The sequence below is a fragment of the Dermacentor andersoni genome, chromosome 1 (assembly GCF_023375885.2).
Source record: "Dermacentor andersoni chromosome 1, qqDerAnde1_hic_scaffold, whole genome shotgun sequence".
Classification (NCBI taxonomy): Eukaryota; Metazoa; Arthropoda; class Arachnida; order Ixodida; family Ixodidae; genus Dermacentor; species Dermacentor andersoni.
In genome coordinates this window covers 356,796,824-356,868,912 of record NC_092814.1, presented here as the reverse complement: position 1 = coordinate 356,868,912, position 72,089 = coordinate 356,796,824, and the positions used below count along the sequence as shown (strand labels likewise).

The 72,089-nt window shown below is 47.8% G+C and overlaps 1 protein-coding gene across 1 annotated transcript; it reads right to left on the bottom strand.

Moving 5' to 3' along the window:
* Positions 1-23,155: 23,155 nt before the first annotated feature.
* LOC129381177 (uncharacterized) lies at positions 23,156-57,848 on the bottom strand. The gene is made up of 5 exons (XM_055063819.1): positions 57,714-57,848; positions 55,090-55,253; positions 54,013-54,128; positions 46,550-46,755; positions 23,156-24,219 (listed from the first exon to the last, which is right to left on the bottom strand). Exons 1-5 carry the CDS (start codon positions 57,846-57,848, stop codon positions 23,752-23,754), a joined length of 1,089 nt encoding a protein of 362 aa, XP_054919794.1. The 3' UTR covers positions 23,156-23,751.
* Between the last annotated feature and the right edge of the window lie 14,241 nt (positions 57,849-72,089).

Sequence of the window (72,089 nt, the reverse complement as noted above, 5' to 3'; positions counted from 1 at the left end):
ACATATGTTCTTCGTATCAGCCGTGGCTGTATTCTTAGGTACTTACATTATAAATTCAAACGCTAACAAATCTAAAGGTACAAGGCTACCTTATGGCGTTACCGGCTTAAAATGCATGTGCAACAGCTGCCTAATTTATGCACAGAAATGTGAATTTGTGTCGATAGCATGCTTCAAGGCCGGCTGCAGAAACACATCAGATAATATTTAGTTGAATATAGTTACATAGAAACGATCTTCCGACGATTTTTTCTTGTTCGCGCTTGCATTTATTCCGAAATGTCTGCCACGTCTAGGATGGCAGCAATGCGGCTGGCATTCTAGTACGAGTATAGTTGCGGAGAATCGAATCCGCGACCTCGTGCTGAGAACGAGTGCGCGATATAGCCACTAAGCCACCACGGCGAGTGAGACAGCTTTTCGTTACCGCATTGAGCGACGAAGCAGAGGGTGAAGCAAGCGTCTTACGCTTTCGTTGGAGCCTCGCGTTCGCGTCAAGTCCTTTGGCGTCATCCACGGCGAAGCTGGGCTGCCGCTAGGTGTGGACGCAGTGCTGGGCGAAATCCCTGGAGCCGAGCTCGATCTTGGGTCGCGCGGTTCGCACGAGCAGCTGCGCGATTCTGTGGGCACACCTTGCCCGTGGCACGCTGTCTCGCGATTCATTCGCGAGACGCGAGGTTGACAGCGCGACGGAACAGAAAACGATAAAGAACCGAATCGCCGCGAAATCAAGGCTCACTATGGAAACCGCGTGGTTTTAAAAATGTCATTTGCGAGAACGGTAAGTGGGCAATTTCTTATTGGTGTATAATCAGCAACAGCGCAATGAACAGGGACGCAGAATGTCACAAGATACGAAACACAAGACCAGCCTGTTTTTTTCAACCGTTTCTTTTTTTTTTTTTTGTCCTGTTCTTAATTATGCGCGATGCGAATCTTGATTTTTGGGTGGGGGGAGGACACAACGGGGGACGCCAAGGGAAGTAAGTCTCTGTGGTTAACAAGTCTGGCCAATCGTTTACGATGGTAATCATGTCACGGTCAAACTTTCAAACAGGCACGAAGTGATATTCCTAACATTAAGATAACCCCTTCTATCTGTGTAAACGCACAATTCGGCCCTTTGAGGACAGCCTCCATACATGTGCGGAGGCGTAAACGAGCACCAAATGTTGACACAGGCACCTTGTGGCCCACTTTTAGAAAGCATAATTCTTGATGTTACTCCTTACATTTATTGACGCAGTTAAAAAAACAGGCTAATACTAATTACGTATACTTCCGAAAGCAGCCGACACCTTTATGCTAACGCTTGGCCGCGGCCGCCGGCGTAGGAATTAAACGTTGGCCACACAGCTTATCAGTGTCGTAACCGTCGGGTCTTGCTTAATTCGCTACTCAACCAACCTGCAAAAACCCCAAACTTGAGGTCGCATCACACGCACGCTTCCCAGGGTACGCTCGCTCCTGGCCGCTCCTGGTTAGGCGCCTTGGCAGACATCGCTTCGTAATGAAGAAGCAATTGAAAGCGCTTCAAAATGCGCAAGTTGGATGTGGCTACTACCCGTCGGTCAAGTTGGTGCGGGACAATAAAATCATGAACACGTAGTACAGCCAGACGGGAGCATTTGAGCGCGAGCGCGCACTCCATCCCAGTCGTGCACAAATCAAATGCTGGTGTTGCATGTATAGTTGCGGTCTCCTACTTAAAGTAGATACCGCAGCCGCTGTGGAGTGCCAGGACTAGTCGCCATACCTTTGTCAGACGCCAGACGTTTATGCGCAGGCGCGACTAAAAGCAGGTGCGATATAGAAAATCTGAGGGCTTCTCCTCCTGTAATATCTGACTTTGCCTAGGTACTACGGAGGAGAAGTGTCTTTGCTCGTTTTGTATGCGTTGGTCCCTAGGCGTGCTGGCATTGGGGAGTGAGAACGCGCTCTCCCATGGGAGCGTTTGTTTACGCTCCCACGCTAGCTCCTGGCGCGGTGAACCAGGTGAAGCAGTGGGCACTGATGCCCCATTTGGTGATCGGAAAGAAGTGGAAGCACAGCGAAGGGGGTGTTACGTTGCCAACAACTGAGGTACTGCAATGAGGTACTTTTAGCGGCAAAGTATTTCTGAAAGAAGTTAATTTACATTCAAATGCATTTCTCCACTTCGATAAAAAGTCGCAGGGGGCTCCTGTAAAGGGATACTAAAGGCAAATATCAAATATCAAGTCAACGAGGACTTTTAAAATATCATAGAAACGCATTCTGTCATTCGCAGCGCTTGTTCTTTTCGCAACAATCAAAGGCTTACTTTAAGGGAACAACGATTCTGAAGACGCCTGCATACCTCTAGGTAGATGGGTAGGTGGATGCTATGAGCGTACCTTTTTTTAAACGCGGCGGCAGGTTGCGCAGCAAGTTCCAGTTCTTATTTTGCCAATGTGCTACCTATCTTTTTTAAAAATAAAGGCAAATAATTCCCGACATCAACCTTGCTGAACCACAATTGGGAATATTGTTTTTGTGTGCCTGCGTTGTTTGTGGCCGCCCTACTTTATTGCCACCAAACTTCCAATCCCCTTTTACTAATCGCTATTGAGCAATTTTTTCCAGTGACCCCAAGCTGAGAGTCTTCACACTGCATCACACTGCATCACTGCCCTTTACTGCAGTAGTGAGTAAAAACGCTAAAGCGGGATGCAGAAACCGAGCCAAAGCAGAGTCAGAGCCGACATTGAGAAACAGGAAGGGAAGGTCCGCACCGACACGTAAACACAATATCCGACAGTCGTCGTGATCGGCATCATCCTCTGCTACACGGTGTTCATACGAGTTTAGTGAGCCGCTAAACCAGCGCAGCAGAACGCGATGACGAAACTACTGAATGGCGAAAGCGTGAGCGGCGCAGTGTCGATCGCAATGGTTTGACTGCACCGTCGTCGTCAAGGGTAACTGTAGGAAGACTCATTTCTACAACAATACTGTGGAAACTCAAGGCGAATTTTCGTCCTCGGCGTCGCTGTGATCTTCCACAGAAAGTCTAAGCGCGATGACATCGCGGCCGCCCGTCGTGTGCTGTAGATGCGAGCAAATGCTTGCGAAGGTGAGTCCAGGGTGGTGGCTTGACGCGACTCTTTCTTTTCACGCTCGCAAGAGAGGAAGGTGGAAGAGGGGTGCGCGCCGTCTTCCCACGCCCACATATCTTATCTCGATGCACAAAAATAACTGCCATAGAAGTAAAAAGCCAACATCTGAAGAGTACGGCTCCGACCCAACTGCGTTAACACTGATGCAACTACCTATTGCCACAAGCCCTATTGCCCACGAAATCTCATTCGCCTGAGTTGCAGCATAATATTCTTCACTGATCATAACCCAGAGTGGGAGGCAACATCTCACATCCCGGTTTTGTCTGGACATACAACTAGTACTGCACCTTGATTCACAGTATTCCTGTTCACCAGAAGATGCAATCGCGACGGGCACACAAAGCGATCTGGCACAGGACACGAAGAAGCCAACACATCGCAGTCCGGTGGTCTACAGGATGTCCTCGATACTCAAATGCCGCATTAACATCACCCAATTGCATAAATAAATTTCATCCAACTGACGAGGGGCGTCACCTTCGGCTGGGTCATGGCAGCATTCGCCATGCTTTCTGACGACCACAGCGAGGACCAGAAAGTATCAACATCAAAAAGTAGTGGCTTCTGGGGCTTCGGCCTCGTCAGACCCACCAGTGAAGACGATGTTGAAGACCTACGTCTCGCGCACCTTCTCGAACAACGCAGCCGCCGTCTTGGAGTTAGAGCTAGGAAGCATGACAAACCACCTGGCGTGGTGTAGCAGGGAAAGGTTATTTAGCAGTGCGTCGGATATCTAGAATAGATATTATTCGTAGTCCCGGTGCTTGTAGTCTTCCCCGTTCGACAGACAGCGTTCACTTGGTTTATAGTCCCCATAGCAGCCCCATAGGCTGCATGACTGCGGATTCATGAACACCACGTCGAACGTGACATGCTCCAGGGTGCTAATAGAGTGCAGCATATCACTAAAAGTGGCGGCTGCGTGGAAATCGAACGTCCAGCCGGCGCCTATGAGGGAGCAGTGGCTGCTTCTTTTGAATATCTCTCTGAGCAGCGTCACGCCTAGCGACGTCTGTGTGGTGAAGGTTAGCTCCACGTCCCACAGGTAACGACAGCTGGCGTAAACGGTGGGCATCCGGACCGCCAAATCGCAATCGATCACTCTGTTCATCTGAACCGCCAGACTCCAAAAGTAGACGTTGCCGCAGAGTACGTGGTTGGACCCCTGCAGCAGAGACCAGGACGATAGAGTGGGCGCTTCTAAGGACACGTGAGAGATCTTGGGGTTTTACTGCAGACAAGTCATCGTTGGTAATGTGGAAGCTGGTGCAGTCAACGTGGTCTCTGTCACCGATTGCCTTCGATAAACTCGCCTCCCTCGGCTCCTTCACCCAGCTAAGGCTCAGGAACTTTACCCCCGTATTCAGCAATGCATCTTAACGTTAAGCCCATTTCACTTGATATAAATGATGCCTGGTGTGAACGTGCCCAAGACACTCATTGCGTTTCCTTTACTGCGTTCAATATAGGCGACATTGAGATCAAATCTAGCATGGCCTTTAAGTTAAGATGCATTCCTGAATACGAGGGTAAGAGTCCATGGGAACGCCAGGGCATCTACAAGCCGCAAACCGCAACCGCCGCTAAGACATGCTTTATTGAATAATAGCTTAACTAGCGTGGCATTGCCCTCTATTGCCTTCACTCCCATGTTGTGAAGGGGTACAACGCAATAGTTTATGTAAATTTCGGCAAGTTTGTCGTTGTGCGAAATAACATTGGCGACAAACAGGTAGATGCCCGAGGAGGCGGCAGTGCACATGACCATCACCACATTGATGTTCGAGCCGTCGCACAAGGCGCTGGAGAGGTTCCAGACCTCCGCCTCATTCAGATCGATGTTGGACCTCTCGAGCAACTTGAGCATCAAGCACTGATAGTCGATGGACCCGATTCACAGTGGTTCTTAACTAGCTTCTCGATGACGGTGCTGCGAAACTCCAGGTCGGCCAGTACGTTGTAGGAGCCCTCGGTCGCGTACAACCAGTCGATGAGGATCTTGCGCCTTCCAAGCAGCACGTGCATGCCGACGCCCGAGGATCGCACGCTAACGATCGTCATCGTGTTGTGCGTGTTCACCCGTGGAGCGTACCGTGTCCGTGAGCTTCCTGGGCAGTAGTCGTCTAGCAGGTAGTAAGAGAGCTTCGCGTGCCTCAAGTTGCGGCTCAGGCAGGGTCTGATCCGTAAGTAGAACTGCTATTGCGACGTGGGGGGCTCGCACAGTTCCACGTACTCGATGCAGCATTCTCCCGTGAGCAGCCAATGAACCAGGAAAAAGGAGTGCCCCCGCTGCACGTTACATGAGCCCGGAACCACTCCTCCGCGGAAACATGCCAGGCCAGCCGTGGTGGACTCAGTTTGGGTAGCTTGTTGTTGGTGACCCAACGGAATACGTTCCTTCGGGACAGCTTCGCAAGAAGATGCAGCCCTCGGCAACGCTGGCAGTGTGGAACTTGTAGTCCACGCGGCGATAGCTCAGTATGCTTTGCAGGCAGCGAAGGTTGGAGAACAGCTGGTTGACGGACTGGCATACGCTGGGGCAGCTGCCGACCTGGTACACGCCGTAGTTTTGTAGGTGGCCGCTTCAAGGTGCCGTTTCGCTGGCTTGGGTACGAAGACCTGTCGTGCTGGAGCGTAACTTTAATCTTCACATTGCACAACGCTCACTCCTGATTTCTGCGGCAGGTGGCGGAAGCACACGTAGCAAGCAGCATGGGCAACCGTTCCCATCTGTCCAGCGCATATGTCAGTGCCTAAGGAGCTCACGTTGAAAAGCGTACAGAGAAGTTGCACGCGTGGAAACAAAGAAAACTCTGGCTATGCATAGCTTCGAAATGGGCATTTATGTGCTTAAATGCCTATCTCGAATAAATATAGGAAGCGAGTAAGCTGCATAATCGCGTTTCAAACTTTGCCTGCATTTTTAGCAGTGGCATAATCGAAGCTCCACGGTGTGCGCATTGGTTCACACCATGGCTAAACACCGGCTACGGAACGACTGAACATAGCACTTCCTTGTGGTTACAAGGAACAAGTACTCCGATTAGTTTTTTTTCTCTTTTCTGTTATTGCTGTTCGCGTCTCACTCTATGCTAATGTTACCATAAACTAGAACCTCTAATAAGAATATTGCGCCGATATGTTCGGCGCCTACGGCGGTAGTAAGTCGGTTATCGCATGATTGCGGTTGCCGAAGAATCGAGTCCGCGAGACTTGCGCTCAGATGTAGAGCGAAGCAGTGGGCCACAGCAGCGTGTGACGAGCTTTTGTTTACGGCTGAGCGAGTGACGACGCTGAGAGTGAAGGAGGGACGTTAAGGACCACTGGCACGCTTCGGCACGTGTCAATGCATCAAATGCGTCAGTCATGAACAGGGTTACCCGTGGCGACGCGCAGATGTTTTGCCGACTGCCGATGCCAGAAGAACGGCAACGCGCGGTGACACGTGGCCTGCGTGCACGAATCATAAGCCGCGACGCGTTACCGGCGTCCACCAATCGAAGGCTGCGAGGCCTCCTCCTGCTATGCCTATGATGGCTGCCGATGTGATTACGCAGGCAGCAACAACCAAGTAATTAATTAAATTATGGGGTTTTACGTGCCAAAACCGCGATATGATCATGAGGAACGCCATAGTGGGGAAACTCCGAAAATTTGGACCACCTGAGGTTCTTTAACGTGCGCCTAAATCTAAGTAAAGGGGTGTTTTCGCATTTTGCCCCTATCGAAATGCGGACGCCGTCGCCGCGATTCGATCCCACGACCTCGTCCTTTACAGCTCATAGCCACTAAGCAACCACGGCGAATGACACCAACAATCGTCCGAGTTATTTGGACGTACGACGCACGCGAGAGCGTCCTTGAAAGACAGTGTTGGGATACTAGGTCGATGGCGACACGACCGACGACGGTGGGTTGTGGCAGTGCGATGTGGATCCGAGCAGAGTTCGAACAACGTCCACAAATCCAACCTGCACACGGGGTTCCTCCAGTCTCAATGCGATCATCTGCTTAAACATCCAAGCGAATCACGATTGCCATAACGTATGTGCTTGGTGTACGTGTATTTTCTCGTGCTCGAAGCATATGGAAACAGTCTGGATAATCAGCACTCGCCTATCGCCGATGTTCTTGACGTTACGCGCACGTAGGTCCAGCGCGCCCATTGAATTTGTAACTGGCGAGTGAACGAGCCCAGCTAAGAAACGCCTTCGAAGGAAATGAATTTTCACTTCCGTTTGGCGCTGTAGCGATCATCTAAAATATGGCACTCCTGACCTCCTGTCTTGTGTGATCTGGTGAATGAGCCGTGTGGAACTTCGGGTGGGGAACTGCGGCGTGCTTCGTGTGTTTTCAGGTGAGTCAAGTTTAAGGGGCGAACTCTGCTCTGTTTCCAGCGGCAAATATAACTTTCGAAAGCAAAAGACACTAGTACCCGAACAATTTGAAGTACGTACACCATCAGCCATGCCGTTCGTTTCAGCTGACAGTGCCCTCCTCTATTCGGCTTGTGAATCCAGTTCACTATAAGTTCACAGTACTCCTTCACAGACTTTTTTCAAGTGCATACGTCTTACGGGCTAGTTGGGGATAAATCGCTCGTGGATAAATCGCTCAATGACGCTGACGCACTGAAGGAAACATGACACAGCGCTCTGATGTTTGAGTCAGTGTATCATTATACTTGAGCACTGCAAAAATAAATTATTTGTTTGCAATGTAAGCACTGTGTACAATGCATAGAAGGACCTGCATCATGCAGGACCTGTGCACGCAGCCGCGTATACCGGCATTCCTTCGATGCCTGCTTCAGAAGCAGCCCGCACTGAGTCAATGAAACTGTAATACGCTTTTGAACTTTTTTGTTGTTGTTGTTTACGGAAAGAGCAGACTTTTTAGTGCATTGCGGGAAGGGGAAAAGGCGCCATCAGTGCGTTGTGCAGTCGGTATGCTTGAATTGCCCAAATCTCTTCAGCTTCCACTAAGATGTTTGTCGCTGCGATACTATAAACTGTATTCAGCAAAAAGATAAAAACAAAGGCGCCGAATGTGTCTTCGCAGAATGTGTTTGATTAACAAGTAAATACTTCTATGGCAACATTTTGCCGATGTACATCATATGCGCTTGAAATAAGTACGTTCTGTAAGGTGAACTACGGGGCCTCCAATAACAAACTTTGTAGTAGCACTGCAAAAAGTGCTACCATGCGTATCAGCCACAACAAAACTGCTGCGTGTCCAACCTACTTCTCCGAAGGCACCCATATGAAGACTGTCCGGGCCCTTCCCATTCTGGGTGTAACATTCAGCCCATCTCCCGACTTTTCCGCATACGTCACCAACACTGTACCTAGGGATCGTAGCATTCCTGGGTTTGTGTCCCGTGTCTCACTTCCCTGTGGACCTGAGCTTTCCCTAGCACTGTACGCTTCTATCATTCTACCACGCCTTCAGTACTGCTCATCAGTACTGTTCCTCTACCAAACTCACCTCGCTGACAAACTTGAGTTTGTTCAGCGCCGGGCAACACGCACGCTCTACTTCCATCTTTTAGGTCGTCGCAACCTCATGCCAGCCTACAAGGATCTCCTCAATGCCCTCAAGTGGCACACCCTGGTATACCAGCGCAACATTGCTCTAGCCTGTCTATTCTTCAGGGTGCTTGACGGCTTTCTGCACAGCACTGATCTTTCTTCTTCAGTCCGTCTCAACAAGCGGTGAGCATAGCCTGAGCTACATCACGCCTGGATGGCACGACACCGTAACTCCATGCTCATATACGATATACAGAGCTTTCTCCCCCTTGCCATTCGAACTCCCCTTCTTTGCGACCGGACCGAAGTGGCGCTCCTGCACGTTGTGCACCCGTCGACTGCCCAGTTCTAGCCCTGTGTGTGTGCCGTGCTCTGCGGTTGAGCAAGTGTGTGTGGGTGGGTGGGTGTCGTCTGCTCTCTGAAAATTCCTGCTCTAGATGACTGGCTATCAGACGCTCCAGGGTACGGGCCTGAGCCTTCTTTTTAGTCTTGCGAGCTTTATAGGGCGCCGTGTTAGCGCAAATATTATTATTATTATTATAATTAAAATCATCACAACGACCACACTGAATGTGTTGAAGTCAGCATTACAGGTAATTGAAGATACTGCTGAAGCTTCGTATGCTCTCACTCTTCTAAAAAGAGTGCCAAATATGTCTTTATGCAAATGGTGATGTTGTCTCCAACACTGCTCATGCCTTTGTAGAACATTTCTGCTTTGTATATGTTGTAAAAGATGCTTCAACTAACTTTCCTTCTCAAACTTGCACGGTGTGGACGCTAAGTGTCAATGAAGGCTTTTTTCTTTTCATGTTTATGAAGCGCCTCAAATGTTCCCTTTCTTTGGCGCTGATGGTGTTCCTTCCGCAGGGCGTAACCCTTTCAGACGCTGTCTACACAATTGTGTGCAGCAACATAGTGTATCAACAGCAAAAGCACTGATGAAAGTAGTGATATTTAAACTTTGTCGCATACATCTTAAAAAACTTATTATTCGGCCTGTGCTGCAATCTTGAATACCGTGCAGAATGTTTTAGCCAAATGAGTCAGGAGGTAGACGGTTTGGTGTTCTTACTCGGTGTCATTGTATTGCATGTAGTGGGTTAATTTCTGTCATTGTTTTTCACAATGTCATGCACCAGGCATAATTTTCAAGTGGCTGAATAAGTGCTTTTCAAAACACGAAATAGTTTATGTTCTCATAATTGATGCTCCTCTAGTGAGTTTTCCATGGAGTCCACATTCTGTAAACTTGACAAAACTCAATAAACACTTGAATATTGTCATTATTTTCTGCAGCTGTACACTTTCAGTGATTCTGAAGATGCAAGAAATGTGGTGAAAAGAAAAAGGGATAGTGAGGTGCCTGAAAGGGTTAAGACGTATGAAAGCATACTTGTTCCTTGTTCTCACAAACATCTTATATTGTTCCTTAAAGTCTAGTATGTTTTCTAGCACTCGGTGTGATGGAAGCTATCATGGACACTGTCTGTACACAAATTGGGTGCTAGAGGTGCAGTTACACTCTGCCGGCCTATATTTATCCCCGGCGTTGCGTAAAAAGTGCTTGAATCATTATTGCATTCCCTGATTTCTGTGAGTGCTAAGAACATTTTAATAAATTACCAGCATGGCTTTGTGTGCCGATGACTTCAAGCTATTTCAAATGTCCACAGTGTTCGTCACTGCACTGACTTCCAAAAAGACTTTTTTTTTTCAATCTTAAACTGGTGTAGAAAGAATAAGGTACTCCTAAGTGCTTCCAAAACCATGGTCAAACAGGCGCAAGAACAATAGGGTATTCCTCAATGCTTCGTAAACTGTGGTATTAAGCTATATGCGGAAAACACACAATGGGCAATTTTCGCACGCCCTTCGGGATGCTCCACTGACCGCGCTAATGATGCTCTACGCTAAGCTTCTCTTCACGCGTTAAATTTACACGACGTGCCCTTGGCGCTCTTGGAGTTGTATGTCGTATATTGCTTGATTTCCACTCACCTGTTTTGTATCTCAAATTGTATTCTGCTTTGTGCGTTCCACTACTAGAGTATGCCTCTGTATATGGGGTGCAATGTGGAAAGGTAATTCTGACCTCATTGAACGCGTCCAGAATAGATTGGTGTCTACTTCAAACACCACTTTTGCCATTCTCGCGACCTTAGTTCAGCATTACCAATTATACTTCAACTGAAACTTCTACACTCAAGACTTAATTGATCAGACATTTTATTCTTAGTCCATGAGATTATACATTCCCCAGAGCTCCTTTGTCATATGCAATTTTTCGTGCTGCAACAGTATAACACGCAGCATTACTCATTTTCTGCTTGGCCTTGTTGCATTAAAGACTGTTCTATATATGGCTCGACTCCAAAAAAAACATATAAGAATTGTGCCTGTATTGACCTATTTTAGAGTTCATTTCGTGTGTTTTGTATATATGTAGATAATTAATTTGTATGTATAACTCCCTTTTACGCAGCCTCGTTTTCTATTTCCCTGTTCATTTGTTTCTCTATCTCGCATTGTTTTCTTTACCGCATTTGTCTTCTCTGTACATTTTCGCTCGCACATTGCCTTTAAAGTGCACCAGTACAAACGCTCTCTAGCTGTTCCTGGGCACTATAATAAACATTTGGATTCATTGATTGAATATTATTATTGTAGAAAATCATGTACTTTATGTATGCACTGGTTTATTATTTCGGTGGAGTTGCTTTTATGCTGCAGTATTGTTACAGTGCGACAATTAAATATAAGCAGGAATTAGGAAAGCGTGATAAAATATTATGTGCCTGAACATATGCATGCTACTATTAATTTCTTCTGAGGTTTAATAGCGGTTGGCTACCATATCCAGTGTTGTGCAATAATATAATACGCCACAGCAATTATTGCGTGGCTCACGGTACAAATTAAATGCCTTTACCTGTTGAAACACACACACACACACACACACACATATATATATATATATATATATATCGTGACCATTAGTTGACCCCATACATTTGAATAAGTGCTTCAACAGTACGACTTCGCAAATGGCAACGAAATATAAGTATTAAAACTCTCCTGTTCTCAATTTATGTTATCTGATGGTTAGGGTCGTAGAAGGGGGGGGGGGGCTGCAGGCGGTGGCTTAAGGGGATCCAGACCCCCCCGACATTTTTCGTGCTGCGATGTACCGCCGACCAAACAACCCCCGGCGCCGGAAATCATTCTCGATTTTGTCTAGAATGTATTTTTCACGCTCGCTCTAAAAGACATTTCCACGCGAAGATTGTGAACTCCGGCAGGATTTCATGGCAATGCCCATGCGCCTGAAGTCACATAACGCAAACATCCACATCCGAGCACAAAGTTTTAAGGGCGCTCTGATGGCGAGCAGGCTCGTCGCGGCATCTCGCAGAGGCTGCGGTGTCTACGGAGCGCATGGATTTCAATTCCGAAACTTTATAGGTATAAAGATCACATAAACTTTCGATGTGAAAGGCGCATTGACATTTCCAAAGTCGTGCTTTACGTTTTCAATTCCCGATCTTTGTTAGTTAAATGTTGTTATAAACATTTAACGTCAAAGCTGCATTGACTTTTCTATAGTCGTACATCGGACCATAGAACGAGACAAGCCAAATCAACAGACTATCCCACAACTTGACAAAGCACACAGCGAGGTCTGATGAGAAGAAGTGTTGTGATGATTCAGTTGTGCCATCATATCACAGAAAAGAATATCAACACTTTTTTCATCTGCACCAAAGCATCCATGTCAAAACGCTAAAGCCAGCAAAGGTAACTACGTTCTTATTTATTTTTTCTGCTCTGACTTTTATTCGCGAGGACACATTGAGCCTCTTCAATTTTCTTTTTCTCGCTACCCGCGGGCTGCCCGAGCCAGCCAGAGGTCATGCGTTTTTCACGTGTTGCCCTGACAACCACGCGGCGCACTTTGGTGCGCGTTCGTTTTTCTCTGGCCGAGTGGATTTTGGCCTCACAAAGTTTTGGACGCTTTCTGGCTAGCAGACGACAAAAAGAAACAATGGTCGCTCGCCGCCATCATTGTGGGGACTCGACAGATTGCAACGCGTTTACTTGAGGGCATCACCATCATTTCCATGTTATCGCAACGTCTACGGAATGTCTTTATCTCGCCAGTGTGGGATAACGAGCAGCATGCATATGGTTCTCTGTGGGCCAAGCGTCTCAGGTTTTCTTCGATATTCCTTGGGTAGCTACATTAGGTGCCCCAAGTAGGCATTCGAATGTGGCCAACATGGAGCGCTATAATGTAAAACTATTCCAAACTTTTCTGTTCCAATTCTGCGATTAGCCCCCCGCGATTGGTCAAACACTTTTTTGGACCACCCCCACTTCCCCTGTCTGTCACCCGACGTCAGGAAAACCGCGATAGCTCCCCATCTGATATGACGTGTACAAACTGATTATGCATGATTCGACCAAACAAAACAAAAACAGTTATTTCTGATTCGACACCTTTTTCTCGTTAGCCCTCGGCTATTGGTTAAATGTTTTCGGGCTCCGCCCACTTCACGTGCCCCTCACGTGACGTCAGAAAACCGCAAAAACTTACCGCGTCGAAGTGACGTGTAGGCGTTAAAGATGCATTAATACGCCGAACGAAAGTGAATTTTCTTCTCAATAGCCGGGGGTTGCCCAGTTCTGAAAGGAATAAAAGATGGCTGCCGCCGATCGCTCCGGCACTGGCTACTCGCCCCTGCCGGAGAGCATGGGTTCATTTGCGTCTAATAAAGCTTTTTGCGTGGACGTGACACGTTTTCGAGCACTTTCAGCACGTTTACGACCTCGTTCTGCCAACTCTTATTTGTTGAGTATCCGTTTTAGCGTCATTCTTAATCCTCCGTTGCATGCCGCCGCGATTGTCGACGAGCCACCGCAAGCTAAGTAAGAGAAAGCGGACCAATAGCAGACGCCGGCACCATAGGGAATTCTCGCATAGCGAAAGTTTGATTTTGTGACTTCTTTTGCGAAAAGTAATGCGTCATGGGACTCTTCAGTTTCGGGATATTCTTATGATAATGCTGCGATAGCAATTATATGGACACTCAAGGCGCATACCTGTAGTCGCCGTCATGTTCTGTATGAAGTCCAAGGCCAATAACATCGCCAGCGCGCCCCGCATTCTGTATGTGCGAGTGAAAGTTCCGGGGGTGGGGGGGGGGGGGTAGGGTGAGCCGACGATGGTGGGTCAATCTTGTGCGCGCAATGGAGAAAAGTGGGGAGGAAGCGGGCCGCCTGCCGTCGCGCGCGATGCATAGGGGGAGTGGAAGGAGCGTGGGTGGACCTTAGGATTCTGTGATCTAAAATCATGGGGTTTTACGTGCCAAAACCACTTTCTGATTATGAGGTACGCGTAGTGGAGGACTCCGGAAATTTCGATCACCTGGGGTTCTTTAACGTGCACGTAGGTGTTTTCGCCTTTCGCCGCTATCGAAATGCGGCCGCGGTGGCCGGAATTCGATCCCGCGACCTCGCGCTCAGCAGCCCATAGCCACTGAGCAACCACGCCGGGTGTTCTGTGATCTGTGAATCCATGATTGCGCAACATGTTTATTTGCCTTGCTTGACGCACTATACAGGGTGTTCTAGCTAACTTTACCTGAGTTTAAAAATATGCCGATGCACTCTAAGACGACGCGACAAATGCATGTTGCTCACTTTGGTATGCAGTGTGTCACGCTATTTCTGTACTTTGTTTAATTAGATAATTAGTCAAGATTAGGAAAAAAATGTCAATTAAAAAGTTGCAGAGCGATTTGCAAAACGCCCGAATAAACACTTTCTGTCTTTCTTTCTATTAACTATTAGTGTTTTTCAGCTCACTGCGGATGTCCGCGAAATACAAAAAATACAACGTGACATGCCCGCTTGCGCGTCGTGATTGCACTGCTCCCAAGTGTTCCACGCACAAATAGCCATCGGTGCGCTGCCGCTTAAAAAGTGAAGGGCAGCGACGCAAGCGATGGCTGTTCGATTTAAGCTAGCAACCGTAATCTTCTGCGCTGCGTAAAGCTACTGGCGGACGTGGTGGTGGTGATAGGTGGTAGTTCCAGACAGTGACAAAACAGACTATCATGCATCGGCTGTTAACGCACGATCAATTTCGTGGTGCCTTTTTCCAACGAGGAAAAAGCAAACATTATCCTAGCCCTAGGAGCTGCAGGCGGAGAGAGACGGCAGGCTGCAAGAATATATCGAAGCTGGCACCCGGGTACGCGATCGAGCTCGATGACAATATTCAACACCTACGAGTCGCTGAAGCAAGCCGGCAGCTTCAAAAGAAAGAGGCAGAGAGCTTCACTCATAAATAATGACGTTCGCTCTAACGCTTTGTCTTTCATGGCAGCTAATCCACACGCTAATACGCGCAGCGTGAGCGCACAGCTCGGTGTGTCCACCTCAACTGCCTGGATGATTTTTAAAACAGCTGGATCAGCTCTTATCACCTGCAGTTGCATCAATGCCTGGAGTCAAGGGATCTTCAAAAGGGACTCGACTTTGCGAATTGGATTTTGATTCAGGAGAAGCAGGATTCTGACTTTCTCACCAAGGTTTCTGGACTGACGATGCGAACGTTTCCCGAAAGTACCAAGGAACTATCCACAACGCACACTATTGAAGTGAGCAAAATCCCCACTGGCTAGGAATATCCCGCCACCAATATCAGTGGCCTTAACATTTGGTGCGGAATATATGATAGCACAGTCATTGGCCCAGTGTTTTTAACAAAACTCTGACCGGCAAGAGTGAGTCCCTCAAAGGGCCGGTTGAAGACTTATGCTGCAACATGCCGTTAGCCCAGCCTGACGCAATGTGATATCAGCACGACGGGGCCCCAGCCCACAGCTACAGTGATGCGCGAGCATAGCTTGATGTTACCATTCCAAGGCAATGGATATGGAGAAGCGGGCCTGTCTTGTGGCCGGCAAGGTCACCCGTCCTCAACCCTCTGGACTTTTGGTGTTGGACTGCTGAGCACCAGGTCGCTGGATCGAATCCTGGCCACGGCGGCCGCATTTCGATGGGGGCGAAATGCGAAAACACCCTTGTGCTTAGACTTATGTGCTCTTTAAAAATCGCCAGGTGGTCTAAATTTGCGGAGTACTCCACTACGGCGTGCCTCATAATCAGAAAGTTGTTTTGGCACGTAAACGCCGAAATTTAACCCTCTTGACTTTTTCGTGTGGGGCTATACTAAGGATCACGTATACACAACGAAAACGATGACTCCAGAAGCTTTACAGGCGAATATAACTGAAGACTGCCACAGCATTTCACGGATGGTGCTCAAGGCAGCGACAGCAAGCTTACTCAGGAGATCCCAGTGTTGCACCGCTGCAGAAGGTGACCTCTTCAAGCGCTTGCTGTGAAAGCGCATGAAAAATAAACGTAAATTCAGTGAAAGGCTGCTTCTGGTCAGTTAGGATACTCTTATTCTACCATTTTCAGCCTTCTAGAAAATTAGCTTTTTTTTATTTAGGGATGTTCAATTTGCTTACAGCTGTCGCAAAATCACGGACCTGTTACTTCCGGCAGCACAAGCAATAACCGCTGTATCTGCTTAACGCTATAACAAACTTTCGCGAGGGGAGCACATCACTGGCGTAAATGGCACAGCCAACGCCTACGTCACTGCCCTATTGCCTCTTAAGCGGCAGCGCGCCTATGGCTGTTTGTGCGTGGAACGTTGGGGAGCAGTGCAATCACGACGCGCGAGCGGGCATGTCACTTGGTGTTTTGTATTTCGCAGGCATCATCAGTAAGCTGAAATACACTAATACCTAATAGATATATGTATATATGTATATGTATCGAACCAGATATTGTTGCTTTAACTGAGGCTTGGCTAACGATCGATATCAGGAATGCTGAAATCACACCACCAAACTACTTAATCGTACGGAAGGACCAATTAACACGTGGTGGTGGCGTCGCCTTATTGATTAAAAAGGAAATCCCTTATATCGTATTACCTGATGTCACAGGAGTGGAAGGAATTTTTTGTAAACTAACATTTTCTACATGCAATATTGTCGGCGGCTGTATTTTTCGTAGTCCCTCATGTGAGGTTGAAGTGATGGAAAGACTGTGTTTGTATGCGCAAAATAACGTTTTGGGGGCCCGACTAATACTTCTAGGGAATTTTAACTTGCCTGATGTGAACTGGCAAACATTTGAACACCACTCACCAAGTGCTGATATGCTTTTCGAACTCATGCTTTCATTCAATCTCTGCCAAATCGTAACAGAGTCCACAGGTGTTCAAAGAACTACTTCCAACACACTTGATTTAGTTTTTTTTTTAGCCATCATTTCCCATTAGAGCAAACGCACCTTGAATTCATTAATGGCATGTCTGATCATAAAATTACTTTGTGTGTTGTACCTGCTCAGAATACATTTTCTTCCCAACCACGCATCTCTTACCCGGACTTCAGTAGAGCGGACGATACGAGTATTATGGACTACTTATCTAACGAATTTACCACCTTTGAAGCACTTTCATTGCGTTCCACTACAAACATCGCAACATTGTGGCATGGTTTTAAAAAATTATGTTTCATTGTATTTCTAAGTATATACCTTCTAAAGTTAAAAAAACGAGGAAGCACAATCCCTGGATCTCACGTGACATCATTCATGCCAAACGTAAAGTCAAGCTTCTGAAAAAATCCATGAATATAGCACCTAAACCTTCATCTCGAAGTAACCTTACTCCAGCTATCCAAGACATGAAATGTAACATAAAGACAGCGAAGTCAAACTTTTACACAAACATACTTCAAGGATTCCTAAGAAATTCACCGAGCAAATTCTGGAACTACCTTAAACCTAAGGCATCAACTGATCCCCAAGTGTCGCCCGAAACTAGCAAACAAAGCGCTAATTCACTAAATAGCTATTTTTCTTCTATCTTCACAACTGACGATGGGAAACTACCCCAAATTGACATCACCGTTAACAGCACACTAAGCCCCCTCACCGTCACAGAGGCCGGAGTACTGAACCGTCTCCTAAACCTGGACACAAAAAAGGGCCAGGCCCGCATAAAATACCCAACGCTTTCTTGAAACGATACGCAGAATAGATGACGAAGTACCTTTGTATAATATTTAACAAATCATTATTATCATCTGTTCTTCCACAGGATTGGAAATCTGCAAAAGTTTTCCCAATACATAAGTCAGGCTGCAAAGACGACCCGTCCAGCTTTCGGCCGATTTCGCTTACGAGTACCGTGTGCAAACTTCTAGAACACATCATACTAAAACATATAACCATTTTCTTAGAGAAGGAGAGTATCATATCACCCTATCAACATGGCTTTCACAGAGGCCTTTCTACAATCACTCAACTACTGGAACTAACCCACGACATATCATTTAATATCGACCAACACAGACAAACAGACCGCATCCTACTCGATTTTTCGAAGGCATTTGATCGGGTATCACACAAAAAGCTCATAAGAAAACTTGAGATTATATTAGGTACAGGCCCCATAATTGACTGGATTTGCGACTACCTTACTAACCGTACCCAGTTTGTGGAAGTGAACGGACAGATTTCCCAGACAGCCCGGGTAACATCGGGAGTCCCCCAACGAAGCGTTCTGGCTGCCCTATTATTTCTCATTTTTATTCATGACCTACCCGCAAAGATCACAGAGAACATTAGGCTATTTGCCGACGACTGCAGTCTTTATCGAAATATTAACTCACATGATGACCACATAACATTAAACAACGACTTGAAAGCTGTGTCTAACTGGTGTGCCCACTGGCAGATGACCATCAATACTAAGAAATCTGCTGTTCTTTCAATCACCAGAAAAAAAAGTTACTCGAGCTTTATGTATACCGTTAACGACGTGCCACTAATACGAGTTCATGAACACAAGTACCTCGGATTAACGTTAACACATGACTTCAGATGGAACTCCCATATAAATAACGTTACAGCAACTGCAATGAAACCCCTTTTCTTTCTTGGAAGACACCTCCGACTAGCACCACCCGGTACAAAACTTCTGGCTTACAAAACTTTCATCAGGTCAGTCCTTGAGTACGAAAGTGTTATCTGGTTCCCATACACTGACCAACTAATTTAAAATCTAGAAGGTGTACAAAGGAAAGCTCTACGGTACATATACAATAAACATAAATTAACCGACTCGCCCACCGAAATACTTAAAGACGGAATCCTAACAGTCCAAAACCGAGCTGTACTAGCCAGTTCTAACCTTATGTACCAGCTCTTACACAACAAGCTTAATATTGATACCTCTAGATACATCTCCAGAAATGAAACACGGACAACGCGGCATAAAAACACACCAACACTCAACGAGCATTCTTTTCATACCGATTGCTTTAAGAATTCATTCTTTCCTTTAGCGATAAGAGAGTGGAATAAACTGAGTGAATCCATTAGTAACAGCCCCTCATTAGATACATTTGCTAATTCAGTGGAAGAACATCTCCTTGCCTTACAGCTTTGACTTACATACAACGGCTTGTTACCGATCTTCATAGCCTAACACTTTATTCTATGAGTGTTCTTTTTGTATGATGCATCATACGCATGACTGCATCCTGTTTGTCATGTTCATTAGGTATCTTATATCACATGTGTTTTCATGTGTTTTTTTTTTCTTTTTCTTGTTTGGTTTCTTCGTTTCTCAGATTCTTCTTTGTTACAGTATATTGTACCCAAATATTGCATTTGTAATGAACTACTTATTTCTTTTGTTTAGCGAAACCAAAACCTTTGCAATAACACACTTATGATTATATAACGTATTTATATTCTTTGTTCGCAAATACTACCATATGTACTTGCCCTTCCTGTTATAATCCCATGAGGTATTGACAGTATGTGAAATTAATTAATAAATAAATATATGGAACGAAAGAAACCGTTTATTCGGATGTCTTGCAAACCGGTCTGCAATTTTCTAATTAGAATTTTTTTCCCAGCTTCGTTACTTCAGAAATTGGTTTATTAATCTTGACTAAAAATCTAATTAAGCAAGATACTAAAGATAGCGTGACACACTACGTACAAAAGTGAGCAACATGCACTTGATCGCGTCGTCTTAGAGTTCATCAGCATATTTTTTAACTCTGGTTAAAGTTAGCTGAAACACCCTGTAAACAGTGAATTTTGCTTAGATACGTAGATTTATTGGATACTTATATGTATATTTAAATATTGTTGCGAGGTTTTGTGGATGCATGCAGTGAACTTTGTTTCGAGAGACACTTTTTGCTTTTTATCAAGCTTTATCTTTGCATTTGTGTATTCCTTTGCACTTCACGTTTCTAATGTATATTTTGCAGAACTGCTGCTTTTTACATGTGATCTCTGTTGCGACTACAATTGCGGTTCAATTACAATACACGACTGGTGACAGCTGCTCCTGCGCAGTACATTGGAAGAAGGACTGCGCCGCTGATATTTTTTCCCTGGCCGTTGCATATGTGCAAATATGTAGACAAGGTTCTTGAATGACAGTTTCATTGAAATATTTGTCCTCAACTTGTTCCTTTCACGGCCTTTATAGTTATCATATCAGCGGTATGCACTGCTTTGCTGGTTTCGCACTGATATAGTTCTAAAGTTCGTGTGGTATTTTCTTTCTTATTAAACAGACAAAACGATCAAACATGTTTTTTATATCTAAGAGAACATACAGATCACTGACTTATTGTTTCAAGCTCAGTTTACAGCTGGCTGTTTTAGGCAGGATTTGGACGGCTGACGACAAAAATGTCCAGCAACAGTACGCTGCAACCGAGGAGCGAGCGTCGGCGCGCGTCAGAGCTTGTGTCCAGTGCTTGCGTGCACTTTTCCTCCGACCAACGCGAAGCGACGCGTTCGCTTGTCGGCGCGTGCCGAAGCGGGCCAGTGGTTGGGCATTGATGCATTCCTTGGAGCGTCGCCGTGGCGTTAGATCAATCGGCATCACCCATCGCGTAGCTGTACCGCATCAAGGTTTGGACGCAAGTGCTGGGTAAAAGATCCCGGGAATGGACTCGGGCTTCCCGGGAATTGAATGTATCAAACCTTGACCGGATCAAGCGAACACCTGCGGGATTTGGTGGGCAGGCCTTGCTCCTGTCACGCTTTCTCGGGGTTCCTTCACGGGACAAGAGGTTGACCCGTTCTCGCGACGCGGCGTCATTCTGCGCCACAGGTACTAACCAACAAAAAATGAAGCACCAAAATGACGCGAGATAAATGCGGGCGCTGAGAAGACGCGCGATATCAAAATTATGTGCTTGAGAATAGTAACTGGGCAAGTTGTAATTGGTTCTTCATTAACAAGAGCGCATTAGATTGGTAGAGGCGCAATAAAGATGCGTTTTATGCGCGCCTGTTTGTATTTACACTGTTGTTAATTATCAGCGATAATAATGCTGATTTGGTTGAAGTGCGTAAAGTGGTACGACCATGGAAGGCAGGTTGTGTGGGAAACGAGATTGGTCAAGGTGTTTACGAATGGCTAGCAGCATACCGCAGCGCCGTCTCTTCTGTCATCGGCTCCTCTACACGACACATGATAAAAATATAAAATGAAATGGAACGGTACAACATGCGGGCCTTGGTTGTATGAAAGGTAAAGTTATAAGAAAAAAACTCAAATTGTTTGAATGTCGCTATAGCTGTAAAATATAATTTTGCTGGATTATCTATTCATCAAACTGTGAATGATGTATTACACTGCGGATATTGTTAATGCACCTCAAATTACTTCTTTACCTGCAATATTATATATATATATATATATATATATATGCAGTTTCTTTCGTCGACAGGACTAGAAATGCCGGACACCTAAAACGAAATATTTACAATCGCAATTCATTGCTGCTCTATGTGCCGTCAGCAAAGGTGCCTGAGTTGCACACTATCGAACAATTTGGAGAAGGAGCTAAACATCACGCATTAAAGCGGCGGAACGAAAACTGATAGGCTTGACGTTAAGCCACAGGAAGATATCGTTGGGGATTAGAGGATAAAACGTGAGTGCGTGATACATCCGCTGACGAGTATAAAAAGATGTGGCGAGTCACGTAAATGTGGTTGTCCGGAGCTGCTTATCCGGAGCAAAGAACGCATTTCGTAGTAAAGAAAATACAGTAAGTGGTTGTAAATGATTAGAAGAGGTGTTGAGACGAGAACATTTGCTGTCATAAGGTGGGTGCGGCTAATGCAGACCCAGAGTAATTCGAAATCACTGGGCGAAAGCTTCGCCCAGCATTGGACATAAGATAGGCTTCTATAGAGAAGTAGCTTTCCTCCCAATGAGTCATTGAGGCAATGAAGTGACCTGAGCTCAACAGTGACTAGGTCACTTCGGTGTTGAGTAGGCATTTGGAGTGCATACATAGCGCTTGATTGCCCTTTGCGCATCCATTACAGGTGATTGGCCGAGAATGGGCTCATTCCTATATTGCACACGTACTGCCGAAGGTGTCTGTTCAGGAACACACCAAGTGGTACATATCCAGTGACTTAATCTCTCTACTCGGTGAGACAGTAGAAAGCAGCAAATTGTCTATGCGGGACCGGCATGGACACGTTACAGAAATTACAGGAAGCCGTATGGGTTTCCTTTGTAGGAATTGCTACAAACGGGTAGATTTTGATTTTCCCTTTAGAGATTAAAAAATAATAACCGGTAGCAATCAGGAATTTCTCCTCCGAAGATGTAATTTTTTACAGTGACCAATTACTGCGCCATGAAATTATTAGAACATTTTATGAAATATAATCTTACGCATGAAATGAATATCTTACGCACATGATTATTATTACAGAGTGTCCCAAAACTGGCGGCCGAGTCCTCTGGGAAGCAGAGCATTACGTTGTTCTGTAGATAGAAAAGGGGGGTGATCCCCATAGGGCTAAAGAGTTGAAAAAACTTCTCTAGGTAGCTTCCCGTCGTCATCGTTCTAAGTGGTCATCGCTATCGTGTATATAGAAAGGCCGGTGCAAATCGTTGGCGAACATCTGGGGCAGGTTCATGATAGGAAAAAAATACTGATCGCATGGGTCGACCAGTCTGAACACGAATGCCCGAGAGGCTATAGCGTGCCATCGACCACGCGGCTTCTAATTCCATGAAAATTATATGCGCTTAAACCTGTTTTGCATACGGAAGCTTGCCTCATAATAACTGGTTACATGTAATTCGTTACTGTAAAAAGTAACTGAAGTGGAGTGAGCATCGCCGAGTGAAAATTTGAACTGAATGTAGGTAATTAATAACGTGTAATGTGTTACGTGAAAGCCTCATTCGGGCATATACATAATTACAAAGGTAGTCTGCTTGCAAAGACAGCAAGCAGCACATAACCAATGGCCCAAGCTACTAAACAACTTTACTCACTGCGTTTCTCCCATTGTCTGCGTGACATCATTCCACCATCCAAAGTGGCCAAAATAGCTAACGAAAGCTCTTTAATATACACTGACATGCACAACAACCTCGCGCTGAGCTGAAACAACAGACAAATGCGTCTGGCCACTCATCGATTCGCTCAACGCTATGGAGCCGTTTTCAAGGTCCAACTCGGCCACTTCAAAGTTGATCTTCTCGGATGTCTCCAGTGTCGTGCGCCGACTGGCGACGACGACGAAAAACGCTGCGAGACCGTGCAGCGTCCTGCACGTGCCTGTCGCACAGCCGCTGAAGATTAGCTCCGCGATGACTGTCGAACAGGACACCAGGTCGGCCAGCACGAAGCGAGAGTGATTCGTCGGGAACAGCTCGGCGACATGGATCTGGCGCAGCCGCGTAGCACGGCGCATTATCGCATCTAGGCCTGAGCCACGGGCACGTCGATGCACTTCACAAGTAATACGAGCGTGTGCATGGCGTCGCACGTGTCCAACAGCTCGTACAGCACGCTGACGCCTACACTCGAGAAGCCCACGCTCACAATCTCCATCGTGTCGAGCGTGGTCACTGTGGAGCGGAGTGAGTCCATCAGGTCCCTGGTCGGGTAGCCCAACAGGTGGTATCAGAGCCTGGCGTGCCTCAGGTGTTCGCTAAGCTCCGCCCCGTCCAGTAACTGGAACTGCTTTGGTGACATCCGTGACTCCAGCAGCTCCAGGAACTCGATGGAGCGGTGCTCCTTCAGCCGCCAACGAACCAGAAGGAACGTGTGCCTGCGCCGCATGTTGAAGGCCAAAGGAACCACGGGTTCGCGCAGGCAAGCCGGGCCCAGCCGTCCTTCGCGTAGCTTGATGATGGTGATGACCCACAGGAAGTTGTTGCATACGGACAGCTCCGCAAGCTGGCAGCAGCCATCGGCTGCGCTGGCCGTGCATGACCTGTCGAGGTCCACCGGGTGATGGCCCAAGATGCTCCGCACGCAGCGAACGTTGGAGAAGAGCTGGTTGACCGACAGGCACAAGCTGGGACAGCTGCGGACCAGGCACGCAGCCGACTCTTGTAGGCGGCCACTCCGTGGTCCCATCTTGCAGATCTGTGGATAAACACCTGTTGTACTTGTACTGCACTTTGCTGTTGACATAGCAAATCGCTAAGGCGTCGTTTCTAACTCATTGAAGAGTAAGCATCACCAAGCAACGTTACAAAACAAGCCTAATATTTATCTTATATTTACAGAAAGTTAACGTGTGTGAAGTTTGTTGAAAAATGCCTTGCCTTTTTGAAACTAACGGCAGCCGTCGGGGTGTTCGTGAGGTCAGGATTTACTGTATTTGGTTCACTGTACTGTAGAGACTGTATATTACGGTAGTGAGGCATCGTGATAGGAACTAGCCCTGGCGTTCACCAAATGAGGAGCGAGAACCACGCGGATACGAGTGAAATCGTGCAATGAGGCCCAGAATGTGAAAGTGTTCTCTGCTCCTTCTAGAGCGCAGTTTCAAGTCACGTAGAACACCTCGTAACCTCCAGTATACTCCCATAGAATTGTCAAGCCCAACGTAGAAATATCAGTAACCTTCATTTGTTTACGCAGAACGAAGACGTCGTTTCGCAAAACAAAACTTTAGCTGAATTTTTCTGCATTATTGAAGACTGTCAACAGCGAATGAATACCGGCAAGTAAAACTGCCGGCTTATCTTCTTGATGTGAACATGCCTGATGTATTGGCGAAGCACCACAATGTATGTTAAGCCTTTCAATGAACGAATAGATAGCGCTGCTATGTATATGGATGTACACCATGTCCATGTCAAGTGGAAAGCACACCAAAAAAATTACTAGGCGTGTTATGGTTCCCTGTTTACCCACGTCCTGCTGCGACATATCTTCTTTGCTTCAGCCGTCCCTGTTTTCTTAGGTACTAACACCATAAATTCAAACGCGAACAAATCGAAAGGTACAAAGCTACGTTATGGCCTTGCCTCCTTAAACGGACACTAAAGAGAAAAATTTATATCTTCAGCATCATTAAATTACCCTTCTACAACACCAAAAACGCCGATATTTCCGCGATAAGACGCTTAGTAAGCAAGAGAAACCGCTAAAGCGAAATACAGGTGGCGACGCCTCCTTGAAGTTCCCGCACGAGGTCGCTGTGACGTCATAGATATTTGTAGCGTCTTCTAGGGCCTATTTATTTATTTAAGAGTACAGATTGACTGCGTTGTGTTCTAAAGGAACCAAACATTAAACATGTGAAGTTTTGGGAACCTTTACTTAGCCAACGTGGCCCAAATACTAAAATATACTTTGGAATTCCTGACGTCACACTGACGTGCCGGCGTCGAGATTTCGGTGAGAAATTCAAATACTGATACATTGACATTTATTTTCTCTTCGAATATTCATTTCTCATCGAACTATTATTTTGAAATGACCACCTGCAGAGTTCTCAAACAATCCTTTATCAGTCTAAACTGATTGTTTTGCTTTAGTGTCTCTTTAAATTGCATGTTCAACAACGACCTAATTCATGCACAGCAATGTGAATTTGGGTCGACAGCATGCTTAAAGGCCGGTTAAGCGGAACAACATCACATAATATTCAGGTGTATATAGTTACATAGAAACAGCCTTCCGATGGCTTTCTCTTGTTCGCGCTTGCAGTTATTCCGAGATGTCTGCCGCGTGTAGGACGGCAGCAATGCGGCTAGCATTCTAGTACGGGTATAGTTGCGGAGAATCGAATCCGCGACCTCGTGCAGAAAACGAGAGCGCGATATACCCACTAAGCTACCAGGGCCTGTGAGACAGCTTTTCTTTACCGCATTGAGCGGTGAAGCAGATGGGGAAGCAAGCGTCTTACGCTTTCGCTGGAGCCTCGCGATCGCGTCAAGTTCTTCGGCGTCATCCACGGCGTAGCTGGGCTGCCTCTAGGTGTGGACGCAGTGCTGGACGAAATCCCTGGAGCCAAGCTGGATCTTGGGTCGTGCGGTTCGCACGAGCAGCTGCGCGATTCTGTGGGCACGCCTTGCCCGTGGCACGCTGTCTCGTGATTCATTCGCGAGACGCGAGGTTGACAGCTCGACGGAACAGAAAACGATGAAGAACTGAATCGCCGCGAAATCGAGGTGGACAATGGAAAACGTGCGATATTAAAAATGTCATTTGCGAGAACGATAAGTGGGCAATTTCTTATCGGTGCATAATTAGCAACAGCGCAATTAACAGGGATGCAGAATGGAGCAAGATACGAAACGCAAGAGCAGCCTGTCCTTTTCAACCCCATTTTTTTGTCCTGTTCTTAGTTATGCGCGATGCGAATTTAGCTTTTTTTTTTTTACAGGAAACAGCGGGGGACGCCACACGAAAGAAGGCTGTGTCGTTACCAAGATTGGCCAATCGTTTATGATGGTGATCATATAAAGGCCAAACTTTCCAACAAGCGCGAAGTGATATTCCTAACGTTAAGATAACACCTTCTATCTGTGTAAACGCACAATTTGGCCCTTTCAGGGCAGCCTCCGTATATGTGAGGTCGCGTAAACTAGCACCAAATGTTGACGCAGGCACCTTGTGGCCCACTTTTTAAAAACACAATATAACGCGTGGTTTTCACTTTTCGGGCACTCAGCAGGTGCTGTCACTACGTGTTCACTTAAATCCCCTACTGTACCATTCCTAAATATTTGTATTTTTTTCATCAAAATGTCAATGCAAAATATGTGTCGAATGTTGTTTTAATTGTTGCGGTACTTCAGAATGGAAAAAAAAAAACAGCGCAAGAATTTCGACACGTGCCCGAAAAGACACTCATGAAATTGAAAGGCGGTTTTTTATACAATTGAGGCCTATATTCGCTAAATGCATGACGAATTTCCCACGATTACGAATTTACCATCAGAAAGGACGCATCAATAGATGGTGTCCGGATACACACCGCACATTCCGTTGCCGATTCTATCTAGTGGTCACCATCGTAAGCTGGCAATAGCGGGTGTTGTGGTCTCTGCCTTTGGCGAGCAGCGCCTTTCAATATGTAGTAAATAGAACGCAGGTTTCCTGTGCATGTTAACTTGTGGGTAGATCGCACAGCTTGACTGGAAGCAAGAGGAAACTTCGCAGTACGCCAATTGCTTGGCCTCCGGGATCATGGGGCGCGGTGCTGTAGCGACAGCGGAAAGCTGCGATGTAGAGGGACATGTTCAATTGCAGCGTCCTCAGATATCTGTTGCAGTGTTATAAAGTTGGACAGCGCTTAATAAAACATGAATGCGTGCGCGGCATTTTCTCACCTGCATCAGGATGCCGCTTCGGTGATCACGATATTGCTAGATTTCTATAAGCAAAAAGGGCGCAGAGAAAGGTAGCAGACACATGAGTCAATTGCTTTCTCTCAGACGCTCTCTTTACAACATAAACTTGCTCCTCTGTTTTCTGGGCGCTTTCTTTCTCAATATAGCGGATTCCGATGCCCGGCTCCTATTGGCGAATAGTTGACATCAATAAAGAAGGGTATTTGGACCAGTTCGCTTATTTTTACTTTTATGGTTGCACTTATTAACGGAGGTTATAAACAGGCTAATACTAATTACGTACTTCCGGAAGAAGCCTACTATATTATGCTCACGCCAGTGGCGTAGATAGAAATTTCGTTCGAGGGGGTCTCACGTTGGCGCTCGGCCTCCTCGCAGAATTTGCTGTGGGATCAAATACATGAGTAATAACTGCATTGCCATTGCCAAAAATGCTGCAAACGAATTCTTGGACGCTACGCATTGTCAAGACAAGTAAAATATGCATTTATTTTCATTAAAGAATATATTCCTATGTCCCAAAAAGTGTGACATAAACTGATATCAATGCTTCCACGTTTTTATCGATTTAATCCCTAAAGAAAATATCACATGAACTTTAGAACTATATCAGTTCGAAATCAGCAAAGCAGTGCATGCCGCTGATATGATAAATGTAAAGGCCGTGAAATGAACGAGTTGAGGACAAATATTTGAATAAAGCTTTGTCATTCACGAACCTTGTTTACACTTTTTTTACATATGCAACGGACAGGAAAAAATCTCAACGACGCTGTCCTTCATTTCAATGTATTGCGCAAGAGCAGCTGTCATCAGTCGTGTATCGTAATTGCACCGAAATTATGGTCGCAACAAAGATCACATATAAAAAGCAGCAGTTCTGCAAAATATACATTAGCAATGCGAAAATACAATGGTATACACAGATGCGAAGACAAAGCTTGATAAAGGGCAAAAAAAGTGTCACTGAAAACAAAGTTCACTGCACGCATCCACAAAACCTCGCAACAAGATTTTTAAATATACGTATAAGTCCCCAATAAATCTACGTATCTAAGCAAAAGTCACTGAATACAGGGTGTCTCAGCTAACCAGAGTTTAAAAATATGCCCATTCACTCTATGATGACGTGACCAAACGCATGTTGCTTGTTTTTGTATGTAGTGTGTCACGCTATATTTTCTAATTGTGCTTAATTAGATTTTTAGTTAAGATTGATTAACCAATTTCTGAAGTAACGGAGCCAGGAAAAAAATTCAAATTAGAAAGTTGCAGAACGGTTTGCAAAACGTCCGAATAAACAGTTCCTGTCTTTCTATCAATTAAGTATTAGTGTATTTTAGCTTACTGAGGATTCCCGCGAAATACAAATCTCCACGTGGCATACCCGCTTCCACGTCGTGATTGCACTGCTCCCAAACGTTCGGCGCACAAACCGCCATAGGCGCGCTGCCGCGTCAAAGGCGACAGGGCGGCGCCGTAGGCGTTGGCTGTGCCATTTACGCCAGCGATGTGCTCCCCTCACGACAGTTCGTTATAGCCATGAGCAAACGCAGCGGTTATCGCTCGTGCTTCCGGTAGCAACAAGTACATCATTTCGCGATAGCTGTAAGGAAATTGAACATCCAGAAATAAAAAAAGAGCTCAGTTTTCAGAAGGCTGAACATGGTAGAATAAGAGTATCCTAACTGACCAGACGCAGTCTTTCACTGAATTGACGTTTATTTTTCATGCGCTTTCACAGCAAGCGCTCGAATAGGTCACCTTCTGCAGCGATGCAACACTGGGATCTTCTGAGATGACTTGCTGTCGCTGCCTTGAGCACCGTCGGTGAAATGCTGTGGCAGTCTTCAGTAATATTCTCCTGCAAGGATTCCGGAGTCGTCGTTTCCGTCGTGTATACGTGGTCCTTAATATAGCCCCACAAGAAAAAGTCAAGATGGCTGAGGCTGGGTGACCTTGCCGGCCACAGGACAGGCCCGTTTCTCCCTATTCATTGCCCTGGGAAGGCAACATCAAGCCATGCTCGTGCTTGACTGCAGGTGTGGGCTGGGGCCCCGTCGCTCTCATACCTTTTTTTATTTCAATCTTGTGATGGCTTGTCGGCTCGGATGTTAGGCCAGCCCTGGTAAGAGGGATCCACTGACTGGCAACGGGGCACAATCCAGCCCACAGCTACAACCACAAGAACTGAGTACTGGTTAGGGGCAGTACTACCCGGTGCAGTTACCAGCTTCAAGGAGGAGAGGTAACGGTGCATGAGCTCTAGCTTCACCCATCATAAGACAGTGGTCATCCGGTGGTGCGCCCGAAAGTATCGAAGTCCCCCCTGTAGACAACAGATAGTCATTATCTTTATGTCATTTCTGTTAAGACCTAGGTCGATTAAAGATTTGAAGCTCTCTTTAGCCCAGACCCCCCTGAAATTTAGTGTTATGGAAAAACTATGGGAGGCTGCCCGGCCACTGCTGATATCTGTTGAAGCAAAGAGGGATCATTGTACTTTGTGCATTTTGCAGCATGTGCGTCCGAAAGGGGGATCCTGGTTCCAACGACCTGGGCATCTAGTACGACAGATCGGTTCTCCCTTTTGAGTACCAGATCCGGGATCCTTATGCCCTTGCCTGTTTTGTATCTAAGCTCGACCTTAACGTTCTAGCCGGCCTCCCCCAAGCTTTTGCCTGCATATACTACTATGTTGTGGTGTCTGGCTATTGGTGCATGGTGTGTCCTATGGCATCCCTGCAGCATGTGGCCCAGGCTCTCGGATGAGTTACATCCGGCCCGGCATTGTTTATCGACATCGCGACCTCTATTTGTGCGGGTTAAGTTGGCTAGTGAGTTCGACCGAACCTTCAACAGGTCAATCAACTCTTTCCCCCTTAAAAAAGTGGTTCCCTCTCGGATCCAATGCAAGATCCTTGCGCGTCGGCCACACCCTTCAGAGCGTGCCCATCTGCATTGTTATAATAACTTGTATACCAGAACTTCTTGTTGTGTTTAGATGTTGTTATGGATGTATTCTTGTATTGGCAGAGTTGTGTAACTTGTGTAATGGGTGTCCTTATAAGCCTCATTGCGGAGGCGGCCCAACATGTGATCGAGGAAGAGTCTGCTAGTGCAGAGTAGCGACGAAGTCTTAGACCAGGAATTAAAGTTCTGAGACATGGGATACCCAGTCCACCATGCAAGATTGCTGTGTAAAAGAGACCCAACGGAGCATCATGTGGCAGGGCTAACCATCGTCGTGTGGCTGCCCGAACGGACGCATCTATATTTAACAAAAGTTTAGCGGTGACAGGACCTAACACCAGCCGGTGATAGAGTCATGGGAGTAAGTACTGCCCTAAAATTACTAATCTTTCCTGTGGCTTCAGAGCTGCTTTTGAAGTGCGTTGCAGCATCTCAAGTACTTCTTTATGAACGGGTAGGGCACTCCGACCAGTGGCCTCAAAGGACACTCCCAGATACTTCCATGTTGAGGTTGTAGATGCAGCTGTGTGTTCAGTGCCAATGTGGAAGGTTTGATTTGTTAGGATTTTGGTATTCTTGTCCCGGGCAGATGGCTGCAGGCTCAGGGAAAAGCTTTTCTTGGTGTTGATCATCAGTCCTTTGCTGGAAAGGAAGTTTTGCAGCATGTCCAGACATAGTTGGAGGCCTTGGGGTGTGGAAATCATAATTATAATGTCGTCGGCGAAGGCCATGCATTCCAGTGAGAGCTCTTCACTTTGGAATGCGGTTCAACAAGTGGGCGTCTGCAGCCAATCGTCGATGATCATGTTGAAAAACAGAGGTTAGAGTGGTTCGCCTTGGTGAACCCCACTGGAGGGATGAACCAGTCGGCTATGGTTCTCGTAACTGAGAACAGTCGTTGCCGTTTCGTAGAAATCTTTGATGTAGTTAATGAATTCTGCACAAAAGCCCTTTAGTTCAAGGCTTTGTATAATGGCGTCGAATGAGACAGAATCGAAAGCCTTGGCGACATCTGTAGAGACCATATACAGAGACCGCTGTCTACGCAAGGCCTCGTCTATTGCAGTCGATAATAGAAGTATGTTTTCTGCACAGCCATCTAACGGGATAAAGGCTCGCTGGCAGTAATCGAATTTCACTGTACGAACTATACGGCTGGCATATATTTTATGTAGAAGTCTAAGTAAGATTGGGGAAATGGTTATAGGCCGGAAGTCGTCCAGCAGGGAAGCTTCAGCTTTCTTTGGCAGGAAAATGGTCCTTGCCCCTCTTAAGCAGACAGGTAGCCGCTTGAGGCACATCAGCAGATTAAGGAGTAGGCGTAGTACCGAGGATGGCACCTGTCGGAGACTTTTAGCAGAAAGGCCATCGGGGCCAGAAGCCGTATTGATAGGCGGCATGGCAGCCTTTATGTCTTGTGCGGTTATGACACCTAATGAATTAATTTCTAAAGCATCATCTTGAGGGACACGTGGCTGGACATCAGTGGGAGTTGTTCGCTCCATCGTGCCCTGCCAGCTGTCTAGGAACCGATCTATATTTTCTACTTTTGTTTCAGGTATACCGTCCAATGTTTCCCGGGCACAGCGTCTTTGCTACTTCTTGAACCTATATTGTGTTTGGGCATGTATTTGACGTCTTTGTTTCCTATGACTACGAGTACCTGGATCCAAGGTTTTCCTATTGATTGGTTGTCTGCTTGGTCTATTGTCAAAGAAAGTGTCACGTAGGTAATTGTATGTGTGTATGTTTAGACCTTCGACAAAGTGCTTGATTATTTCCCACAGCCGGGGTGCTTGGAATGAGCGCGGCCGTTGTTTTTGAGTGAGAGCTCTAAGCTCCTCAAGTGTTTCGGAATACCAGTCATCGTTATGTTCTAAGGAAACAACCGTTTCAAAACCGATACTATCACTAGGACGTTCCATGTCAGATGGACCGTGTTCGTTAGAGTTCGAGCCCCCCACATTTGTAGCTAATTGTTCCAATATCTGTGTAACTAATGATCTATATGCCGGTTTTTTTCTATGAGATTTCATAGAATCGAATGTTCGATCCTTGATACGTTGATTTAATGCTTCGTTCATGTTGCGTACATCCTCTTTCGTCAACTGAGCCTCAAGATGGGCCATGAGGGAGTCTCCCTCTTTTGTCCACCTCGCTTTGAGTCTGGTCGTGTCAATTTCCGCGTTGAATGTTTCGAAATGTTTACGGCGTCTATGCAGGCCCAGGCCTGTTTTGGAGGAGAAGCATAGCGAACATTCAGGACAGATGAACCCATCTTCACTACGGTCATCCAGTGACTCGCTCGCTACCACGTCAGCCGGGGTGGGCGCCGGCCCAGCGCGAGGGCCGCCAGTCCTGTCGTCAACAGAACCGGCCGTCATGGCAACACTAGCGATCCCCTGGCCCACCCTGTCAGTTGGGGCTACCGAGATGGCAGCCTGCACTGTCATCTCCCCAGCCTGATCGGAGTTCGCGATCTGAGTGTCTCCATCATTGTCCGAAGAGTCAGAGAACCTGACTCTCGGCCTTGCCCCCGTCGACTTTTGACCTGGTCGCAGATGGCTCTGCTGCCGGTCCTTCAGCTTTGCGCCCGAACCACACGAGACTGACGGCAGGACGCCGCTGGATGGCTCGGGCCCAACCCCCAGTGAAGCCTCCCCTGCTCGTGGGACGGATGCTAGCCGGCCAGTTCTCTTTGCAATTTCTCCCTGCTTGACGTTGATTACCGACCTCCTTCGCCCTTTCTTTCCACCACGGGTATTAAAAGCGCCCCCGGGCGATGCGATAGGATGGTCGGAACTGGATGTGTCATTTACAGGGATACTTTCGCTAGAGGAACTGGGGGACCACTGACAAGGAAGGTTCGATCCCTGTCCGTGTCGTCAGTGGGACTCGACTCCTCAGAAGAAGTGAGCCTTCCTGCTACCTAGAGGGTGGTAGCCCGGGTTTCCGTTCCTTGGATGAGTCTCGTGCCTTCTGATCCATCTTCTACTTGAGCAGTATACTGAGATGCACCTTGGATATTTTCATTGGTGTGTATGCTAATGGTTCGCTTTTTGTACACACCATCAGCCAATTGGGCGGCATTGTCTGCCACATTACTTTGTTCATTGCATATCACTTCTCGAGGATCAAGTCAGTCCTTGCCTTGATAGATGTTTCTTACCTGCAGTTGAGTCCGAATTTTCACAAGAGTGTGGAACTCTGTGTGATTCATGAATTTCATGTCTCCTCTCTTCCAGCTGGCGTTTTTGAGAGGACATTGGTTCTGAGTCCGTGTTTGGGGAAATTGAGTCTGTGTTTGTATTGGCATTTGAGGCTGAGTGTTTTGAGATTCTGCAGTGTTGCAGCAGCCCCCTTTTCGTTTGGAATTATCGGGTACAAGTTATGCATCTGTTTGGAACCAAATCCCTGACTAAATCAGCCGGGTCTACAAAAGTACGACACCTTTGCCTCGTGAGCATCACACGCCCATGCACCGCTTCCTCTGCCTCCGGGTTTGGTGCGACTACCGCTTGGCGGCCGCTTTCTTTAGTTTTTCTCTTTGTAGTTCTCGGGCTAACCAATTTCGGGCCAGGGGTAGGCAGCCCCGCAGGCCCACTTTTGCCGCCTCCGTTGCACCACTGTACATGTCTGGTGCGAGAAAACCTCGCCTCGGAGTCCAGTATCATGAGCAGGGTGGCAGGGAGCACCACGAGCAGGTGGAGGTCGGTCTTGCACCCCATCAAGTCAAGCCGCGCTAGTGGCATGTTCGCCTCGTCAGTCCAGAGTACCTTGGTGAGAAAGTCAGAATCCTACTCCTCCTGAATCAAAATCCAATTCACAAAGCTGATTCTCTTTTTGAGATTCCTTGACTCCAGGCATTGATGCAACTGCAGATGATACGGGTGCAGTCCAGCTGTTCTCAAAATCCTCCATGTAGTTGATTTGGACTCACTGAGCTGTGTCCCGCGCTGCGCGTGCTAGCGTGTGGATTAGCCGCCATGAAAGACAAAACGTTGGAGCGAACCTCATTATTTATGACTGAAGCTCTCTGCCTCTTTCTTGTGAAGCTTATGGTTTGCTTCAGCGACTCGTAGGTGTTGAATATTGTCACCCAGCTCGGTCGCTTACCCGGGTGCCAGCTTCGAATTATTTTTGCAGGTTGCTGTGCAGCTCCTAGGACAAGGATCATGTCTGCTTCTTCCTCGTTGGAAAAAGACATCACGAAATTGCTCGTGCTCTAACAGCCGATGCACGATAGTCTGTTTATCTCTGTCTAGAACTACCACCTACCACCACCACCACGTTCGTCACTCGCTTTAAGCAGCGCAAGCGATAACTATTCCTAGCTTAAATCGAACAGCCAACGCTTCTTCAGTGCCCTATCGTTTTTTAAGCTGCAGCGCACATATGGCTGTTTGTGCGCAGAACGCTTGGGAGCAGTACAATCACGACGTGCAAGCAAACATGTCATATTGTGTTTTTCTTTATTTCGCGGCCATCCGCAGCAAGCTGAAAAATACTAATACCTAATAGATCGAAATACAGAAACTGTTTATTCGAACGTTTTGCAAACTGCTCTGCAACTTTCTAATTAGCATTTTTTCCTAGCTTTGTTGCTTCAGAATTGGTTAATTAACCTTGACTAATTATTAATTAAACATAGTACAAAATTAGCATGACACACTGCATACAAAAGGGAGCAACATGCATTTGGTCGCATTGTCTTAAAGTGCATCGGCATATTTTTAAACTCTGGCTAAAGTTCGCTGAAACACAATGTATAGTGCGTCAAACAAGGCAAATAAACATTTTGCTCAATCACAGATTCACAGATCACAAAATCCTACCCCCCCTCCCTCCCTCCACTCCCTCACTCTTATGCATCGCGGGCGACGGAAGGCGGCGCGCTTCGTCCCGGCTTTTCTTTGTTGCGCACACAAGACTGACCCATCATCGTGAGCGAATGCGTTGAAATCCGTCGAGTCCCCGCAGTGGTGGCGGCGAGCGACAATTACTTCTTTTTCTCGTCGGCTAGCCAGAAAGCGTTGAAAACTCTGTGAAGCCAAAAACCACTCGGCCAGAGAAAAACCGAACGCACACCGATGTGCGCCGCGCTGTTGGCAGGACAACACGTGAAACACGAATGACTTCTGGCTGGCTCTGGCAGCCCGCGGTTAGGGAGAACAAGAAAATTGAAGAGGCTCAATGTGTCCGCATGAATAAAAGTCACAGTAGAAAAAATACCTTTGTTTGGTTTTATATAGTGTCTCGACATGGATGCTTTGGCGCAGGTGAAAAAAACGATATTCTTTTCTGTGACATGACGGCACAAATGAACCACCACAACGCTTCCTCTCATCGGACCTCGCTGCGTGCTTTGTCAACTTGTCTGATAGTGTGTTGATTTGGCTTGTCTCGTTGTATGGTTCGATGTACGACTTTAGAAAAGTCAATGCACCTTTGGCATCAAATGTTTACGAGCACATTAAACCCACAAAGATCCGTATTTGAAAATCTAAAGCATGACTTTGGAAATGTCAACGCACTTTTCGCATCAAAAGTTTGTGATGTTTATACACATAAAGTTTCGGAATTGAAATCCATGCTCTCCGTAGATACCGCGGCATCCGCGAGATGCCGCGACGAACTCGCTCGAAATCAAAACGCCCTTGAAACATTGTGCTCGGATAGGGCTTTTTGCGTTATGTGACTCCACGTGCATGAGCGTTGCCACGAAATCCAGCCCGAGTTCACAATCTTCACGCCGAAATGTCTATTCGCGCGTGAAAAAATACAATCTAGACAAAAACCAGAATTCTCTCTGGCGCCAGGGTTTGTTTTGGTGGGCAGTGCATGACAGCACGGGAAAATTTCAGGGGGGGGGGGGGGGGGCTGAAGCCCCATAAGCCCCCCAACCCCCTGGCTACGCCCCTGGCTCACGCTTGGCCGCGGCGGTCTGCATAGGAAATGAACGTCAGCCACTCTGCTTATCAGTGTCGTAGCCGTCGGGTCTTGCTGAATTCACCACTGAACTAGCGTCGAACCAGGGCAAACTTAAGAGGATGTGGTAAACTTAAACTTAAGTGGTAAACTTCGTGTTTCTATTTTTTTTAAACTTTCGGCATAGCACGGTGCTCCTATGTAAATACATGTAAACGGAAAATTCGTTTTTCTCGTCATCCACTGCAGCAAATTTGACGAAGTGTGTTGTATTTCAAAGAAAATTTTAAAGTCTAGTGACTGTCGGTTTAAAATGTTTGATTTAGGTCGTCAAATCTTTCTTATAAATTCGCAAATCGCAAATTTTCAGAAAATGAAACTATCAAGTTTACCAGTCTGTAATTCACCAATAATAAATGATAACACAATTATTTTAATTGCATATAATAGTCCATCTAAATCGAACAAGATTGATATGTTACAAATGAATCTCAAAAACATTAGTAGTATGGAAATACAGCTTTTGCAGAACCCTTGTACATGACGTAACAAGTTCACGTAAGATATAAAATGACATACCAAATTTGTCCGCTTCCAATGATCTAGTGGATGCCGTTCCCAAAACCGCGATATCTGTTTTTCATGCAGAGTTATTAATGGGTAAACTTCATGTTTCTATCTTTTTTTCAGACTTTAGAATTTTCTGGGAACTATGTTAACAAAATCAGGCTCTAAATCGAAACTTCGCTCCCACCAGTCATTGTAATTTAGCTTTCTCTCTCAAATGCAACAAATTTAATCAAAATCAGTCCAGAGGTTTTCTCAGAAAAACGTTTTTACGTTTTAGATGTATTTCAATAGGTCGCGTCGGAGTTTGCCAGCACGCTCTCACTCGCTCCTGGTTAGGCGCCTTGGCAGACTTCGCTTCGTAATGACGAAGCTATTGAAGGCGCTTCGAAATGCGCAAGTTGGATGTGGCTACTATCCGTCGGTCAACTCAATTGGTGCAGGACAATGCCGGTCCGCAACACGTAGTACAGCCAGACGGGAGCATTTAAGTGTGAGCGAGCCCTCCATCCCTGTCGTACACAAATCAAACGCTGCTGTTGCATGTAGTTGTGATCTGCTACTTAGCGTTGATACCGCGGCCGCTATGGAGTGCCACGACCAATTCACTGGCTCAGCGCACAGCGGCTCCCTGAGACGAGGCGGTCATTTCAGGAATCGCCCGACGTTTGTGCGCAGGCGCCACTAAAAGCCTGTACGATAGAGAAAGTCTGGGGGCTTTGGTTCCTGAAGTATCTGTCTTTGGCTAGGTACTACGGAGGAGAAGTTTCTTTGCTCCTTTTGTATGCGATTGTGCGTAGGCGCGCCGGCATTGCGGATTGAGAAAGCGCGCTGGCCAAACGCATGCGCGAGTTTGTTTACACTCCCGCGGTGGCTGCTGAAGCGGTGTACCAGGTGAAGTACCGGGCACTGACGCCTCATGATTTGGTGATCGCTGTCTCTAATGATACGTCGTACGTACGGGAATGCCATAAGCTAAAGCTTCGTCGTACAGACTTTCTCGCGCCTTGCGGCGTTCTACCTCCACCATGACATCACTGATCTTCCCGGGGGAGCATAGGGGCCGTAGTAGAGAGAGGGCCTGCTCTCCTGATGCAGTATATTCGCTCGTGCCAGGCTAAATATAAGTCGGACGTACCTGCTTTGCTTTTGTTTCGCCAGCTGTGCGGCTCCCGTCTACCGATTTTTGCACATGCTTTTGCCGAGACAGAGAAAGAACTAAACTTTTATTTTCTGAAACGGTAATCCGAGTCAGGACCCAGTTCACCCTATAGGTGGGAGAATTCCTTATTCCAAGAACCCTCTGGCTTGGGCTGCCACCTTGCCCCGGGAGACGAGACTGTGTTGGTCGTCCAGGTCATCAGAGGAAAGCTTGGCCTCCCACGTTTCAGTTGTATACAGATCTGAGGCGACTTGGGCCCTCTTCTTGTGCTTCTATGGGGCGGTATTCTTTGGAGTCGTCTTGTGGAGCTTGTGAGGTGGTGTCTGCCGATGTGTCACGTAGTGGCGATCCTGGACCATGTGTTGGAGGGTGTCTGGGAGGTCGCAGTGGGTACATGTGTACGAGTACTGCGTAGGATATTGTCTGCGCACGATTATTCCGTGTACGTAGATGTTTGTCTGTAGGCGGCGGAGGATGACTTCTTACTCTTTGCTCAGATTCTTGTGTGGTTAAGGGTACGTTCTTCTGCTGAGTCGATGGTGTTGCAGAAGCTCGGACTACTTTAGGGCGATGTCATCAACGCTGGTGGCCGGCCTGGTGTGAGATGACCGGAAAGCCTGGCTGGTATGCTCGCGGGTAGCGGCCTGTGCCGCCTCATTTCCTGTCATGCCCTGATGGCCTCGAACCCAGTTGATGTGGGTGTCGGGGAGCGGGGCGTGTGCGATGTGATTTCTAAGTATTTGGAGTGCGGTTTCTGACATGCGTCCTTTTTGATAGCTGCGAGCTGCTGCTTGGGAGTCCGCTAGGATTACTGCTGCTTCATTGCAAGTTATTGCCAGAGCGAGTGCCGTTTCTTCTGGAGTCTCGGCGGCTCAAGCTCGGATGGTGACAGGTGCGTGTTCTTTGGTTTTGTGATCCGTGACGTTTACGGCAAAGGCGTTTCGTTTAATATACCGGGCAGTATCGGTGTACCTTGTATTATGGTCTCTCGCGTACTTCTTGCTGAGTGCGTGGATTCTGCTTTGCCGGCGCTCCTTATGGTAAGTTGGATGCGTATTGCGCAGTATACTTACAACGCGGATACATTCCCGGAGTACAGGTGGGACTCTTGCTTTCTGGCCTGTGTCTGCAATGTAGCTTTCGCTGTATTTGAGGTAGCACGACCGTTGGTTTTTAGCTTGAACCGCTCTAGTTGGCTCATTTTAACAGCATCGACAAGCTCTTTCCACGTATTGTGGATGCCTAGCTGGAAGTGTTTCTCCGTTGATACCATGGGTTGAAGGATCACGTCTACTCTGATTACCTTCCGAAAGACAACATAGAGTTTCTTGATTGCATCCGGCTTGAGCGTCAAGGAGGGAGTTCCGTAGGTGATACGGCTAGTTAGGAGAGCTTTAATTATGCTAAGCGTGTCTTGCTGCTTGAGTTCGTTTCTTTGGTTTGTGATCCTCTTGACGAGGTGCGCAACTTGTGACAGTGTGCGTTGGAAACGCGGGCGAATGGTCGCCCCCGATCCGTCTTGTGGATGTGAAGTCCGAGTGCATCGATGTCGTCTATTGTTGTGTTGCCGCTGGGGTTGTCTCTGAAGGACTTCCAGGCTGTTAGTCGGGCAACTCTAGTCTTGGTCGGTTTCCGCTTGTGTGCGATGCCAAGTTGGATAATGTGGTGTTCGCTTCCGAGCGTCTCCGAGAGTCGACTCCACTCGACCAAGTCAACGTTCGCTGTGAAGGTAAGGTCGGGGTTTGTGTCCTTGGAGACACTGTTTCCGACTCTCGTGGCCTGTAGCAGGTCGTTCCAGAAGGTAAGCCTGCGTTGCTGGGCAGTGTCGTGCACTCGGGCTCTCTTCTTGGTGGTGTTTGGAAAAGCCCATGCTGTATGTGGAGCGTTCAAATATGCCAGTATGACAACTTGACGGTCTTTCGTGTTTTTCCTGACTTCACGGACAAAGTGGTCGAATTCCGGAACTTGATCACGAAGGGGATCATTAAAAAAAATGCTTTTCATAGGTCACGGAGAACAGCACACGGAAACCCTGGCACGAGCTAAGATACCGCTCGAGGAGAGCAGCCCCGGTCTATGGTACGGCGCCTACTGCTCTCCCGGGAAAATGAGTGATGTTATTTTGCAAGTAGGTCGCCGTGAGGCACGAGAAAGATATAATCCGGCGTGAATGACTCAGCACGAGCACACCAGGCTCGAGAAGGTCTGTCCGACGTACCTTCAGACACAGCGATCACCCAATGGGGCATGAGTGTCCACTGCTTCACCTGGTTCACCGCGCCGGGAGCCAGCGTGGGAACGTAAATAAACTCGCGCTCGGGCATGGTCAGCGCGAGCAATTGCGCCGACAGTCCTCCACGCCATCGTACTGCGCCATCAACATCCAAGGAGACACGACCTCACTCCGCAATGCGGGCACGCCTAGGGACAAACGCAAACAAAACGAGCAGATAAACTTCTACTCCGTAATACATAGGCAAAGTAAGATATTGCGGGAGAAAAAGCCCCCAGATTTTCTGTTTGGCACCCACCTTTAGTCGTGCCTGCGCACAACAGTAGGGCTATTCCTGTAGTGACCGTCTCGTCTCGCTGAGGACAACTCCTTTTGACACGTTTGGCGCGTCGTTGGCGCAAAAATCGGAAATAGTGGCGTCTACGCGAACATCCAAAATGACATTTGAACTTCGCGCAACGGTGACGATGAGTAGGCGGAGCGTTGTGGGCATGCCCAGCTCCTCCGAAGAATTCGCAGTGCAATGCATTGAAAAAGGAGCGGAAGCACCGCGAAGAGGGTTCGATTGCTGACAATTCCACTTTTGCTGTACGCAATGAGGTAGTTCTAGCGGCAAAGTATTTCTGAAAGAGGCTAATTTAACTTGACATGCATTTCTCCACTTCGATAAAAAGTGGCAAGGGGCCCCTCTGAAGGGATACTAAAGGCAAATATTACTCATAGTAAAATATCATTCGAGAAACGTCGCATTGCGTGTTTAATTCGTGCCAATTAAAGGCTCCGTTGAAGAGAACAATGATTCTGTAGGGGTCTGCTTATATCCATCGGGATGGATCGGTGGATGCTATGAGCGCACCTTCTTAAATGGGGCGGTGGTTTGCGCCAGCAAGTTCTTGTTATTTTGGGAATATCCTAGCTATCTCTCTTTTTTAATAGTGTCACGTACGAGTTTGTGCCGCTGTGGACACAAGGACGTTGGGAAGGGAAGAGGTGGTTGAAGTGTCTCGAAGATAGGTAGATGGTGCTACCCCGTCTGGCCACTGAGCTACAACATTGTAACTGCATATATTGCAAATACATATATATTCTACCCGTAACATTTTGGTGGAGGTGCGTGCAGGGCAATCTCGCCACAAGCCGGCCCTGGATCTTCGCAGCGCGCGTCACATCGTTATGGCTACTGACGCTGCCTCTGCCGCTGACACTGCCTCCGCGCTGAGACACCACTGGAAATAATGCTAACCCACCAACGTCACCCGGGAATCTTCATCGGCACTGGCAAGGTCAACGTCGAAGGCTGGATGACGTCGAATGAGCGCGTCGGGAAGAACCACAAGTGGGATGCCACAGTTTTGCTGGCCAACGGGATCTTTTACTTGGAAAGAACCGCGAAGGTATGGTGCGAGACGCATGAAGCCGACATTAGAAGCTGGGTCTCCTGCAAGGGAATGCTACGCGATCTTTTCGGAAGACCTATGGGACGTCAAATGGAGGCCAAGCAATAGCTAGCGTCTCGTGCCCAGACATCAACCGAATGGTACGTCGCGTATATTCAAGACGTTCTAGCTCTCTGCCGTAAAGCGGACGCCGACATGCTGGAGGCCCATAAGGTTGGACACATATTGAAGGGCATCGCGGACGATGCGTTCAACCTCCTGTTTTGCAGGAACTGCTCAGCAGTTGAATCCATCATTAACGAATGCCAGAATTTTGAGCAAGCGAAGAGCAAACGCATCGTACAACGCTTCGACCGACTTCCGAATACGGCTGCCGCTTCCTGTTGCAACGACACCCCGGCGTCACATTGGCCTACAACGCCAAGCTTGACGCAGGTCATCCGTCGCGGACTTGAGGCTATGGCTGTAAGTTCTCACTGCCCCCATACCCATGACAGCATGACCATATCGCTCATTCAAGCTGTTGTGCGCCAAGAAATTCGAAGCATGGACATCCACGCTGTGCACTGCGCGGACGGTGACGCGCGCAGGCGCGCAGCGTGACGAGCAAGTAGACCCACGGGCTCCGGAACAGAGAATGCTTTATTCGGAACAGCGCGTGCTCCTTATACGCGCTGGCGGTTGCTTATCCGCTTCTGATAACAAACACTGAACGACGCCTGTCGCCGCTATCACATTCCTTTCCCAACAATGTAAGTTCCTTTGCGAAAGTCCTCCGACTCGTAAAGAACGGGTTGGTCCCGCTGTCGTGAAGTTCTACGTGGTACGGCAGGGGGCTTAGGTGACGCGGCCTAGACGGGTGCCTGGCATAGGGGCCGTGCTCGTGTGGGGGTCGTGGGCTGAACGGTTGCCTCATCCTCCGCACGTATTTGAAGATGCTCTCGTTGACCCATTGGTTGACAGTCTCCCTCCATGGGCTGGTCCTGCTCGGGCACACCTGTCGTGCTCCCAGGCATACCCGCCGAGACTGTCTGGGGGCCCGAGTATGGCAGGTGCTCTGGAATGGATAGCTGGGAAGACTGGCATGGGGTAGACGTATCTGCGTGCTAGGAACAGCTGGCCAGACGCAGATGATGAACGTGAACGAAATGCACTTTGCTTATCGTGTCCACCAAGTACGTCACCTGACCTTCAATAGTAATGACCTTCACTATTCGTCCTTCTGTCCACGCTGTTCTCTACCCTCTGACAGTTTTAACGTAGACGCGGTCCCCTTCCCTGAAGAAGCGCCATGGAGAGCGACCTCGGTCGCGTTGAGCCTTGGACTTTTGTTGCACCTTTAGCATATCTTCTTGAAATGATGGCTTTAGCAGGGACATCTTTGTACGCCGCGCCCTTTTTGAAACAGTTCGGCTGTTGAACGGCCCGTTACTGCGCATTGAGTTGTCCGATAGGCAAGCAAAAAATGGCTAGACGTTCTCGTAGCGTCCTGTGGCTGCCGGAAGCGCTATCGTGGAGTAGTTGCTTGCGCAAAGTTTTCTTTACTGTCTGCACACACCTCTCAGCTGCTCCATTAGACTGCGGGTGATAAGATGGGCTGTACGTGTGACGCACTCCCCATGACTCGAGAAAATCATTGAACTCACGCGCCGTAAACTGGGTGCCATTATCGGACACAAGCTGTTCCGGCAACCCGTATGCAGCAAAGAGGGTACGAAGCCGTTCAATGGTGGTCAAGCCCGTTGTCGATCTCATGTGAAAGACCTCAATCCACTTCGAATAAGAGTCGACACACAGCAAGAATGAAGCGCCTTCGCACTCGAAAAAAATCAACGTGTACTCTTTGCCAGCAGCGAGCGGGAAATGGCCAGGGTTCCAAAGGGGCGCGGGGAGCGCTACTCTGCGTTGCCTGGCAGATTTTGCAACTTTTCACGACGGTTTCGATGGCTGCGTCAAGCCCAGGCCACCACACTAGGCCGCGAGCTAACATCTTCATTCAGACTGTTCCAGGGTGCACAGCATGCAGTAATGCCAACACATATTCTTGCAGTTTTGGCGGAACAACGACCCTGCTAGCCCATGTCACGCATCCTTGCTCTAGCGATAGTTCCATGCGTCTGGTGTGGTATGGCCGTAGCTCGGCTTCTACTTGCAGTGGCCATCCACTAAGAGTAAGTTCAGCAACCTTGCACAGCACTTTGTCCTGTCTCGTAGCCTTGGCGACATCTCTGGCCGACAGCGGCGCCGTTTCAAAAACTGCTAAACAGTCGGCCTCTTCATCCTTTGCTTGACTTCCAAGTGGCAATCTCGATAACGCACCGGGCACTTCCATTTGTGACCCTTTCCGATATCTATGCTCGTAACGATATCCCGCCAGGATAAGCGCCCATCGTGGCATGCGCGCAGCAGCCAAAGTTGGTACCGGCTTGCAGGCACCTAGAATGCCGAGTAACGGCTGGAGGTCCGTGAAAAGCGTAAAACGACGGCCGTACAGACATCGATGAAACTTTTTCAACCCATATATTATGGCCAACGCTTCTCTTTCAATTTGAGAGTACGCGCGTTGCGCTGCGGATAATGTTCGAGAGGCAAACGCAACTGGCCTTTCGCCCCCGTTTGCTTGCACATGCGAAATCACTGCGCCCAGTCCGTACTGGGATGCATCGCAACTGAGTACAAGCGGTCACTTTGGGTTGTACTAGCAGAGTACTGGGCTCGACGTGAGCAGCTTCTTTGTTTTGTGGAAAGCAGCAGCGCATTCTTTGGACCAGTGCCACCACAGGCCGTTCTTTAATAGAGCGTACAGCGGTGCTGCCACGGTCGCCAAGTTCGACAGGAACTTGGAATAAAAGGTCACCATGCCCAAGGATGATTTCAATTCCGTTGCATTTGAGGGTTCTGGTGCAGCCGTAATTGCTTTAACTTTTGATCCCAAAGGCTGGATTCCGTCTGCAGATATCCGGTGGCCCAGGTACCGAACTTCCCTTTGAAAAAACTTGCACTTTTCCTCTTGAAGAGTTACATTGTGGGCCTGAAACCGCTGCAGTACTTGTTCTAACCGCTCTCGACAGTCCGACGTGGTGGTACCCCCAATGATTACATCATCAATGTAGCATCCTACGTGAGGAATACCACTGAGAGTTCTATCCATAAGCGACTGAAATACTGCCGGAGCTCTTACAATGCCAATGGGCAGACGCTAGTATTGGAAGAGCCCTTTATGCGTGTTTATCGTGAAAAGTGACTTGGAGTCTTCGTATAGCTCTACTTTCTGGTATACAAAGGCTAGATCCAAAACTCAAAAAACACTCAAGCCCTCTAAAGGTGCGAACAAGTTTTTGGTAGCGGAAGCTGGTAATGCTCTGCTTCCAGCACGGGGTTCACAGTGAGCTTATAGTCACCACACAACCGGACGTCTGCCCCTCCGTCTTTTGGCACCGCGACCAAGGGCGTTGCCCGATCGCTCCGTGTTACCCGCTTCACGACGCCGGCTTCCTCCCAAGTATCCAGCTCCCTTCCCACTGGTTCAACAAGAGCGAAAGGTACCTTACGTGCTCTGCAGAACACGGGTTTGCTGTCCGGTTTTATTAGTATTTGCGCTTTGAACCCGGAAATCGGTCCTAACTCCTTCGAAAAAACAGGCGCAAATTTCTGTTTCAGCTCAGTTACAATGTCCACTGACCCTATGGCAGTGACTTCGTTCCAATTTACCCTTAGTCGACTCAGCCAGTTTCTTCCCAGTAGGCACGACCACTGCTTTCCTGCATCATCGACTATTATCAGGGGAAGGACGCAAGTCTGCTTGTTGTATTTTACTTGCACGTCGACCGAACCAAGAACTGGGACAAGCTCGCCCATGTACGTTCTTAACGGATCAGCCACCGCCTCCAAGGCAGGTGCGCCCAGTTCTGCTGATAAATCTTACCTTTGGCATCACCGTCACTGCTGCGCCCGTGTCTATTTGCATGGTCACGTTGTGGCCCTCTACAACCACGGTAACATAATACGCGGACTTGTTGCTGGGAATACTACAAATCTGCAAATCATTATCCGATTCTTCCATGGAGTCGTCCACCGAATTTACTTCTTTGCATGGTTCGGTTCGCCGCCTGCACATCGTCCTGAGATGACCTTATGTGCCACAGTTGTGGCACTTGTACCTGCGGTATCGACATGTTCTGCCCGAGTGGTTTTTTCCACATCGGAAACATTCCATCGGTTCTGTCCGGACTGCTCGCCTGCGGTCCTCTCTGACGGGGCATTGTTGACCTGAGAGCTTGCCATTTGCCTGCTTTCAGCTGTCAGGTCCGTCTGACGAGCTGCTTCGTCATACTTAATTTGTTGCGACTGCTTAGATGCATTTCGCAGTTCTGAGCAATTTTGCAAGCCCCTTCAAAGGTGACAACCCCGGCGTCAGCCGCAAACAGCTCCCGCTGGGTGTCCGCGCATCGCAGCACTGCTACGAGCCTGTCCCTCAAGGCTTGGTCAAGAAAGTCACCAAATGCGCAACTTCTGGCTAAATTCTTCAGCTCGAGTATGAAGTCTGTCATGCTTTCTTGTTCGTACTGTGCACGGCGGTTGAATCTGCACCTTTCCGCTACGATGGCTTTCCGGGGCAGTAATGGTTCTTCAGAACCGCTTTAGCCTCATCGTACGTTTTACTGGACGGCGCATGCGGTACGAGCAGGTTTTTCAGTATTGCGTATGATTTCGGTCCTACGACCGTGAAGAATACGGCTAATTTCTTGCTGTCGGCTACTTCATTTGCCTCCACATACAACTCGAACCGTTCCACGTACGAGTCAAAACTTTCGGCCTTCTCGTCGAAGCAATCGATTCTTCCCACCTTTGAGATGTTGCCGTTTCCTCGAGGTTCCGCCGCCCTGGCCTGGTTGCCTGGCCCGCTTGTTGTCAGCATCCACCGTGGTCCCGGGAAGCCACTTGCGTCGATCCCATACTCGTCGCCATGTGTTGTGCACTGCGCGGACGGTGATGCGCGCAGGCGCGCAGCGTGACGAGCAAGTACACCAACGGACTCCGGAACAGAGAATGCTTTATTCGGAACAGCGCGTGCTTCTTATACGCGCTGGCAGTTGCTTATCCGCTTCTGATAACAAACACTGAATGACGCCTGTCGGCGCTATCACAATCCAGTCTGCCGTCCGCCCACGTCCTTCCCCTACCACTCCTGTGATTGCTTCTGCTGCACCCCGACAGTCGTTCCCGAATCGATATCGGAACCCCACTGAGTGGCGAACACCCGATGACAGGCCAATCTGATTTGCTTGTTCCTGGGTCAGTCACATCTCCCGCCACTGCCGTAGTAGCCGCTGGTACTCCTCACCTCGACCGTATGCTGATCGCCGCTTCGACCGAGACCCTCGGCCTGTGTGGCCCCTCTCTGGAACCCGGACTTCCCTCTCGGGGAAACACCTCTAGCCGCTCGCACTCGCCGCAACGCCGTCAGTCCCGTTTGCCTACACCTCGACGTCCCTTGTCCCCGTCCTACGCGGGCCGCTTCTCGGGAAACTAAGCAATGCAGGCCCCGGAGGTGAGGCTGCATTGATGACTGGGAGTGCAAAACCTCTGCTGACCCCTGCTGCTCGACCGAACTTCGTTGAAACTTTCGCTGATGATGTACCCGTTCAAGCCCTCATCGATACTGGCGCTCAGATGTCGGTTATGCGATCAGATCTTCGTAGCTGTCTCCGTAAATTCCTGACACCTGCCGAGTCGCCTCCCGTCCGAGTACCTAATGGCAGTACAACAGCCGTGATGGTAATGTGCGCCACCCGTGTTACCATTGCCGGCCGTCCAGTGTTCGTCCTGTTCACTGTATACTGGCCGAGTGTACCCATGAAGTGATTCTTGGAATGGACTTTCTGACTGCCAATTCAGCACTTATTGACTGTGCAACCGGCACCCTTCGCCTTGAACTGCCCCATTACTCTGCCGACCCGACCGAGAACCGCATATCCCGACTTCGTTCTACTGAATTTGTTTGACTGCAACCTGATGCTGCGACTTACGTCCTCATGTCGCCTTCTCCACCACTTGGAGATGGTCCTTACGTGGTGTCCCCACTTTGCGGCGTCCTCCTCGCACGTCGTATAACACTACCAAGCTCAATTGTGACTCTTGTCAACAATGGAGCATGTTTTCCTCTTCTGAACTTTGGTTCGTGCCTGCAAGTGCTTCCTGAAGGTGTATATCTCGCTGTGCTGTCCCCTTTGGAAGGCTGTGGAGTAGCTGCTCTTACACCCGAGCCAGGATTTGACACTGCAGCAGCTTCGGCCTCTCCTACTTCACGCAACGACAAGTTTACGCAAATTATAGCTACTGATCTACGACCTGCTTAGGCCGACGCCCTTCGCCACATTCTGACATCCTATGAAAACATCTCTGACTTTGGCGATCGCCCGCTCGCTCAAACGCGTGTCGTCACCCATCCCATCCACACTGGTGACGCTCCTCGTATACACCGGAGGCCCTACAGTGTGTCTGCGGCTGGACGCAAGGTGATCCAAACGGAGGTGGACAAATTGCTCTCCAAAGATATTATCGAGCCTTCCTGCAGTCCATGGGCGTCACCTGTCGTTTTGGTTAAAAATAAAGACAAAACCTAGAGATTTTGTATCGATTACCATCACCTCAATAAGATTACCAAAGAGGACGTGTATCCGCTTCCGCGTATTGATGACGCGGTGGACTGCTTACACGGTGCCAGTTATTTTTCGTCGATTGATTTGCACTCTGGTTACTGGCAAATCGCAGTGGATGAACGAGATCGCGAAAAGACGGTCTTCGTCACCCCAGATGGTCTCTACATTTTGAAGTGGTGCCTTTCGGACTGTGTAATGCCCCTGCTACCTTGGAGCGCAAGACTGAATCTCTTCTGCGCTGATTCAAATGGACCACATGCCTCTGCTACCTTGATGACCTCATTGTTTTTTCACCGACGTTTGAGAGCCACCTCCACCGACTCTAAGCTATTCTTGCTGTTTTTCGGCGAGCTGACCTACAACACAATTCTGCAAAAGGCCATTTCGGCGACCGCCAAATACGAGTGCTTGGTCACTTGGTTAACGCTGCTGGCGTCCAGCTGATCCTGATAAAGTTCGTGCCGTTGGTGAGTTTCCACTTCCGCGTTATTCTACCGATGTCAGAAGCTTCCTAGGGCTGTGTTACTATTTTTGGCGATTTATCCAGAAGTGTGCTGAAATCGCTCGTCCTCTCAAAGACCTCCTCAAAAAGGACGCCATTTTTAGTTGGGGACCCGACCAGGCTGCAGCGTTTTCAGCGCTTATCAGTCGCCTTATCGCTCCACCCGTGTTGGGTCATTTTGATCCGCATGCCTACACAAAAATTCGCACTGATGCAAGCGGTCATGGCATTGGCGCTATCTTGTCCCAATGACAGCGGGGATACGAATCGCGTAATCGCATATGCTAGCCGTCTTCTTTCACCACCATAGCACAACTACTCCATAAGATAACGTGAATGCTTGGCCCTTATTTGGTCCATTGCTAAGTTCCATCCTTACCTGTAAAGGTCGACATTTCACCGCCGTGACAGATAGCCATGCCTTATGTTGGCTATCCTCACTCAGAGACCCTACAGGCCGTCTTGGCAGCTGGGCTTTACGCCTGCACGAGTACACCTCTTCCGTGTCCTACAAATCTGGGCGGCTACATATGGACGCCGACTGCCTCTCCCGTACCCTGTCGACCCACCCAATTGCACCGAAACCGATACAGATACGTGCGTTTTTTGGATCTCCGACTTCTCACGCATCACCGACGAGCAGCGTCGCGGCCCATATTCGCTATCCATCATTGAACACCTTACCACGGAACAACAGGACAATTACCTCGGTGTGTTTATTCTCCAGGACGCGACCTTACACCGACGCAATATGAATCCACTTGATGCTGAACTGCTTCTCGACGTTTCCTAGCATCTGTGCTCGACAATTCTCTCGCAGTTACACGATGTGCCCACCGCTGGTCATTTGGGTGTCTCGCGTACGTACGGTCGTGTGCGCAGGCGAGTTTTCTGGCCTGGGCTATATAGCTCTGTTCAAAGCTACATCGCTGCTTGCGAACTTTACCAACGCCGCAATAAGCCTCCACTGTCTCCCGTTGGGCACCTTCAGCCTATAGACATCCCCAATGAGCCTTTTTTCTGCGTCGGCCTGGACCTCCTTGGCCTATTTCCAACTTCATCCTCGGGTAACAAGTGGGTGGCCGTTGCGACGGACTATACCACGCGTTATGGCATAACGCGGGCCCTCCATACGAGCTGCGCAACTGAGGTGGCTGATTTTCTTCTCCTTGAAGTGAACCTACATCATGGTACCCCACGTCAGCTACTCACTGATAGAGGCCGCTTTTTTCTTTCTAAATTTGTCAACGACTTTCCTCGCTCTTGCTCAACGTCCGACATGTTCACGCCGGCTCACCACCCAATGGCCAACGGACTTACCGAGCATCTCAACCGTACACTCACGGACATGCTCTCCATGTACGTGTCTGATGATCACCGGGATTGGGACTGCACCTTACTCTTCGTGACGTTTGCATACGATTCGTCGCGTCACGATATTACTGGTTATTCGCCGTTCTATCTACTATATGGCCATGACCCACTCCTGCCTCTTGACTAGCTGCTCCCTTCCGATGACACCACTACCACGTTCTAAGCTCACGACGCCATTGTTCGCACGGCCACATCCCGTCGCATTGCCCGTGACCGCGTCTTCTGGCTTCTCAGACTATCCAAAAGCATTGTTACGACAGTCGTCGTCGGGATGCTCATTTCAACCCTGTGTCACCTGTCCTGCTTTGGTTACCCTACCGTCGCGTCGGCCTTTGCGAAAAACTGCCGCCGCGATACGTGGGGCCATACCGAGTTCTTCGTCAAGTCACCAGCCTGACATATGAGATATCACGTGTGACTTCAACGTCTTCTACCCTACCAAGATGTGATGTCGTGCTCGTTTCGCGACTACAGCCCCATAACTCGCACACTGATTTGACGCCCCCCTGAAGCATCGAGACGATGCTTCTGCCGCCGGGGGTTAATGTCACGCACGATTTTGTGCCGCTGTGGACACAAGGACGTTGGGACGTGAATAGAAGGTTGAAGTGCCTCGAAGATAGGTCACCCATGGCCACCCGCCGGGTGCTGTAGGTGCGAGCGAATGCTTGTGAAGGTGAACCGAGGATTGTGGCTTGATGCGACGCTTTCTTCTCACGCTCGCAAGGGAGGAAGGCGGGGGAGAGGTGCGCGCCGTCTTCCCAAGCCCCCGTAAAGCGGGGAGCGGTCAGATAGGCTCTCCCTAAAAGGGGAGGGGGGGGGGGCTGAAGAGTGCAGGTGAGTGCTTAGCTCTTGTACTTCAACTACGGCGGCTTAGCACTGCCGCACGCGCCCTCTCTTAGAGGCAATCTGCGGCGACTTTGGAAGGCTAGCGGACCTGAGATAACTCATGGCTTCCTATGCGCTGTGTTCTCGCGCTCCTAACTCGCGTTGAAACGCGAGGCAGCACCAGAGGAATTCGCTCGCCGCTGCTGCCGCCCTTCATGACGTCAGCGTTCTGACGGCAAGTGTCCGCGGTCATTGTGTGAAATGGGTCCGTATTTGTCCGTGCGCGCGTGACGTGCTTGTTAAATTATTTAGCAAGCCAATGTTTTCAGCAGTCTATGCTGCTGATAAAGCGACTAACCCTACTTCATAGAGCTGGCTAATGATTTCCTATCGCAACAAATCGTTCGATTTTATGCTTAGATATCAATAGTATGGACGGAACAGTAACATATTTTTTCTCTAGGAATTGAATAGAAGCAGACAAGTAGCATTTTTCTCGCTCATATGTTTCAATGCAATGATCTTTTATTACGAGTGGTTGAGTACTAGTGAAAGAACTACAATGAGGAGTCGCTACCTCATGAGCCTAGTAGTTGAATGTCGCGGTGGGGTCCCAAATAGTGTCTTCCATTTGCCTGAATTTTTCTATTACTAAATCTCTCTTCTCGATAATATTGGCACCTTAGGCATTTTCGAGCAATTATCTGTCACTTTCACTTGACTGAATATTTGCCTTTACTGTCCTTTAAGCATGGACACCACAAGCTCGATACGTATGCGTAATTGCGCGCCGCTCTAATCGCAATGTGGCAGAAGCAACCACCAATCAAACGCTCTACCATGCACTGGACTGTTATAGGATCAGTAAAAACTTACAGATCGGTGTAACCTACCCGTAGATTAAGTGAAGGGGACGCAGCAATTTGAGATGCTCGCTCAGCGAGTACAGTGGTGGGCAAGTGTTCTCCAAGGCGTTGCGCCTGAAAAAGCGGCCAAGCCCTTAATTTCGAGACCCCTGCACTTGCATACTTACACACACCTGTCAGCTACTTCGAAATTAACTTTGCTCGAGAATTAAGGCCTTTCCCAGCGCTTCCGCCAAGCGTCTGTCCAGCGCAGCGAGAAGCGCGCTTGCAGTAGTGGTTGTATTCTAGTATTGAAATGAATATTTTTACGGCCTACAGCATGCGATATCTAAACATACCGCTCCGTGCGAATAACGGACACCCTATACTGATTTTGCTTGATTATTCTGTTGTATTACTTCACGAATAGCTGCCTGCGCTTTACGTGTCATCTCCTCTCACAATGTTTATTTCTGTCTCCTACTTTCGGCTACAGGTCACAAGCCTCGCTATCCCGTTAGTGAAGTATATGCCCACCATTTTTCTATGCTCCTCCCAGCAAGCACTTGAGTATATTGCAACACTGCTCACGTCCTCGTGTTATGTCCCCCATCTTTTCCTCCATAACGCCACAACATCTGACAACATATGTCCATTTCAGTTTCTGACTACCTTATCGGCTTTTCTCAATCAAGCGTACCCGGCCCTTTCCACTCAGAGGGCTTTCAACCATAAATAATCGAATCCAGACCTTAGATTGAATGCGCCCGAAAAATTCTATGTAGAGCGTTTTTCAAGAGCCATTGCTTTCCTTTTCTTCTTCCTTTCTTGCGAGTAATTTTATTTGTCTTCAATATTCCTCATTTATGTTACCAGTTTTGTTCCTGGGTGCGTAAAAAATTTTGTTTGAAAGCTAAAGCACAAGGACACGTTAAGACAGGAACCAGTGGCGAATTCTTCCTAAACAAAACAAACACCGAATACACATTTCTCAGCTACAAGAAACAAACAAACAACCAACAACTTGCCGACAATTTCTTTGTCTAAAGATAGAGCACTAATATATGGTTTTCAAGAACTTATGCAAGTAAAAATTAGTGCCGAAAAGAAAAAGTCAGGAGAAGCGGTGGTGATCCTCTTTGGATGTCAACAGACGAAAATCCCGATAATGCGACCAGCGATGAGATAGATTTTTGTTTCACTACACCTTATCTAATTGTACCAAAATAACTGCCATAGAAGTAAAAAGCCAGGTTCTGAAGAGTTCGGCTACGACGCACTTGCATTAACACTGCTGCAACAACCTATTGCCACAAGCCCTATCGCCCACGGAACCTCATTAGGCTGAGTCGCAGCATAAAAGTTTTCGCCGATCATAACCAAGAAGAGCAGGAGGCAACGGTTCACATCCCGGTTTTCTTTGGATGTAAAACTAGTCCTACGCCTTGATGCACTGCATTCCTGTTGACCAGAGGATGCAATCGTGACAGGCGCACAAAGCGACCTGGCACGGGACACGTAGAAGTCAACACATCGCAGTCCGGTCGTCTGCAGGATATCCTCGATACTCAAGTGCCGCATTAACTTCCCCCAACTGCGTAAGTAAATTTCATCCATCTGGCGAGGAGCGTCGCATTCAGCTAGATCATGACAGCACTCGCCTCTCTCACTGACGACCCCAGCAAGGACCAGGATGTATCATCATCAGAGAGTGGTGGCCTTTGGCGCTTCGGCCTCGGTCAGACCGGCTTTGAAGACGATAGTCAAGACCTGCCTCTCGCTCACTTTCTAGAACAACGCAGCCGCCGTCTTGGAGTTAGAGCTATAGGAGCCATGACAAACCTCCTCGCGTGATGTAGCAGGGAAAGGTTATTTAGATGTGCGTCGCCTATCTAGAATACATTTTATTCGTAGTTCCGGTGCTTGTAGTCTTCCGCGCTCGACAGACACCGTCCAGTTAGTTTACAGTCCTCATGGCACTTCCATCATGGGTATGACTCAGATTCAGGCAACACCACGTCGAACGCGACATGCTTCAGGGTGCGACTCGAGCGCAGCATGACGCTAAAAGCGGTGGTTACGTGAAAATGGAACATACAGCCGCCGCCTATTAGGGAAAAGTGGCTGCTGCTCTTGACAATCTCTCTGAGCAGCGTCACGGCCAGCGACGTCTGCGTGGTGAAGGTCAGATTCACGTCCCGCAGGTAACGACATCTGGCGTAAACGGTGGACATCCGCACCGCCAAGTTGCAATCGATCACTCTGTTCATCCGCACCACGTGACTTGAAACGTTGACGTTGTCGCAGAGTACGCATTAGAGTCCCTTGAGCAGAGACCAGGACGGCAGATTGGGCGCTTCCAAGGACACGTGAAAGATCTGCTGCAGACAGGTCATCGTTGGTAATGTGGGAGCCGGTGAAGTGAACCCTCTTCTCAGGTCTCATTCGCCGATTTACTTCGAGAAATTCACTTCTTTCGGCTCCTTCACCTAGCTGACGCTCAGGAGCTTGAACCCCGTATTCAAAAATGCATCTTAACTTGAAGCCCATGCTTGACTTGATATAAATGATGTCTCGTGCGAACGTACCGAAGACGCTCACTGCGTTTGCTTTAGTGCGTTAACAACAGGCGGCATTTAAATCAAGTACACAGTGGGCTTCAAGTTAAAAGGCATTTCTGAATAGAGAAGTTAGAGTCTATTGGAAGGCAGTGTCGTATAAAAGCTGCAAACCAAAATCGCCGGTGAGACACACCTCACTGAATGACTGCTTAATCACCGTTGCATTGCCCTCGATCGCCTTCACTCCTAAGTTGTCAAGGTGCATTCGGCAAGTGTTGATGTAAATTTCGACAAGTTTCGCGCTATGCGAAATAATACTGGCCACAGAGAAGTGGATACCCGAGGAGGTGGCAGTACACATGACGATCACCATATTGACGTTCGAGCTGACGCACAGGGCGCTGGATTGGTTCCAGAGCTCAGCCTCGTTCGGATCGGTGTTGAGCATATCGAACAACTTGAATAGCGCGCACCGATGGGCGATGTCGCCGAGGATGGTCCTGTGGGGCGTCCTCTTCGTGCTTTATTCACATTGGCTCATAACGAGCTTCTCGATGACCGCGCTGAGATACTCTAGGTCGGGCAACACGTTCTAGGAGTCATTCGTCGCTAACAGCCAGTCAACGTGGATCCTGCCCAGGCCGCGGAGCACAACTGAGAAACACATCAGCATCTCGGCTTCGGGCTCGTCGATCCAGTTCTCGAGGAATTCGAGTGTGCACAGAGCCTTGCGGCTGCCAAGCAGCTGGTACACGCTGACGCCCAAGGAGAGCAAGATCTAAGGTTGAGGTTCAGGCTGAGTCCGTCCCGTAAGGGCAACTGCTCTGGAACTACTCACACAGTTCCACGTACTCGATGCAGCATTGTTCCATGAGAATCCAATGAACCATGAAGGTCGACTGCCCGCGCTGCACGTTGGACACGATCGGAACTATGCGTCCGCGGAAGCATGCCAGGCCAGCCCTTTCGCACTCATTTCGCGTAGCTTGATGCTGATGACCAAACGGAATCCGTTCCATAGGGACAGGCCTGCACGGAGGAAGCAGGCGTCGGCAACGCTGCCATTGCAGAACTTGTAGTCCACGCGGCGATAGCTCGATATGTTTCGTAGGCAGCGAAGGTTTGAGGAGAGTTGGTTGACCAACTGGCACACGCTCGGACAGCTGCATGGTGCCCTCTCGTCGGCCTGGGTACAAACACCTGTCGTGCTGGAACACAACTCTAATGTTCACGTTGCACAACGCTAAAACCTGGTTTATGCGGCACGTGCCGGAAGCACATGTAGCAAGCAGCTCACGTTGGAAATCGTACAGAGAAGTTGCTCCCGTTTAAACAAAGAAAACTGTGCCTATGCGTAGCTTCCAAATAGGCATCTACATGCTATCTCGAACAAATCCGAAGCGTGTAAGCTGCCCAATCCCGTTTCAATCTTTGCCTGCGTTTGTAGCACTGGCATAATCGAAGCTCCACGATGTGCGCATTGGTGCACATCGACTGAGCATAGCGCTTTTTTGAGGATTGGTTCTTTTTTTTTACTTTATCTATGTATCTATGATTATCTATGTATCGAATCCTAACTATGCATTATCCAGCGAATATTCTTAACACACCGAAAATTATTTGTTCTTCCTCTCTCTCTCTCTCTCTCTCTCTCTATATATATATATATATATATATATATATATATATATATATATATGTATATATATTCGCAGCACTAGAAACTCCATACAACTAGCACGAAATATTTATATTCTCAATTCAGCGCTGCACTGTCTGTATGCAGTCATCGAAGGTGCCTGAGTTGCAGGATATCGAATGATTTCGAAAAGGAGGTAAATATCGCCCAAGAAGCAGTGGCACGAAAACTGATAGACTTGGGGTCATACGACGCGAAGACGTCGTTGTAGATTAGATGATAAAACACGAGTCCATGATACATCCGCTGATGAGGATAAAAAGAAGATGTGGCGAGTCACGTAAGGTGTGGTTATCCGGGGGTGCAATATTCACAGCAGGAGAACGTATTTCGTTGGAAATAAAATACAGTAAATGGCTGTATATGATTAGAAGTGGTCATAAGAAAAGCACGTACAGTTGCTATCATAAGGTGGGTGCGGCTAATGCACAACCAGAGTAATTCGAAATCACTGGGTGAAGCCTTCGTCCAGAATTGGACATAAGATAGGCCGCTATAGAGAAGTAGCTGTCCTCCCTATGAGTCATTGAGGCAATGAAGTGACCTGAGGAGAACAGTGACTAGGTCAATTTGATGTTCGTAGTTACAGGAGTGCATTCGGAGTGCATACATACCGCTTGATTCCCCTTTGCACATCCATTACAGGTGAGTAGCCGAGAATGGGCACATTCCGATATTGCACACGTACTGCCGAAGGTGTCTGTTCAGGAACAAACTCAGTGGCACATATTCAGTGACTTAAGCTGTCTACTAGGCGAGACTGTAGCAAGAAGCAAGTTGTCTATTCGGCACCGGCTTCGACACGTTACCGAAATTTTAAAAAATAATAACTGGAAGCAATCAGGAATTTCTCCTCCGAAAATGTAATTTTTTACTGTGACCAATTACTGCTCCATGAAATCAATTGAGCATTTTCCGAAATGTAATGGAATACATTTACGTTACTCTATCAATCTTTATAAAGAATGCTCAAACATAGTCAATTCAGTGAGCTTGTTTGGTGCTTTGAGTGTGTCCTCTGTAGCCCTCACGAGTTGCCTTCTCTAACAAAAATTTTCAAAATGTTTGTCGGCAACCTTCCCTAGCTTTTGTTTGAGGACGCCGGCAGCGACAATAAATACTCCATCATGTGCGCGCTAAGACAAAAACCAATGTTGCAAGGTACGAATATCTTCCGTACATGATTGTCGTTACTCCATGCTCCAAAACTGGCGTCCGAGTCCTCTGTGAAGTAGAGCACTGCATTATTGCAGGTGTTAGAAAAGGGGTGATCGCCATGGGGCCAAAGAAGAGTCGAAAAAGCTTGCGTAGGTAATTTCCTACGCAAGCTTTTTGACGTGTAATGTCTTACGTCCAAGCCTCATTCAGCCATATACATAATCACAAAGGTAGTCTGCCTGCAAAGACAGCAAGCAGCACATAATCAATGGCACAAGCTACTAAGCAACTTGAGGCCCTGTGTTTCTCCCATTGTGTGACATCGTTCAACCATCCAATGTGGCCAAAATAGCTAACGAAAGCTCTTTAATATACACTGACATGCACAACAACCTCGCGCTCAGCTGAAACAACAGACAAATGCGTCTGGCCACTCATCCATTCGCTCAACGCTCTTGAGCGGTTTTCGAGGTCCAACTCGGCCACTTCAAAGTTGATCTTCTCGGATGTCTCCATCGTGGCGCGCCGACTACAAACGAGGAAGGAAAACACTGCGAGACCATGCAGCGTCCCGCACGTGCCTGTCGCACAGCCGCTGAAGACGACCTCCTCGATGACTGTGGAACAGTCATCGAGGAGTCATTCAGTCATCCAGGTCGGTTAGCACATAGTGAGAGTGATTCGTCGGGAACAGCTCGGCGACGTGGATATGGCGCTGCCGCGTAGCACGGCGCATTATCGCATCTAGGCCTGAGATACGGCCACGTCGATGCAGTTCACAAGGAATACGAGCGTTTGCATGGCGTCGCATCTGTCCAACAGCTCGTACAGCATGCTGACGCCGATGTTCGACGCTCACAATCACCAGTGTGTCGAGCTTGGTCACTGTGGACCGGAGGGCATCCATCAGGTCCCTGGTCAGACAATCCAACAGCTGGTAACAGGGCCTGGCGTGCCTCAGGTGTTCGCTAAGCTCGAGGCCGTCCCGTGACTGGAACTGCTTTGGTGACATCCGTGACTCGAGCAGCTCCAGGAACACGAAGGAGCAGTGCTGCATCAGCGGCCAATGAACCAGAATGAACGACCGTCTGCGCCGCATGTTGCTGGCCAAAGGAACCACGCGTTCGCGTAGGTAAGCCAGGGCCAGCCGTCCTTCGCGTAGCTTGATGATGATGACCCACAGGAAGTTGTTGCATGCGGACAGCTCCGCAAGCTGTCAGCACCCATCGGCTGCGGTGGTCGTGCATGACTTGTCGAGGTCCTCCTGGTGGTGGCCCGGGATGCTCCGCAGGCAGCGAACGTTGGAGAAGAGCTGGTTGACCGACAGGCACACGCTGGGACAGCTGCCGACCAGGTACGCAGCCGACTCTCGTAGGCGCCCGCTCCGCGGTCCTTTCTTGCAGACCTGTGGACAAACACCTGTCGTGCTTGTACTCCACTCTGCTGTTGACATAGCTAATCGCTAATGCATGGTTTCTACCTCTTTGAAGAGTAAGCATCGCCAAATAACGTTACAAAACTAGCCTAATATTCATCTCATATTTACAGAAAGTTAACGTGTCTGAGGTTTGTTGCAAAATGCGTTGCCTTTCTGAAATTGACGGTAGCCATCGGGGTGTTCATGACATCAGGATGTGCTCTACTAAGATACCGTGTTTTACGGTAGTGAGGCATCGCGATAGGAACTACGTACCACTGACGTTCGCCAAGTGAGGAACGAGAACCACGCCAATGCGAGTGACATTGCGCCATGAGCCCCAGAATATGAAAGCGTTGTCTTTTCCTTTCCGAAGGCACTTTCAAGTGCGACAGAACGCTGCGTAGCCTCCACTTCACTGCCATACAATTGTGAAACCCAGCGTAAGGATATCAGCAACCTTCATTTCGTTACGCACAACGAAAATGTCCTTTCCCAAAGCAAAACTTTAGCTGCATTTTTCTATGTGACGGAACATTGTCAACAGCGAATAAATACCAGCAAGCAAAGCTACCGGCTTATGTTGTAGATATGAATGTGCTTGGTGTATTGGGGAAGCGCCACCATGTAGGTTAAGCCTTTCAATAAACGAATAGATAGACACCAGGTCCATGTGTAGTAGAAAACACACACAAAAATATCACCAGGCGCGTTTCTCTGTTCACTTATGTCCTGCTGCGACATATGTTCTTCGTGACAGCCGTGGCTGTATTCTTAGGTACTTACATCATAAATTCAAACGCGAACAAATCGAAAGGTACAAGGCTACGTTATGCCGTTTCCGGCTTAAAATGCATGTGCAACAACGGCCTAATTTATGCACAGAAATGGGAATTTGTGTTGACAGCATGCTTCAAGGCCGGCTACGGAATATCAGATAACATTTAGTTGACTATAGTTGCATAGAAACGATCTTCCGACGATTTTCTCTTGTTCGCGCTTGCATTTATTCCGAAATGTCTGCCGCGTCTAGGACGGCAGCAATGCGGCTTGCATTCTAGTACGGGTATAGTTGCAGAGGATCGAATCCGCGACCTCGTACTGAGAACGAGAGCGCGGTATAGCCATTAAGCCACCACGGCCTGTGAGACAGCTTTTCGTTACCGCATTGAGCGATGAAGCAGAGGGCGAAACAAGCGTCTTACGCTTTCGTTGGAGCCTCGCGATCGCGTCAAGTCCTTCGGCGTCATCCACGGCGTAGCTGGACTGCGTCTAGGTGTGGACGCAGTGCTGGACAAAATCCCTGGAGGCGAGCTCGATCTTGGGTCGCGCGGTTCGCACGAGCACCTGCGCGATTCTGTGGGCACGCCTTGGCCGTGGCACGCTGTCTCGGGATTCCTTCGCGAGACGCGAGGTTGGCTGCTCGGCGGAACCGAACACGATGAAGAACCGAATCCCCGCGAAATCAAAGCGCACTATGGAAAATGCGCGATTTTAAAAATCTCATTTGCGGGAACGGAAAGTGGGCAATTTCTTATCGGTGCATAATCAGCAACAGCGCAATGAACAGGGACAGACAATGGTGCAACATACGAAACACAAGACCAGCCTGTCTTTTTCAACCTTTTTTTTTGTCCTGTTCTTAATTAAGCGTGATGCGAATCTTGCTGTCTATATTTTACTTTTTTATTTATTTTTTTTGGCAGGACACAACGGGGGACGCCCCAGGAAGGAAGCCTTTGTGGTTAACAAGATTGGCCAATCGTTTACGATGGTGATCATATAAAGGCCACACTTTCAAACAAGCGCGAAGTGATATTCCTAAAGTTAACACCTTCTATCTGTGTAAACGCACAATTTGGTCATTTGAGGGCAGCCTCCGTACATGTGCGGTAGCGTGAACGAGCACCAAATGTTGACGCAGGCACCTTGTGGTCCGCGCTTTGAAAACACAACATAACGCGCGGTTTTCACTTTTCGGGCGCTCAGCAGATGCTGTCACTGCGTGTTCACTTAAGTCCCCTACAGTACCATTCCCAAATATTTGTATTTTTTTCATCGAAATGTGAATCCAAAATATGTGTCGAATGTTGGATTAATTTTTGTGATACTTCAGAATGGAAACAAAAACAGCCCAAGAATTACGGCACGTGCCCGAAAAGACACTTATGAAATTGAAAGGCGGTTTTTATACAATTGAGGCCTATATTCGCTCAATTGCATGACGAATTTCCCACGATTACGAATTTACCATCAGAATGGACGCATCATTAGATGGTGTCTAGATACACATTGCACATTTTCCGTCGACGATTCTATCCAGTGGTCACCATCGTGTGCTGGCAACAGCGGGTGTTGTGGTCTCTGCCCTTGGAGACCGGCGCCTTTCACTATGTAGTAAATTTAACGCAGGTTTCCTTTGCATGTTAACTTGTGCGTAGAGCGTACAGCTTGACTGAAAGCAAGAGGAAACTTCGCAGTACGCCAATTGCTTCCCATACGGGATCATGAAGCGCTCTGCTGTGGCGACAGCGGAAAGCCCCGTTGTTGAGGGACATGCTCAACTGCTGCGTCCTCAGATACGCAGGGCAGTGTTATAAATTTGGACAGCGCTTAATAAAATGCGAATGCTTGCGCCACGTTTTCACATCTGCATCACGATGCTGCTTCGGTAATCACGATATCCCTATATTTCTATAAGCAATAACGGCGCAGAGAAAGGTAGCAGACACATGAATCAATTGCTTTCTTCAGACGCTCTCTTTACAAAAGAAACTGGTTTCTCAGTTTTCTGGGCGCTTCATTTCGCAATCTAGCGGATTCCGATGCCCGGCTCCGAATGGTCAATAGTTGACATCAATTTATAGAGAAGGGTGTTTGGATCAGTTCGCTTGCTTTTACTGTTCTCTTTACACTTATTGACTTAGTTTATGAACAGGCTAATACTAATTAGGTATACTTTCGGAAGAAGCCTACTATAAGCAATAACGGCGCAGAGAAAGGTAGCAGAAACATGAATCAATTGCTTTCTTCAGACGCTCTCTTTACAAAAGAAACTGGTTTCTCAGTTTTCTGGGCGCTTCATTTCGCAATCTAGCGGATTCCGATGCCCGGCTCCGAATGGTCAATAGTTGACATCAATTTATAGAGAAGGGTGTTTGGATCAGTTCGCTTCCTTTTACTGTTCTCTTTACACTTATTGACTTAGTTTATGAACAGGCTAATACTAATTAGGTATACTTTCGGAAGAAGCCTACTATCTGCTCACCCTTGGCCGCGGCCGTCCGCATAGGAATTAAACATAGGACAAATTTTGTGATCGCTGTCTCTAATGGTACGTCGTACGTACGCGAATTCCAGAAGCTAAAGCTTCGTCGAACAGACTTCTTCCTCCAAAACAACATCACTGATCTTCCCGGAGGAGCACATGGGCCGTAGTAGAGAGAGGGCCTGCTCTCCCGAAGCAGTATCTTCGCTCCTGCAAGGCTAAGTATAACTCGGACGTACCTGCGTTGCTTCTGTTTCGCCAGCTCCGCGGCTCCCGTCTACCGCTTTTTGCACATGCTTTTGGAGAAGGACGTTTATTTTACTCAATGGGGACCATTAAAAAATGATTTTCATAGGTGACGGGGAAGAGCCCACGAAAAGCCTGGCACGAGCTAAGATACTGCTCGAGGATAGCAGGCCCGGTCTCTTGTACGGCCCCTATTGCTCTCCCGGGAAAATCAGTTATGTTATTTTGCAGGTAAGGCGCCTGAATCTAGCCTGACTGGTTCAGCACGAGCGCCCCAGGCGCGATAAAGTCTGTCCGATGTAACCTCATACATAACGAACACCCAATGGAGTATGAGTGCCCACTGCATCACCTATTTCACCGCGCCGGCAGCCAGCGTGAGAGCGTAAACAAACTCGCGCATGGTGATGGCCAGCGCGAGCGATCGCGCTGACAGTCCTCCACGCCTTCTCACTGCGCCTCCAACATCCAAGGTAATGCACGTTGAAAACTCGTGGACGACGCATTGCATCGACACAGAGACACCCGACCTCACTCCGCAATGCCGGCAAGCCTAGAGACAAACGTAAACAAAACGACCAGAGAAACTTCTACTGCGTAGTACCTAGACAAAGTTAGATATTCCAGGAGAAAAAGCCCCCAGATTCTCTGTTTTGACCCACTTTTAGTCGTGCCTGCGCACAAACGTATAAGGCTATTCCTGTAGTGACCGTTTCGTCTCGCTGAGGACAACTCCGTTTGGCACGTTTGGAAGGTCGTTGGCGCGAAAATCGGAAATAGTGGAGTCTTGAAATAGTGGAGCGTTGTGGGCATGCCCGGCTCCTTCGAAGCCGTCCCAGTGCAAGGCATTGAAAAAGGAGCGGAAGCACCGCGGAGAGTGTTCGATTGCTAACAATTCCGCTTTTGCTGGACGCAATGAGGTAGTTTTTGCGGCAAAGTATTTCTGAAAGGTGCTAATTTAACTTAAAATGCATTTCTCCACTTCGATGAAAAGCGCCAAGGGGCCCCTCTAAAGGGATACTAAAGGCAAATATTAAGTCAACGTGTACTTTTAAAATGGCATTCTAGAAACGTCGCAGTTCTTGTTTAATTCGTGCCAATTCGTGCCAATTCGTGCCACGTCAAGTTAACGACGTAAATTACTAGATTTCGCCTAGATTTCGCCGCTAAAGTTTAATACATCTTCAAGTCAGACGCCCGTTGACGTCGTGCACATTTTGCGGCTGAAGCCATATTCGCTCGCAATTCTTCGCCTACCATGCGCCGAGACGACGCTCCACCACCCGGGGTCCTGTTACGGAAGGATGAAAAAAGAGAGGAAGAAGAAAATCGCGAGACGCTGGCTCCGGCGTGTTGTTGGTGGTGAATCATTTAAACTACTCCGACTGATCTTGTATGTGCATTGTAAATACAGCCTTTCTATACTTCCAACATCCCCGTGACAATATATATATATATATATATATATTTATATATATATAAGATCGCAGTACTGGTAACTCCGGACAACTAGCACGATATATTTATAGTCGCAATTCCGTGCTGCACCGTCTCTATGCCGTCATCAAATGTGTCTGAGTTGCAGGATATCGAATGATTTCGAGAAGGCGGTAAATATCAGGAAAGAAGTGGTGGCACGAAAACTGATAGGCTTGAGGTCATTCGACACGAAGACATCGTTGTGGATTAGAGGATAAAACACGAGTCCATGATACATCCACTGATGAGATTAAAAAGAAGAGGTGCCGAGTCACGTAAATTGTGGTTATCCGGGGGTGCATTAGTCACAGCAAGACAGCATGTCTTGAGGGAAGGAAAATACCGTAAATGGCTGTAAATAACTAGGAGGCGTGACGAGATGAGCAAATTTGCTGGTAAAGGTGGGTGCGGCTAATGCAGAAGCAGAGCAATTGGAAATCAATGGATGAAGCCTTCGTCCAGCATTGGACATAAGATAGGCTGCTAAAGATAAGTAGCTGTCCGCCCTATGAGTCATTGAGGCAATGAAGTCACCCCAAGTGAACAGTGAATAGGTCACTTCGATGTTCCTAGTTATAGGAGTGTATTCGGAAATGCGTTAAAAGATAACTGAAAAGCTTTTATAATGCACTGTTAAAAATAACATTGATATGGTCGCGAGACAACGCTGTCGTGAAGAGGTAAGCCAAGTATTACTCCCATGCATTCTGGAGAAACCTACCATAAGGTACTTAGGTTGAATAATTCTTTCGCGCGGATTTTTCATATCTCCGTCATCCTTCAGTGAACCATGCGGTGCTGTCATAGAGTCAGGTTAGGCGATATTCTGGAATTCGCCTTCTTCTCACGTCCCATTTGCTTATAGGATGAATACACCTAGACTGATCGGCTCAAACCGCAAGCGTGGACGAAGAAAACAATATGTCAAAATTCCAGATTGTGGAATCAACACCTCAGGTTGCGCAATGCGAACACTAAACTAACTACTCGCCGTATTCCTTTTTATGCGTCTCGAAAAAATAAATATTTTCGGAATAATAAAGGAAGCAAATCGTATATGTAACTGATGAGAAACGTTCGCAATAGCCTTCGGCAATAATTCAATAAAGCCAGAATAGTCTCCAGTGTTCCAAGTTAGGTGCAGGTACTAATATGGCTTTGTGTCTACCGTCTGCGATCACATTTATTTGGTTATCCGCCCTGTCGGAGTGAAAAACGCACTTCCCTCATGGCGGAGAGTTGCGGAAGAGTTAGAAACAATTGTGGCCGAAGCCATGCTAAGTTTATCGCGTAGTCAGCTGCAAATCCAATTGCCATTCGTAAATCACGAAACCTTGGATCACATCAGCAGTGGCAATCTTACTGCCAGCTGCCATGCCTAATGATACGCTAGAGTGTATCATGTTGTACACACTGCACCCCGGTTCAAACTCCGCAGCAACCCCCCTATCCCTAGTATTCTGGCTGCAACTTTGTGACAATGGTTATCCATGAAGGGATCCTGCTCGACGCGGAGGTGTCAGTTGCGGATGGGGCGATATCATTTTAATATATTTGAGGGTAAATACCGCTTGATTAACCTTGCCACATCCATTACAACGGATTGGCCAAGAATAGGCACATTCTTATATTGCACACGTACTGCCGAAGGTGTCTGTTCAGCAACACACCCAGTAGCATATATCTAGTAAACCAAGTGTTCTACTAGGCGAGACAGCAGCCAGCAGGAAGAGTTCTACTCGGGCGCGGCTTGAACACGTCACAGAAAAATAATAATAAGCGAAGCAATCACGAATTTCTCCATCCAAAATTAAATTTGTTACAGGGACCAATTACTGCTCCATTAAGGTAATCGAGTAATTATTGAAACTTAATCGATCACATTTACGTTAATCCCCTGTCAGTCTTTATATAGATTGCTCAAACATAATAAATTCACCGAGCTAGTACTGTGCTTTGAGTGTGTCCTCAGTAGCCCTCATGAGTTGCCTTCTCTAACTTTTCGAAATTTTTGTCGGCAGCCTTCCCTAGCTTTTACTTGAGGACGCCGGCAGCGACAATAAATGATCATTATGCAAAAAAGACTAACGTCGACTATCAACTGAAGGGAGCACTCAAGCGAAAAAAGCAAAAAGACACAAAAGTCATCTGCGCAAGCTGAGGAATGGTATCACCACGTGTCAGTCGGGTACATGTGCCGGTCTACGTGAGAGGTAACTGTTAAGGTCGTTAATCTCTTCCTTATGTAAATTAATCGAAGGCTGACTCACGCACGCACTTCCACCATTACAGATATGCCATGCCTCTACCATAAGACGCGTATCTTCATTCCTATGCCTGTACAATATCGCGCATTCATCTAACTCTGGCGTGCAGTTACAATCTTGGCAATGTAGGGAAAGATTAGAAGGCGATCCGCAGGTTAACGACCTTTTATGCTCCATTAGCCTCTGATTGATACACCGTCCCGTTTGCCCTACGTAGAACTGGCCACAGCTAAGAGGAATTTTATAAACCACACCCATACGACATTCAGTAAAACTGTTGTTCTTATTGTGCTTCACTAGACAAATATCTGTTCATTTTTTGCCTTTTACCTGCTCCTTTTTCCTCTGTACGGCAGCGCATATCTTACCTAGCTTATATTGGGAGCAGTGAAAGCAACATTAACATCATATCTACTTGCAACTTTTTAAGCCTGTGCGACACTGACTGAATGTACGGAATAGGCATGCACAACTTTTTTTTGCTATTACTGCTTTCTGTAATCACGTCCATCCCCCTCGAAACCGACTTCTTTAGGCGCTCAGCTACAGTGGCCACAGCTACACTAGGATAACCTGCTTCTAATAAGCACCGGACCTGCGAATTAAAACTGGCGCTCATTTTGTGCATGCAGGATCTGGTGAAAGAAGACTTAAGGCACGGCATGGCAATTCCGTTTTTTACTACTTTGGAATGCTTGGATTGAAAGTTTAGCAACGGCTTCGAAGCACCCCTCCCCTCTTTTTTGCATAATGAATCCTTACCAACTAGCTCAGCTTTCTGTCGTTCTAATAAATGATCTCTTACGCGCGCGCTGAGACAAAGACCAATGTTGTAACATACGAGTATCTTCCGCACATGATTGTCGTTACTCCATGCACTAAAGCTGGCGTCAGAGTCTTCTGTGAAGCTGAGCACTACATTGTTGCTAGTGATAGAAAAGGGGTGATCCCCACGGACCAAAGAAGAGTCGAAAAAGCTTCCCTAGGCAATTTCCTGGCATCATCGTCCTAAGTGGTCATCGCTATCGAGCATATATAAAGACCCGTGCAAATTGTCGGTGAACATCTTGTGCGCAACTTCACGATAGGAAACAAATACTGATCGCGTGGGTCTGCCAGTCTAGAACACGAATGCCCGGGAGGCTACTGCGTGCCCCCGACTGTGGGCCTTCTAATGTAGTTCCCGCAAAATTCTATGCGCTTAAACATGCATCGACAATAGAAATTTGCCTCGTAATAACTGATTGAATGTAATTGGTTACTGCAAAAAATAATTGAAGTAGAGTGAGCGTTGCCGACTAAATATTTAACTGAATGGAGGTAATTAATAACCTGTAATGCGTTAGGTGCAATCTCATTCGGGTTTATACCCAGTGGCACAGGTAGTCTGCTTGCCAAGTCTTCAGCCAGCACATAACTAATGGCCGAAGATAGTAGACAGCTTGAGTCACTGTGCATGTCCCATTGTATATTGCGTGGCAGAATTCAACCATCCAAAGGGGCCAAAGTAACGAATGAGAGCGGTTTAATATATGTATAGACTGAAATTCACAAGAACCTCGCGCTGAGCTGAAAAAAACGGACAAATGCGGCTCGCCACCGAGCGATTGGCCCAACACGATTGAGGAGACTCCGATGTTCACCTCGGACACTTCATATTTGCAGTTCTCCACTGTGTCGAGCGTCGCGCACCGACCGGCGATGAGGACGACCAAGGGTGCGCGACGGTGCAGTGTCGCGCACGTGCCTGTCGCACAGCCGCTGAAGACGAGCTCCTCGATGACTGCGGTACAGGACACCAGATCGGCCAGCAGTGGACCACCCGGAACAGGTCGGCGACATGGATCTGGCCCTGCCGCGTAGCATCGCGCATTTACGCCTGAGCCACGGGCACGTCGATCCAGATCTCGAGGTAGACGAGCCTGCGCATGGCGTCGCACCTGTCCAACAGGTAGCACAGCATGCTCCGGCCCGCGCTCGAGAAGTGCACGCTCCCGATCTCCAGCTTGTCGAGCGTGGTCGCCGTGGAGCGGAGCGCGTCCATCAGGTCCCTGCTCGGGTAGTCCAACAGGTGGTAGTGGAGCCTGGCGTGGATAAGGTTGTCGGTAAACTGGAACTGCTTTGCTGACACCCGTGATTCGCGCAGCTCCAGGAACTCGATGGAGTGGGGCTCCATCAGGGGCCAATGAACCAGAATGGACGGGCACCTGCGCTGCTTGTTGGAAGCCAGAGCAACCACGCGTCCCCGCAGGGAAGCCAGGGCCAGCCGTGTTTCGTGTAGCTCGATAATAACCCACAGGAAGTTGTTGCATGGGGACAGCTCCGCAAGCTGGAAGGACCCGTCGGTTCCGCTGGCCGTGCATGACTTGTCGAGGTCCTCCTGGTGATGGCTTAAGATGCTCCGCACGCAGCGAAGGTTGGAGAAGAGCTGGTTGATCTACAGGCACACGCTGGGACAGCTGCTGCCTAGGCACGCAGCAGACTCTCGTAGGCGGCCGTTCCTTGGTCCTTTCTTGCAGACCTGCGGTCAAACACCTGTCGTGCTCGTACTCCATTCGATGTTCACGTAGCACATTGCTAAGGCTTGGTTTGTGCCTATTTTAAGATTTAGCATCGCCAAGTAACAATACAAAACTAGCCTAACATTAATCTCATATTTACAAAAAGCGAGTGTACTGTTTGTTGAAAAACGACTTGAAACTGAAACTGATGGCAGCCAGCGCTCGTGAGGTGACGATGTGGAGCTTCTCTACTTAGATACTCTATATTATGGTAGTGAGGCATTGCGATGAAACCACCACTGGCGTTACCCAAATGAAATGCGGGAAGCACGCGGATGCGAATTAAATCGTGCAGTGTTTCCTAGAATGTCCAAGCTTTGTCTACTCCGTCTCTTCGCCAGTTTGAAGTGTCAGAGAACGCCTCGAAGCCTCCACTTCGCTGCTGTTTGTGAAGTTAAAAAAAAATCACCACAAGCGTTATATTTCTGTCTTCTTCCATGTCCTGCTGGAACATACGTTCTTCGCGTCAGCCATACCTATGTTCTTAGGTACTAACAGCGTAAAATCAAACGCGAACAAATCGAAAGGTACTAGGCTATGTAGTTGCGTTTGCAGCTTCACATGCCTGTTTAACAGAACCCTTATTACTGGACCGCAGTGCGAACTTGGGTCGACTGCATGCTTAAAGACTGGCTACAGCAGAAATGGCTTATAGATTATAGTATATAGTGATGCAGCTAGCATTATAGTACGGGTGTACCTCTTTTCGCAGATGACTGCGTCTTGTACCGCCGCATAACCACATCCAATGATCAGTTATTGCTTCAAAATGACTTGCACAGAATTGAAGACTGGTGTTCGACATGGCTTATAAAGTTGAATGTGTCAAAGTGTAAATACATGCAGGTAACACGCAAGCGCACTAACCTCATCTACGCATATTCGTTGTACTCAACCACCCTTTCTCAAGTTGAATCTTACCGTTATCTTGGAATTCACATCACCAGGAAACTCACCTGGTCTGAGCACATCACGAAGATTGCAGCTGATCCATCGAAATCACTTGGGTTCATCAGACGGCACCTCAGCTTCTCCCCTCCCTCTATTCGCAGTCTAGCTTACAAAACTTTTGTCCGAACCAAACTAGAATTTGGCTCCCCAATTTGGAATCCACATCAGGCTTACCTAATCGATAGCCTAGAAGCCATTCAAAACCGTGCAGCCCGATATATTTCATCCGACTACGACACTCACTCCAGCGTTACCAATCTAAAATTATCGCTTGACATCGAGCCTCTGACACACAGACGACAAATCGCCCGTTTGTCATTATTTCATAAGCTATACTTCTGTTTTCCTTCCCTTCGGGACTCTCTTCTCCTACCACCTCTCCGAACATCACGCCGTCTTTTCAACTCCATGAGCATTCTACGTCTGCACGGCTCCTCTAACGCATTTAACAAGTCATTCCTGCCTCTTGCAATTGAAGAATGGAATTCATTACCCGACCATATTGTTATAGAACGCGATCCATACAAGTTCCGGCAATTGCTGACATCCTATTTGAAAACATGATGTGGTAATTATTGTCGTCTTCTGTTTGCCTCTGTCTAATTTACTGTTGCTATTTTTATATTTGTTGATGCTTATTTAAAGGGTTCTTGTACTCTTTTGTTCTGTATATATCCTGCTGATCACTGATTGTGACAATTTTTGTCAGTGTCCTACGTTGTTGTGTTCAATGTTTCCCCCCCCCCTTATGTAAGGCCCCTTCCAGGGGTCTTTAAGGACCAATAAATGATGATGATGATGATGAGGGAGAATCAAATCCCCGACCTCGTGCTAAGAAGGAGAGCGCGATACAGCCACTAAGCGTCAGGTCCTTCGGCTTCATCCACCGCGTAGCTGAGCCGCATCTAGGTGTAGATGCAGTGCTGGAGGAAATCCCTGGAACGAAGCTAGAACTTGGGTCGCGTGGTTCGCACGAGCATCTGCGCGATTCTGTGGGCACGCCTTGCCCGTGGCACGCCCTCTCTGGATTCCTTCGCGAGACGCGAGGTTGTCTGCACGAAGGAACCGAAAACGATGAAGAACCGAACTGCCCCGAAGTGAAAGGCGCGCGCTCGAAAACACGCGATTTTAAAATTTCATTTGCGAGAACAATAAGTGGGAAAGTTGTTATCGGTGCATTTATTTCATCATTTATCATTAGTACAGGAGGAAGTCGCGGAGCGACAAGAACAGTCAAGGGGACCGCCTATTAGTAATTTAAGAATATAGTAAATATTACATTATGGGGGGCAACATAGCAGTGGCAAACGCCATATTACACAAAGTTCATGATGCGCCTAATCAAATACAAGAAGGGTGCTTACAATAACTGAAGTTCAAGTCAAACACAAGCAAATGAAATATACGCTGTGTATCCGTAAATAAAAATGTAGTAATTGACACATTAATGGAGCATAGGAATGACCTATGAAAGAACACGAGGTTGATGTATCAGATAAATGGAAAGAGAAATATGCTTACAATGTGGTAAGCACAATGAATAAGAACGGAGAAAGGCCCACAATGCAGGACACAAGAGCGGGGCGTCTTTTCCGTGATGTCGTTGTTGTTGTTGTTGTTGTATTCCTAGGACACAACGTGAGACGCCTATGAAAGGAAGACTGTGTGGGTAACGAGACTGGCCCGCTTGTTTACAATAGTGATCATATAAAGTTCTAACTTCCAAACAAGCGCGAATTGATCGTTCTACATTGTATTTGTAGAAATACGTGATTAGGCACCGTTAGGGCAGCGTAAATGAGTACCAAATGATGACGCAGGTACAGTGTGGTTCACTTTTCAACAGCACAATCTAACGCATGATTTTCACTTTGCGGGCACTCGGTAGATGCTGTCTCCGTGGCTGCGTTTAAATCATCTATATCATTAGTGGAGAATATTTACTTTTTTCGCCAAAAGGTGAATGCAGAATAGGTGTTGGATGTTGTTTCAATTTTCTTTGTAGTTATAGTTATAGATATAGTGTTATAGTTATATATATAGTTATAGTTATATATATAGTGTAGTTATAAGAGCCCGAAAATCACGACACGTACACAAAAAGAAAGTGATGAAAGACAAAGTCGTCTTTTTTTCCACCATGACTTCGGGCCTATATTCGCGCAAGTGCATAAACAATTTCCCACAATTGCGAATTTCCCATCAGAAAAGGCGCATCAATAGATCGTGTCCAGATACACATCACACATTCCGTCGCAGATTCTATCCCGTGGCCACCATCGTGTGCTAGCAACAGCGGGTGTCGAAGTCTCTGTCCTCGGCGACGGGTGCCTTTTACAGTGTACTAAACTGAACGCGGGTTTCGTATGCATGTTAGCTTGTCGTATACAGCGTACAGCTTGAATGAAAACAAGGGGTAACTTCGCAGTATGACAATTGCTTGGAATGTGCGACGATGGGGCGCTGTGCTGTAGCGACAGCGGAAAGCCGTGATGTTGAGGGATATGCTCAACTGCTGCGCACTCGGGTATGTTTAGCAGGGTTATAAAGTTGGACACTGCTTAATAA

What these genes read in the sequence shown, in the direction of transcription:
- LOC129381177 (XM_055063819.1), bottom strand. Translation starts at nt 57,848, where the DNA reads ATGGAGACATCCGAGAAGATCAACTTTGAAGTGGCCGAGTTGGACCTC. An exon ending in AGCGCGAGGTTGTTGTGCAT is followed by an intron (nt 55,254 to 57,713) that starts GTCAGTGTATAT and finishes CCTCAACCTTAG; the next exon opens with ATCTTGCTCTCCTTGGGCGT. An exon ending in AGGATCCACGTTGACTGGCT is followed by an intron (nt 54,129 to 55,089) that starts GTTAGCGACGAA and finishes CGTTTACGCCAG; the next exon opens with ATGTCGTTACCTGCGGGACG.